Below are 72,089 nucleotides of genomic sequence, written 5' to 3'. Positions count from 1 at the left end.
TTACATCCTATATCTAATAGTGTCCAGTAGATAAATAGAAGTTAGTGACGTTCAGTCTATGGTATTGGTTGCGTATTTATGGAAACCTTCGGATTTTACCTATTTTTTTTCATCTCCACTACTATAGTTGAGGCAGCTTTTGTCTGAGTCACAGGAACAGCTGGAATCTACAAAAGTAGAAGCCAGAAAACAGAGCAAGGAGCTTTCTCTGGTAAGATTTACAATGACATCTAGTGGTGTAAGGGTATGTGCACACACACTAATTACGTCCGTAATTGACGGACGTATTTCGGCCGCAAGTCCTGGACCGAACACAGTGCAGGGAGCCGGGCTCCTAGCATCATAGTTATGTACGATGCTAGGAGTCCCTGCCTCGCTGCAGGACAACTGTCCCGTACTGAAAACATGATTACAGTACGGGACAGTTGTCCTGCAGCGAGGCAGGGGCTCCTAGCATCGTACATAAGTATGATGCTAGGAGCCCGGCTCCCTGCACTGTGTTCGGTCCGGGACTTGCGGCCGAAATACGTCCGTCAATTACGGACGTAATTAGTGTGTGTGCACATACCCTAATAAGACTGATGATCTTTAGCTATTCTGTATGTATGGGGCAGGCAGTTGCTGTGGTCATTCTAGACCGTGAGGCTTCCATTCTTGTCATGGCAACTTGTCATCATATATGTTGTGTGATTTTTCACAGTTTTTTTTTTTTTTTATATACAAATCCTTACTCTGGATCTCCTTCCTTCTACAGCTCAGGCAGCAGTTAAGTGAAATGCAGAACCATGTACATGACACGTCTCATGGCTCAGAAAGTAACCAGGTTAGTAAACCGTAAGAGACAAACAACCCACGAGTACCGTCACTGCCCTCATTTCAAACAGACGGATCATATTGTGACCCTAAATCCTAAATCAAAATGTAGATGTTAATGTAGAAGTGCGGCTCCGGCCAGTCTGTAGCATGAGAACAGGCTAGTGTTGGTTGTTGGGGGGGTTGTACTTTATTTGTACTCGCCATTCTGCCATAAAATACTTTTAGTGAGTCTGGGGTGCAGACACTGAACAATTCAGTCATCACTAAACCATGGTCTTCATTGCTGACGCATTATTAAAAAAAAAAAAAGCACATTATAATAGCCCTAAAATAAACACCCCTGCCTTGTAGTATAGCATCAACAGACGGTTCATCAAAAAAATGTCATTGAACTTATCTGAATCACGGTAAAAAACAGCGGCACTATTTCCGTTCCAAGATGGTATGTTCTTGCAGTGTTAGAATTTCAGAAATATGCTTTCTAACGATATTTTTTTTTTATTTAATTTTTTTCTAGCTGAAGGTTCCACAGTCAAGTTTGGATGAACATAATGAAGAGCAAAATATATCAGAAGAGCTGGAAGAGGTGAATGAAAATAAATGTGTATATGTATATATAATATATATATGTGTGTGTGTGTGTGTCATATATATATATATATATATGTGTGTGTGTGTGTGTGTCATATATATATATATATATATATATATATATATATGTGTGTGTGTGTGTCATATATATATATATATATATATGTGTGTTATGCTGTGTATAGTATTATACAGTCACTGTAGCTCATGAACCAACTGAACTGGGGGGGAACATCGTGTCGTGAGATCTAGTCTTTGTTGCGGGGTATATCAGAACAGTGGATGGTACAGTTACAAAGAATTTATTTTAGTGGCAACGGAAAATAAAGGGCAGAATTTATTGTTGGGTTTACTTCATCTTTTAGTGGCATAAAAAAATTCAAAGGGCACGGCTGACCATTGCCTGACAAATTTACTATATTTTACGCCAGTTCACAGATCTGACATATGAAAAGCCAGACTTAATAAATTCCTCCAAAAAGTGTTGACATCATAATTTATTTCCTATGTTATAATTGAACAGAAATCAATGTACAGCTTGCAACAAGAGTTGGAGAAATTGAAAACGGCAGAAGAGATCTCAACTGGCACAGAAGAAGCTCAGCAGCTGAAGGTCAGGATGGTGTCATTTTATTTTATATTTGTTGTTGTGTAAAGATGAATGAATGGAAACATTTATTATTTATTTCTGTTTCTTATATAGCGCCAACATGCCACAGCGCAGTACAGAGTTTGTCCTCACTCACTGCCTTATAGGACTCGGCCAACTTATGTTGGTACAACAGGATATCTGTAAGGCTGGGTTCACACGAGCATGTTCGGTCCGTAATGGACGGAATGTATTTTGGGCGCAAGTCCCGGACCGAACACACTGCAGGGAGCCGGACTCCTAGCATCATAGTTATGTACGACGCTAGGAGTCCCTGCCTCTCCCTGAAACTACTGTCCCGTACTGTAATCATGTTTTCAGTACGGGACAGTTGTCCTGCAGCGAGGCAGGGACTCCTAGCGTCGTACATAACTATGATGCTAGGAGCCCGGCTCCCTGCACTGTGTTCGGTCCGGGACTTGCGGCCGAAATACGTTCCGTCCTTTACGGACATAACATGCTCGTGTGAACCCAGCCTAACACTCAGTCGGACGAGTATCTAGTAGTAACTAAGCTGCTGCATCCTCTGCTATATTTCAATAATTGCCTGATTTATACGTAACTAGTTTAACCATGTAACAGCTATGTCCACTGTGGATAGTTCAGGGGTCGGGACACATATTTGTTAGTACTTATCTTTTGATTAATAAGATTGAATTTGTTAATTGGACTAATAGTGTTAAAAGGGTGCAATACCTGATACAGCCCATGACAAAAAGTGGCGCTTTTTCAGAAAAAAAAATACTTCCTTTTTTTTTTTTTTTTTTTTTTTTAAATCTCATTCAAAAACTTTTAAACTAGAATAAAAATCAAAAAACATTTGAGTGGTAGACACAGTTACATCATGCCTTGTTGAAAATGTAACAAACCTTTTTAAAGCATGATGCCCACTTTTAATAATACTTTATAGTTTAAATCTACATAAAAAGATATGAGATATCTTTGCAAATAGATTGTTTCACTGTTTTTGTCTCGCTTTTTAGCTATTTTGCATATTTTCAACAATTCAACAATAGTTTACCTTGGAAACAAACAGTGGTTTAGTGCCTCCCTGCTGTCAGACGTGACATATCGGTAGTACGCGGCAGGAATTTTATTTTCTGTATTGAAAGCATTCCACAAAGAAACATAAATTGTGCAGTATATATTTCTTCAACACGGGTGCCTATGGGTGACATATGAAAGTGTATGGTATACAGTTGCATACATCGGAAGATTTTCCCAGGGTAGTCACCTGAGCAGAAATGTGGTGTGAACAGAGCCTTAGCAAAACATAATTAGATCTATCTACACCAATTTGATAATTGTCTGGATCATCAAGTGCCTCCCATGGAGATAAGCGGTGCCATATGCAGCTTTGGCAATGGATGTGCTCACTTAGCTTATCTGAGCTTGCTTTTTTATTGTGGAGGGGGTTAAAGGGAATGTGTTGCCAGAAAAACATGTTTTTTTTTTAAAAATTAAACATTTAGTGTGTGGGTGATTAAACATGGTTCAAATTTTTTTTATTTTTTTCACGAGTCAGGAAATAGGAAATATTATAAATTAATTCTAATTTATAATACTACCCATTTTTGGTCACTAGATGGAGCTAGTTCCCAAAATTGCAGCATTGCAACATTGGGTTAAAAGCCCTCGCTCTAGTGAGCTCTCAGCATCCCCCCCTCCTTTATCCTGGCTAGTGCCGGGATAAACGAGGGGTTTGAAAGGTTTAACCTCCTACACTGTGTGTCGCCATTTTTTGAGGTAACCCACAGTGTAGTAGGTTTACATACAGTAGTAAACACACACAAACACTAACATACATTGAAAACTCTTACCTGCTCCTGCCGCCGCGGCTCCCTCCGGCCCGTCCGCTCCCTTTGCTGCCGCTGTTCCATGTGCACAAGTCCGGAAGCCGCGACCGGAAGTAGTAATATTACTGTCCGGCCGCGACTTCCGGTCCACAGGAAAATGGCGCCGGACGGCGCCAATTTCGAATAGGACTGTGTGGGAGCGGCGCATGCGCAGTTCCCACACAGACGCCGTACACGGCAGTCAATGGGACGGGAGCCGTTCGCAGTCCCTATGGGACTGTGGCTGCCGTACTCCATGTCTGTGTGTGTCGTTAATCGACACACGCAGAAATGGAACAAAAAATGGCAGCCCCCATAGGGAAGAAAAAGTGTAAAAATAAGAAAAAGTAAAACACAAACACACAAATGAATAAAAACGTTTTTATTAAAGCACTAACATCTTTAACATATAAAAAAAATTATTTGCCATGACACTGTTCCTTTAAGGAATTATGGCTGTCGGTTGAAATCCTAAGGTGTATGGTCAGATTAACTGAGGTTCTACAATGCACTGCACTCGGATTAGTAAACCAGGAAAATGTTGAGTTTGTCTTTAGTCATAATTTATTCCAATGTCAAGTTTAAGTAAAGCAAATTTCTTGCAAAGTTACTGAACATGTTCCACAGATTATGAAATGTACTAGATTGTCGTTCAAAAGTGGAGTATACCTTTAAATTGTTAAATCACCTCTCTGTACATGGCGCGTATGACCTCACAACTTGTCTGGATATATGGATATAACTAACATTGTCCTTCTACTGGAAATATTGTAGGACAGGCTTGACAAGGAAAAAAAACTAACACGGGATTTAGGTCAAGCAGCTAACAAACTATTACAGCTCTTGAAGGCTTCTCAGGAACAACTAACTAAGGAAAAGGAAAACTATAAACTGCTGCAAAACCGACAACAGTTAACGGTACTAACTCTTCCTCATCACGCTTTCTCCTGTAAACTTCATTCTTAAACTCACTAACCTCTATCTCTAAATCTCTCCTACCTCTGTCTACCTCAATGAGTTAACGGTCAGCGTAGGGTTAACTTTCATTGGACCGCCATGGAGATAAAGGCTGTTCCATCAAATGTTAATAAGTACAAGCAACGTCTATTGTGAGTGCACATGCCGGAATCTCCACAAAACTGGAGGTGCTGTTGTGAGAACAATACCCCCTAAAATTAAAATAAGAAAAAAAAGTGGGCCACCCAACAGTAGAGAGGAACTTGAGGGAGGGTTTATATTTCCATAGGATTGACCGTTTTTTTTTTTTTAGTGGGGTGGGGGGGATGCTTTTTAAACTTTTATCGACCACGCCCGTTTTGGCCTTAACGACCAGGCATTCTTTTTCATTGTCGCATTTCAAGAGTCATAACTTTTTTTATTTTTCCAACCACGTTTCTTTTGCGGGATAAGTTGTATTTTTCAATAGCCGCATTTTTGGGTATGTATAATATATTGATCAATTTTTTTGCTATTCCAACATTGGTTTTCTGCATTTTAAGTTTACGCCGTTCATTGTGTGGTGTAATTAACATATTACCTTTATTCTATGAGTCTATATGATTACGGGGATACCACATATGTATAGATTTTTTTTTTTTATGTTTTACCACCTTTTGCACAATAAAATGAAACCAAAACTATTGGTATTGACAGTCACTTTCCAAGAGACGTAACCTTTTTTTTTTTTTCCATAGATGTAGTCATATAAAGGGCTTGCTTTTTGCGGGACAAGTTGTAGTTTTCATTAGTACAATTTTGGGCGCTTCATGGGACTTATAAATTAACTTTTGTTATTTTTTGGGGGAGTAATGGAAAAAAATCAATACCCTCATTGTCTTTTGCATTTTTTTGTATGGCGTTCAACATGCGGTTTAAATAATGTGTTACCTTTTATTGCTCGGGTTGTTACGATCGCGGCGATACCATATATTGGTATTTTTTATTTTATTTACACTTTTACAAAATAATTAATTTGAATAAACTTTATTTAACGGTGTTTAATTATTTTCTTTATTCTCAATGCGGGGGACTCCGTATACAAAAGCATTGCTGCCTGTCATTGCAAAACTGACAGGTAGCCTATAAGGCCATGCCTCTGGCACGGCCTAATAAGCATATGGTCATGGCAGGCCTAGAGGCCTTTGTTAGGCCCCCGGCTGCCATGGAAACCTATCAGCGTCTGGTGTTCATGGGTCACCGATGTGTGACTGAGGGAGCCCCCTCTATCTGGTAAACCACTTAAATACTGTGGTCGCTATTGACTGCAGCATTTAAGGGGTTAAACAGCCGGGATCAGAGGTTTCTCCGATCCCGGGGGCTCCCACGTTGAGCTCCATCACATACATGCACGTCAGAATGCGAGGAGGGTTACCATCCCGTGACGTGCATGTATGTGATAATGCATTAAGGGGTTAAAGAGGTTTTCCCATAAACCACATTTATCATCTATCCACAGGATAGGTAAATGTATGATTGCTGGGGGTTCGACTGTCGGGACCCCCAGTGGTCACGAGAATGCGGGACTCCAAATCCGCTTGTATGATGCGCATTCACGACCACCACTCTATTTACGGTCTATGGAACTGACCAAGATAGCCGAGCGCTGTACCAAGTGGTGCTAAAAAGTGCTTCCTGTAAGTTGGCAAACTGAATTTAATTGCAATAATGAAAAAGGGGGGGTCTCCTAAAAATAAGCTGATAAGTGTTTCTCCCTCTGCTGGCCACACTGTAATCTTTGGGGAAACCTGGGGTAGGTGTCCAGTTTCTTTGCAGCACCACCACTGATGAAATGAAGCATTGCATGGTACCCATTGAAATCCGTGGGATGTTTATGAAATGCATGGACATGCTGGGTCCTCCAGAGAGAAAGGCGCTGCCCTCCACTCTGGCTAATTGATGGAGGTCCCAAACTAAGGACCCCCTGTATTTCCTATGTCCGAATAGGTAGTTGAAAATTGAATTTCTATACCAGACAACCCCTGAATGATCATGTGCTATGGATATTCAACCCATGGGCAGAACATGATATATTCTTTAAAAAAATATTGATTATTTATCCATTTATTTTTCTTAATGTTTTCTCTTTTTTTCTAGGAACAGGATTCTGGCGTCACCGGTGGAACATCAGTTTGATCCCATTTATTTTTTTCTATTGTTACCAAAATGCCTTAAACATTCCTTGAGATTCAAATTAATATTTTAGTGAGCCAAAATACTTCCAAATGTTTTAGTTCTAATAATATCCATGTTTTGTTAATCTGAAGAAGAAACATTCCATGATAAAACCACTGACTGTGTCAGTATGCCATATCTTCACATCTACCTTCCAGACCAATGGACTAAATCGGTTGTTTGGCCTATGAAAAGGGACGGACTGTATACTCTGTATATGAATCAGTGCAATTTCTTTATTGTTTATGTTTCTGAGTGAACAATGTATGAACGAACGGGCAGTAAATAAGATGAAAATGCCATATTGTAACTGGTCTCCAGTATAAAATCATGTGACTTATTGGTTGCTGAAATTACATTAAAATATTGATGTAGCCATAAACCATTTCTCTCCTTGCTTCTCTTTTTTTTTTTTTTCCAACTAGCATAAAAATTGCATCAAATCCCACGGGTCTGACTACAGAAACTTCAGCTCCAGAAGACTATATATTTCCCTTGCAGGTGAAATGTAGTATTACATGTCGGCCGTAAGTTTGAATGTAATGCATACGGAGAGGCCAGATATGCCAGAGTAGGAGCCGCTGTTTGCAGATCTCCACTCCGGCTAAAAGTGTCCCTTCGCATATGTAAGAGGGGTTGTTTCGATGAAACATCTCCTGCATTAGATATTTATTTTTTTTTAGCAGATATGGCCAATTTTGGTGGAATCTGCTGGTAAAGTAGTTTCTATGGACATTTTAAATTGTGCACATATTCTGAACTTCCTTTAATCTGCAACCCGATGCTCAAAAATTGTGTCATGTTGCATTAACATAAAAGCTACCTGATAATCCAGCACTGGTCGGGTCTACTCCATAATAGGTCCTTGGTTACTATAACATCCAAATGCCCACATTCCCAGGCACTCATAGTAGTAATAATTATACTGGGGCCTATACAGAAGAATTGCTCGTGTGGCTGTGAGGCCAATTGGACCAGTAAAGGCTACACAATTACCCAGGGCGCCCACAGAGGAGGCCCAATCACAGCCAAAAGGTTTGTAATTTAGCAGAGAACGTCTGCATACAAAATCTCTGATGGGAAGCCATGGCAGCCGGGGGCCTAACAATGGCCACCAGGTCTGCATTGTACATAAGGCAGGACCTAATAGGCTGCTTGTCAGTGTGACACTGACAGGCATAAAACATTGTAATACAGAATAATAGCAGTGTATTATAACAGCGATCAGAGGATTGCATTTTCAAGTCCCCAAAAAAATTTATAAAAGGGTTTAGAAAAAAAAAATTAATGTATAAAAACAACCAAAACCCCCTTTTTTCACTTACAAACTCCTTTGTTATTTAAAAATTTGGTATTGCCACATTCGTAACGTCCCATACGATAAAACGTACATATTCTTCATCCCGCACAATAAACACTGTAAAAAAATTAACTAAAAATCAATGTCAAAATTCTTTTTTTTTTTTTTTTTTGCATCCTACCTCACTTTTCATTCTGTTTTCGGGATCAAAATATTTCCCTTTTGGTGACAATGAAAACGACATGTCGTCCCACAAAAAACAGCCATTATGAAGCTCTGTCAGTGGAAAAATCTAAATGTTATGGGGCTTGGAATGCAGTGACACAAAAAACAAATAATTTTCGAAAGTTTTTTTGTTGTGCATAAGTAGAACATAGAAAATGTATCTCGTTAATCGTAACAACCAGCACAATGTTATGTCATTTATACTGCACGGTGAACGCTGTAAAAACAAAACCCAAAAAGTAATGACGGAATTCCAGTTTTTTTTTTCCACTCCACCAACATTTTTCTACAATAGATTATATGTACCCCAAAATGGTGCCATTAAAAATACAACCCATCCCCTTAAAAAATAAGCCCTCATATGGCTATGTCGACCAAAAGTACAAAAGTTATGGCTTTCAGAATGCGGAGATTCCCAAAAATCGCTGCTTTATGAAGTAAGGCTCAAACTGGGCCGGGTTAAAGAATATAATATAATAGAAGAATATAATGTTTTTCCAAATATGTACCTCCACAGATCTTTCTAGTAGTAGAAAAGAATAAAGCAAATTTCTGAAATTCCAGGATGTTACACCACAATGCAACGGTACAATTGGGGGGGAGGGGGTTTCAAGTACCTGAGTCATTATATAAAAGTGGATTTTTTTTCTGCTACCACTAGAGGACGTTTTTACTGCATGTGGATTTATTATTGAGATTAATGGGATCTGTTTGAATACCGATACAGTGAGCTCCCCCTACTGGTAGCTGAATTTTATCGTGTAACTCCATGATTGTATGGAGGGCAGATCTGTCCTTAGCCTTTTTGTGGCCCAGCTACAAAGGTTAATGGTGGTGCTCCCTGCACTTCCCAAAAATCTGTGTCACGTCAGCCCATGGTATTTTGTTAACTTACCGTGTCTTCAGTGAATTACTTGTGTGTCCTTCTATTTTCTTTAGGCGCCAGCAAAACCCAGTGATCACGTAACATGACACTTCCTTTCTGTCATGTCGTGATACATGCGGGTGTAAGATGGCGCTGCTCTCCCCTGAGGGTCCCAGCAGACAGGATCACATGTTATCGACTTAGATACAGGGTTTCAGCAGACCGTATCACACATGATAGGCTTAGATACAGGGCCTCAGCCAACCGTATCACACGTGACATTCTTAGATACAGGGCCCCCAGCAGACAGTTTCCACCATATTATACTTACCCAGTCACCGCTCCTGAGTGGAGTCCACTTTGCCTCCCAGCGCAGAAATGGCTCCTGATGCCATACAGTGCCAGGACGTTATCTTTATTAACTTATTAAATGAACATGTCACGCTCAAGTGTTGCTTCAAGACTAAAAGAATAGAACATTATTCCTCATGTCCAGATCAATCTGACACATAGGAAAGTAAAGGGAGGGGAGCAAGATCGGGACAGACCTTCTCTGTATAGCACTTTACTACGGACCAGAGTTACTAGCAACAGAAAACATGATTGACCCCTAATTTATCTCTCCCTAACAAAATTAGTAGACCCTAAAGCGTTTCAACAGTAATCCTCAGGGGGTCGATGTAAACGGGCTAAATGGCATGATAACTAGTGCAACGCATGCGTGTACTGGCACTGATGGTGGGGGTGATCAGTTGAGGGCTTATTCACACGAGCGTATTTCACGTCCGTGTTATGCGCGTTAAAACAACGGACGTCACACGGACCTATGCAATTCAATGTGGCCATTCAGTTTTTCACGCAGTGTGAAACTCACTGCATGTCCTATACTTGTGTTTTTTGCGCATCACGCGCCCATTGAAATCAATGGGTGCGTGAAAATCACAGAGAGCACATGGATGTCATCTGTGTGCTGTCCTTGATTCACGCAACCGTTACTAAAGAAATAAAAAAAACACCTTCAGTTTATTTTGCGGACGTAAAAAACGCATGACATACGCGCGTAAAAATTACAAACTCTGTTTCAAGGGAAAACAGCTCCTGATTTTCAGACGTTTATTCAAAGTCGCGTTTTTCGCCACGTTTTTAACGGCCAATTTTGGAGCGAGTTTTCTATATAGTCTATGAAAAACTGCTCCAAAAACATCCCAAGAATTGACATGCACTTCTTTTTCGCGGCCGTTTTTTTACACAGCATTTTCCATTGAAATCAATGGGCAAATGTTTGGAGGCGTTCAGCCGTTTTTCGGGACGTTTACGGCCTGAAAAAACGTCTGAAAACACTGAGTGAACATACCCTAAGGGTATGTGCACACGATAGCAGGCATTTACGTCCGAAAAGACAGACTGTTTTCAGGATAAAACAGCTGCTTCGTTTCAGACGTATATGCTCCTCCTTGCATTTTGCGAGGCTTCTCTGACAGCCGTAAATTTTGAGCTGCTCTTCATTGAGTTCAATGAAGAACAGCTCAAATTACGTCTGAAAGAAGTGTCCTGCACTTCTTTTGACGAGGCTGTATTTTTACGCGTCGTCGTTTGACAGCTATCAAACGACGACGCGTAAAAGACAGGTTGCCTGCACAGTACGTCGGCAAACCCATTCAAATGAATGGGCAGATGTTTGCCAACGTATTGTAGCCCTATTTTCAGACGTAAAACGAGGCATAATACGCCTCGTTTACGTCTGAAAATAGGTCGTGTGAACCCAGCCTTATACTGACCAATCCGTTTCTCAGGTTTAGTTTTGCAAACCAATATTAACACCTAGATCTATTCATAGTGCTGTAAGGATTTTGTATGAGTTGTTAATGTGGCACACTTGCCCAATATGATGTGTGTTAAGCCCAGAGGCTGGGTTCACACGACCTATTTTCAGGCGTAAACGAGGCGTATTATGCCTCGATTTACGGCTGAAAATAGGGCTACAATACGTCGGCAAACATCTGCCCATTCATTTGGGTTTGCCGACGTACTGTGCCGACGACCTGTAATATACGCGTCGTCGTTTGACAGCTGCAGGACACTTCTTTGGACGTTTTTGGAGCCGTTTTCTCATAGACTTCAATGAAAACAGCTCCGAAAAACGCGAGTTGCTAAAAAAACGTCTGAAATTCAGGGGCTGTTTTCCCTTGAAAACAGCTCCGTATTTTCAGACGTTTTTGGTCACTACGTGTGAACATACCCAGAAACTCTGGTGGCCTGCAGGTAATGTACGAGATAGGGTCCGTTCACACAGAGTTTTTGACGCTGAAACCGCGTCGGAAAGCGCGCAAAAAAATGGCTGAAAATGCCTCCCATTGATTTCAATGGGAGGCGGAGGCGGTTTTTTCCCGAGAGTGGAGAAAACGGCTCACGGGACAAAGAAGGGATATGCCCTATCTTCGGGCGATTACGTCGCCTGACCTCCCATTGACATCAATGGGAGGCAGAGAAAGCGTATTTCGCTGCGTTTTTTGCCCGCAGGTTTCATTACTAAAAAGTAAAACATAATCAAAAATAAAAGGCACTTGTTTGAGAAAAACAAACAAAAAATAACTAAATATTTAAAATGTTGCCACAATAATAAAGAAAGAAAATCAAACAAAAGCTGTCTGGATGTTTAGGGATGAAGTTTGTATTCTACTGTTCTATGCAATTAAATGAACAAGTGGTTTCAATGTGTATGAATAATTCAGTCGTCAAGCAGTTGGCAGCCGAGGCATAACACCAGCAGCGGGTGTAATGTTAGAAGCTGGCAGCGGATATATTAACCACCTCTCAGTGCTGCTGTGTCTGACGTATAGGGAGAAAGCAATAATTTAGAGTAGCACACTACATATGAGCTGTACACTACAATAAACTACATCATCCTCCATCACAGTCCCAGTTTTTTCACATATAGCAGAGCTGAATTTGTCATTAGGCAGGATGTGCTGTGATGTCAATTATGCCACATGATTTGAGATAAACCTACTGAATGACCACAAAGCATAAAACATGGGTATTTGTATTCTGAGGGTATGTTCACACGCTTACTAAAAAACGTATGAAAATATGGAGCTGTTTTCAGAGAAAACAGCCTCTGATTTTCAGGTGTTTTTGAAGCTGAAAGTGAGGCTTCTTTTAATTTGGAGCTTCTTTTCAGGCTTCTTTTGAGGCGTTTTTCATGGTGCTCAATGGAAAATTAGCTCCAAAAAACACCTCAAGAAGTGACATGAACTTCTTTTTATAGTCTATGCTTTTTCTTGGTTGTTAGTGATAAACGCTATGATTGTTTACTTTACAATCGCCCAAAAACTATACATGTTGGCAACATTAAAATCAGAGATTGCAGGAAGATCAATCAAATATACGGAAGCAAGTAAAGAAGGTAAAATGGCAAATGTTTGCGATCAGAACATGTCATCTCACAATCTTTTCACATCTTTACATCATATATACGCACATTCAAATGAGCTTCAGACATTGGTTCATCTCTTCAATTCAGCCAACCTGCGATTGGCTGACATGAAGATAACGGCGGAAGTGCTATTGCATAATTTGGGCGATGCCGACCAAAGGAATTGTTGATGAAGCCCCAAAATTAGTATAACGTTCCACATAAGCAAAAAAACCAAAACGCTGTACCAAGTGGTGGAGAACGAACACACACACACACACACACACACACACACACACACGCGCGCGCACACACGCACACGCACACACACACACGAGAAAAAGTCAGCTTGAAATGGATTCAAGATGGACGCCTTGTGCACGAAAACATAACGTATCCTCCACAAATGCCTCTAAGTATCGTCAACGTTGCGGTGGAGAACGTCGCGAGTTCTGGTGCCATTCTACCACCACAGGAGATGGCGGGTGTGTCGCAGATTTGGTCGGAGGGTGAACTTTAATGTTCCATTGATGCAACAGCTTCAACCCATCCTCCAATGATCAGATGTCATGCATGGTATTAAGCCGTTTGACTGGGAACCCCCTTCTATACAGGATTTTACTTTCTCGGAGTGCCGTTGTTATGGGGATCAAATTTCTACGCATTTGTAAAGTTGCTGCCGATAAATCAGTGAAGACTGAAATCATCCGAAATTGAGATGGTATCCTATCCTTCTTTCTGGTAGCTTCCATCAGGCGTTCCTTGATGTGAAAAAAATGGATACGTGCTAAAACATCTCTTGGAACATCAGCAGCCAGATGTTTGGGTCTGGGTAAACGATGGATTCTATCAATAATCAGATCCCTCTGGGAACACTCTGGAAGAATGCTTTTAATAAATTCTTGTGCGTAAAAGTGTGGAGATCTTGTGGGTTAATTTCCTCAGGAATACCCCGAAATTTTATGTTATTGCGCCTTGATCTGTCTTCCATGTCTGCCAATTTAGCTTTGACCTGCGCCAGTTCATATGATATGTCATAGTGTGCATCTATCAAATCATTATGAGAGGAAGTAATTTCTCCCATTTTGCTTTCTAAATTATGAACTCTATGTTCCACTTCCTGCACAGAGGCAGATAAAGGGTTAATAAGGCTTGCCAAGCCTGTATGTAGAGACTGATGCAAAGCTTGTAACATATTCTTCATCATCAGTTCAGTGACTGTGTTTGAAGATGAAGGTAGATGTCCCAGAAAATCACAGGTTTCTCCCACAGGAGTGTTTAGAGAAGATAAAACAGATATGGAGGGGTGTCTTACCCTGTCTGGAGAGTGTTCAGGGCTGAAGACTCTTTGCTTCTGCGTCTCAGGGCTTCTGGCTGAGGGAGAAGATGGCGCCGATATGGCCGTCCCACGTGGTGAGGAGCGGTGATGACGGGTGTCGGCTGCCTCGTGGCAAGGCCCGAAATCTGTCTGCCGGCGATTCCTCTGCTCCTGAGGTGAATATGGAGACACCAACGGATCTGAATTGCGCCGTTTGTGAGCATGTATTTCCGACGGCTGAGCCGGTGTGAGATCCGGTAGCAGCTCTGATACCAGAGATCCAGCATGTGAGCCAGTGTCCGCGTCGTCCCCTTGTCCATGTGCCTGAAGGGAGTAGAAGTCGGTGAGTTTCACCGGTTTTGTCACCGGTCTTTTCCTCCTCGGCATTCCCGAGATCACCAGGAGTATTTATAGAAAGGTAGGGTCAGTTGTGAGGCTAACAGCCGCTATTAAAGTCGCTATGGTGCAGGAGCTCACCAGTTAGACGTCCATCTCTCACCAATGCCAAGCCACGCCCCCCTAGATACCTTTTTTTTATGCTGTTTCTGGTAGCTAATGATTGGCCCCTAATTTATCTATTTTGATAATAATCTATTTTACTACCTGTGGTTTTTTAGGTGGAGTTTTTCACATTGCAAATCATGTGATTAAAAGATGATGTGATTCTAAAATTCCTCTATGCAAGACGTGATTTATTGTAAAAAATCAACACCAAAAATTGCCATAGGTAAATTGCCACACACACATAGAGCGACACATGCGGTTTTTTTTTCTATGAGAGACATACACCTCTAAATGCTGGAAAAAAATGGCAAAATACCAGGATCCCAGACGCAGTTTTGATGTTGTTTTTGAATTTTTTTTTATTTTTTTTTCAAAAGCCAGAAGTGGATCCAAAAGGAGGAAAAGGTTTCAAGAAAAGACTGATGCATCTCCTTTCTTTTGTTTCCACCCCTTGTCTTTGGATAAAAAACAACGGACTCAAAAACTGCAACCAAACTATGTGTGTGTTCCTGACCTAATGAATTCTACTTGTTTTATGTAGTAACTAGACATGCATGTGTCAGTGTGAATGTACAAATCAAATCTGTTCTCAGAGGCGAACACAGACTGCAGAGGGCCCCTGTGGAAAGAATGTGCCTGGGCCCCCCATAACCTAACCACGCCCGTGCGCATATAAAACTATACAAATCTATATTGCACATGTTATTACTAGTTTAGAACACAAGTAAGAAACATTAATAATGCTAATATTTTCCATATTTAACAACTAATTATAACACAAAGCACTAATGTCACTAACTTATAATGACTTTATCTTGCTTATTGCACTGTCACTTATGAAACAGGACTAACTTGCGATACTTCACCTATAGGAATGCAATAGTGCTGAACCGAGGAAGTCATGACAGAAAAGTTACATATTTTTAAATAAATACTTGCAATTCTAATAACCAATACACTGGTATAAGTAAACTTAGTTTATACAACAAAATACTATAACCAAAGTTGTAAACCAATAATAAAATAAGTGGGGGTGGCACCCCATACAGTGCTCGAGGAGGACATCACAGTGTGGTGACCACACAGTGAGTGGAAACTTTAAAGGAGTTTGCCCATCTTGGACATTTATGGCAAATTTACAGGATATGCCATAAACGTCCGATAGCTGCGGGTCCCACCTCTACACTGCTTCCGTAACTACCATTCACGTCTATGGGAGTTACGGAAATAGCGTAGCTCAGCGAGCTTTGCTGTTTTCATAACTCCCGACCATCTAATCAGTAAGTGGCCGGGAAGCAGCAGGAGCCAAGAAAGGCAGAACGGGGTTTAGGGGCCCTGTTCTAGAGACAGGTGCTGGTCCCAGAGGTGGGACCCGCATCTATCCGACATTTATGACATATCCTGTGGATATGCCATCAATGTTAAAGAAGGGCAAACCCCTTGAACTGTCCACTGAGATCCACTCCAAACATTTTCTACAGACAGGGCAGCAACCACTACCTCCTAGTTCTTTTTATTTTCAGTCAGTCCTCTTTACGACTTTCAGCACACACACCACACAGTAAGGCCGGGTTCCCACGTAGTGTAAACTCTGCGGAATTTATGCTGCGTTTTCATTGATTTTCTGCTGCGGGTTTTCTCCATTGAATTCAATGGGGGATGCAAAACCTGCAACAAAAAGCCTTGTGTTGCGAATTTTGCGGCGTATTCGCAGAATTTATGCCGGAGCGGACATCAGAGGAGGGAGGGGGTAAGTATGTGTGCTTAATTACACAGCAGAATTTCATTCCGAACAGTCCTGCGGGTTCCAGGTTGGATACACTGCGTGTTTTTTACGCAGCATATCAGTCCCGTGGGAACTTGGCCTAAAAGCAGCGACAGGCTCAGGGGGCGGAGCAAGAAGAACCCTAACACTGATTGGGTGTGTGGCTCAGCCAACCAGTATTAGGCTTAATTTCAGCAGCGCCGCTATCCCGGATCAATAACTGGTCCGAAGTTAGCGTTGCTGCCTGCTGGGTGCGGCACGCTCTATCTGGTGGTCTTGGTCACCTAGTGAGCGTCACTGTCAGATGTTGCACTGCATTTGACAGTGACGCTGGTTACTAGGTGACGAAGAACACCAGACAGAGCAAGCCTCGCCAGGCCCCTCCGCCCTCCCAATATGTTTTCTAAGTCAGGGGCGTAGCTAGGGGGGGGGGCAGGCGGGGCATGTGCCCTGGGCTCAACTTAGAGGGGGGCGCCAGCGCCACCCCCTCCTGCACTATAATTGTACCTACGTCTATAGGACAATAGGCAATGGCCGTGTACGATCCGTGCCCGGCCATTCAGCGCCTTTCCACGAGTGAAGTGCCGCTTGCGTAGTTGAAAGGCGCTGAATGACAGGGAAAGTCATTCTGCCCAGCCAATCAGCGCCTTTCATAGATGCTTCGTTCAACCCCCGGAGACCTACGCAGAAGAGAGCAGGTCTCCATTGCTGCCAGCTGGCGTGGGAACGGGATTAAGGTGAGTTTGAATAGTTTGTTATTTTATTGTAATAAAAAAGTGTGTGGCTTTATCTATGGGGTTGGCTTTATCTACGTGGGAGCTCTATCTACAGGGGGGCTGTATACTGGGGTGGGCTATCTATGGAGCACTATATACAGGGGTGGGCTATATCTACAGGGGGGCTATATACAGGGGTGGGCTATCTGTGGAGCACTATATACAGGGGTGGACTATATGTGGAGCACTATATACAGGGGTGGGCTATATCTACAGGGGGGCTATATACAGGGGTCGGCTATCTGTGGAGCACTATAAGGGGAGCTATTTGTGGGACACTATATACAGGAGTGGGCTATATGGGGGCACTATCTACAGGGGGCTCTATGGGGGGCACTATCTACAGGGGGCTCTATGGCAGACACTATCTACAGGGGCCACGGTGTGTGTGTGTGGGACACAGTGTATGGTGCTATTATAATTAGAGGTGCAGTGTATGTCGCTATTATATTTAGGGGCGTAGTGTGTGGTATAATGAGAATTTTATCTTTGTTTATAGGTCTAGAAATGTTTGAAAAGTGAGAAGCTGAAGACATCTGAGCGGCAAACTGAGCGGCAAACTGCAGAAATGGGCTGTGACCGGGAGAAGTCATCATAGAGGTCTGGACTGGATGGAGAAAAAGAACTACATCACCGGTGAGTCACTTAATGTAAATGTTTATTCTATCTCTAATCAGCACTGTAGTCACTGTATGATCTGCAGCGAGATGATGGGTGGTATGATTATGATATGATTTATTTTTTGTGAAAGAGCATATCCTTACCATTGTTCAGGCCATGCTGGGAGCTATAGTTTTACGCCGTACATACCTATACAGCAGGGGTTGCACTAAATTGAGCTGTATTTGTGCTGGTGCTGTATATATGTAATGAGCTTTGTTCTGGTGCTGTATATATGTACTGAGCTTGGTTCTGGTGTTGTGTATAGAACTATAATGCTTGTAAAATGTACAAATGTTTTTATGCTCGAGTTACATAAAAAGAAATGTGGAAAAGAAATGACACGACATTGATTGGTAGAGAAAACAAAAAAGGCAAGGGGGAAGATGTCGGGAAAGAGGTTGGGGGGGGGGGGCGCCAAACTGAATCTGTGCCCCGGGTGCTGGAGAACCTAGCTACCCCTCTGTCTAAGGAATAAATTGGCGCAGATGGAGGGGACCCGCTCCCACCCTGTGCACTTTCACCAACTCACAGATCGGACCCCCTTCCTTAACAAATGCTATTGATGGTATCAATAGCATATGTGAAGGAAGGGGGCCCAATCTGTGAGTTTACGAAAAGTATACAGGGAGGGAAGGGTCCCCTCTCCGTCTGCTGCATGGCTGTGCAGATCTATGTGCCGATGTGAACCAGCTGCACCGGCGATATGTCCGCCCCTGTCTGTTCTGCTCTTCAGCACCAGTAAGTGGCATGTAATTGACCGCATGGGGAATCTTTTAACCTGGTAATAACTGTGTATGTGGACATTCTCAAACCTAATCCCCCATTTACAGGCTTATAGACATTTGGTTCGGAGGAGTTCATGTATCTGATCTCATATATTTAGTAGCCATTATGTAAGTGCAGATTACTCACATCATTGAGCAAGTAGGTAAACAAATTAATAGTGAGTGTTTAACCCCTTAGTGACCAGCCCATTTTAGGCCTTAATGACCAAGCTATTTTATTCGTTTTTCTATAGTCGCATTCAAAGAGCTATAACCTTTTTATTTTTTCGTCTACATAGCTGTATGAGGACTTGTTTTTTGCGGGATTAGTTGTGCTTTTTAATGGCACCATTTTTGGGTACATATAATTTTTATATTAACTTTTATTAACCTTTTTGGGGGGGATTATAAAAAAAACCTGAAATTCCGCCATTGTTCTATGCGTTTTTAAATTGACGCCGTTCACTGTGCGACGTAATTAACATGTTACCTTTATTCTATGGGTCGGTACGATCACGGCGATACCACATATGTGGAGGTTTTTTTATGTTTTACGACTTTTGCACAATAAAAACACTTTTGAACTAAAATTATTTGTTTTTGCATCGTCGCTTTCCAAGAGCCGTAATTTTTTTATTTTTCCATCAATGTAGTGATTTTTTGGGCTTGTTTTCTGCGGGACAAGACGTAGTTTTGAATGGTACTGTTTTGGGGTACATGGGACTTATTGATTCATTTTTATTATGACTTTTTTGGGGGGCAATGGAAAAAAATTGCAATTTCGCCATAGTTTTTGGCGTTTTTTTTTTACGGTGTTCACTTTGCGGTTTAAATGACATATTAACTTTATTAATGGAGTCATTACGGTCGCGGCGATACCACATATGTGTACTTTTTTTTTTTTTTTACACTTTTACTAAATAAAACCACTTTTTATGGAAAAAAATGGATTTATTTTTTTACTGTACTTTTTATTAATAATCTTTATTTCACTTTGATGACTGATTTTATTAGTCCCACTAGGGGACTTTACTGTGCGATGTTCCGATCGCTGCTATAATGCTTTGGTATACTTCGTATACCAGAGCATTATTGCCTGTCAGTGTAAATCTGACAGGCAATCTGTTAGGACGTGCCTCCGGCGCGTCCTAACAGGCATATGTCCAGGGCAGACCTGGGGGCTTTTATCAGTCCCCCGGCTGCCATGACACCCCATCGGAGACCCGCGATTTCATTCGCGGGCCGCCGATGGGTGAGAGAGGGAGCGCACTCCCTCTGTAAACAAAGTTAAATGCCGCGGTCGCTATTGACGGCGGCATTTAACGGGTTAAACGGCCGCGATCGAAGTAAACTTCGATCGCGGGCGTTGGAGCAGGAGCTCAGCTGTCATCAGACAGCAGAGCCCCGGCTCCTGCCTGCACGGGAGACCCGTGCAGGACTTAGACTAGGCTGACGTGAAAAGGCGTCAGCCTAGCCTAAAGCCCAGTAGTAAATGACGTTAAAAGGCGTATTAGTGGTCACTAAGGGGTTAAAGACCAGTATGCAACTAACGTAAGACTGTATTTCCCAAAGAATTTCTTCAAGCGGCTTCATTGTGGGCATTGTAGTCAGTTGTGTTCTTCTATGTCCAGACTCTTCAGTGCTGTATTGTAGTGACTAGAATGAAAACACTCTCCAATAACTCATGAATTATTTATTACATGTGCAGGAAATAGCTAGATAAGTCATCCCTAGCAATAGAGTAGGAAAACAGGTCTGTAACTTAAGATAAAATTGCTATGAAAAACTGTGCGTCACATACAAAGATCAAAGATGAAGATGATAGAGGTGGTGATTCAACATTTACATAACATTATATAATAACTTCCATATGTATGTTGTTACATGTCTAGTGTATCAGGGTCTAACATTCACATCCCTGCCTTGGAGGGTCCCCCCATACCATATCGTCCATTGAATTTGGTTACCTTGAGATTTGAATAGTCATGTTCAGTAAATGGTAAGTTTAAGGGTATGTGCACACACAAAATCAAAAACGTCTGAAAATATGGAGCTGTTTTCAAGGGAACAGAATGCCGTTTTTCCCATTGAAATCAATGGGCAGATGTTTGGAGGCGTTCTGCTACCTATTTTTCGGCCGTTTATGGCCCGTAAAACTGCCAAAAATAAGCCGTGTGAACATACTCTTATCCTTTTAAAACCAAGGTTTTCTGATGCCTCAAAGTGAGTTTGTCATGAGATTTTAGGACAACAAACATCTGACACAGCTAGTTAGCTATAGGGTTCAGAAATAGGAACATACCAGTGTTGAAAATCTGTTTTCAAACGCACGCCATATACAAATTAGGTTTTCGTGTCCGTTGAACCAGGAAGTGTCCAGCATCTAGAGCTTTTACACTTCGTCTACTCTCTGCAACTGATTGACGGCTCTTCTTGTGTGACGATGAAGACAAGTCAAGCCGTAAATCAACGGCAGAGGGAAGTGATTGGAGCTCAGCAAACCTAATTTGCATACGGCACACGGCAGAATAAAAGTTATTTTTTTACCCTGATACAAGCTTCAATATTTTCAACACTAGTATGTTCCTATTCCTTTACCTTATAGCTTACTAGCGCTGTCAGCCGTTTTTTAGCTTAAAATCTTGTGACAGCCTCCCTTTAAATTGTCACTAACCTTTCAACGAACTTTTGCATAAATTTGTTGTACAAGCGAATATAAATAAAAAATATATCTTAGTAGGGAAAAAAAAAATGCTTTTTTTCCCACTTATCAGACACTTCTTCCCTGCCTCCTGCACTGATCAGTCACTCTCAATTCATTGCTAAAATCTGTCTTGACGGACAAACTATTCTCAGCTCACTGAGGGCTCAGGTTACTTGCTCCTCATAAAAGGGTATGGAGAGGGAGGGGGAGGAGGAGGGAGCGGGTATGAGAAAGTCAGAGAGACACAGATGCAGACGCTGCTGCAGCTCCTGGTGAGTGTTATACCTTACCCCAGTGCTTAAAGGGTTTTTCCCACTAACTAAAATACAGTTAAACGTGTCCATAAATGACAGTTATACATTTGTGCAATTACATGTTATTTTCTAAAATGTACTGTTATAAAGATATATTATTACCGTGCCTCTGTCAGAAGTTTTGTTGTGTGACTGGTTGCTCTTGGATCAAGCACTCGGGAATAATCGAAAGTTCCCGAGTGCAAACGAAATTAAGCGTGTTCATGAGAACATTGAAACCGACCACAAAGCCATACTATGGTCGGGATGTGTCTTTTCCCGACCATAGCCAGAGGAATGGGTTATGGTCGGATCCAAGGGCAACCAGCAACACAACAAAACTTCTGACAGAGGCATGGTAATAATATATCTTTATAACAGTACATTTTAGAAAATAACATGTAATTGAACAAATGTATTGTATAACTGCAATTTATGGACACGTTTAACTGTATCTTAGTTCGTGAAAAAACCCCTTTAATTTACAATCATCTTATCTACACTGCTCATTACTGCTGTATAATCTACTTCATGCTGCTGCTGTTTCTCTCTCTATATATATATATATTTATATATATATCTATAGATATATATATATATATATATATCTATAGATATATATGTGATAGAAATTGGAGAGCAGATTCTCTTCTTCTATGTGCAGTGTATAGAAGACATGATAACTATTGGCCCCACACACTAGTTTAGAGACAACTGAGAGTAAGGCTATGTGCACACTATAACGGCAAATACGTCTGAAATTACGGAGCTGTTTTCAGGAGAAAACAGCTCCTGAATTTCAGACGTAATTGCTCGTACTTGCGGTTTTTCTTTGTGGCGTCCATTATGGACGTAATTGGAGCTGTTTTTCAATGGAGTCAATGAAAAACGGCTCCAATTACGTCCCAAGGAGTGTTCTACACTTCTTTTGACGAGCCGTCTTTTTTACGCGCCGTCTTTTGACAGCGACGCGTAAAATGAGAGGTCGTCGGCACAGTACATCGTAAAACCCATTGAAAGTAATGGGCAGATGTTTGTCGGCGTAATGGAGCCGTTTTTTCAGACGTAATTCGGGGCGTAAAACGCCCGAATTACGTCTGAAACTTGGTCGTGTGAACATACCCGTAGGCCTTATTTACACGAACGTGTGCATTTTGTGCGCGCAAAAAACGCTGCATTTTTTTGCCCGTTGCAGTTCGGTGTGTCATCAGCGTTTGGTGCGTGATTTTCGCGCATATGGCATCCTTATGACATGTGGTTTTGAGGTTTAGAAAATGAAATGAAGGAGGTGGTTTTATTTTTCCCTTCATTTCTTGAACAACTGTTGCGCAAATCACGCACAGCACACGGAAGTGCGTCCGTGTGCTGCACGTGATTTTCACGCACCCATTGACTTCAATGGGTGCGTGATGCGCAAAAAACGCTAAAGTATAGGACATGCTGTGAGTTTCACGCAGCGTGAAAAACATGGAATGTCTGAATGTCCCCATTGCCTTGTATAGGTCCGTGCGTATCACGGACATGAACTACGCTCGTGTAAATAAGACCTTAGAGATAGAGCCTGCAGAGGGGAAAACTGCTAAATTATGCAGAATACAGGTATGTGCCTATGTATACATGCTCATCCACAGATAGATTTTATGTGGAGATATACACTCATGACCAGTGACATAATCACCATAGATTCAGACCACATCACTGCTTTGGGGCCGGTGGTAAGAAGGGGACCAGCTCTGAACTTTCCTGCTTCCTAAAATTTCCTGCAGCCACCTCTATTGTTCAATAATAGCTGTATAAATTCATACGCACTGAGCTCCCCCTAGTGGTGACTTCAGTCAGCCAGTTTTATCTTGCACTGTGTCAATATAAGCAGGGGATAAAGAGCTGTATGGGGAAGTTTTATCAATGTGTTTATGCCATTTATGTGGTGTAAATAAATTAAAAAATATGGTGTTCAGATTGAGCGCCATATTATTGAAGCACCTGTTCTATTTTTTCCGACATACGAGTCAGGTAAAGTTGGCGAAACTTAGAAGTGGTGCGGAGCACGCTTGTTTATAAAAAAAATAATTGTGTTTTATTTAAAAAAATTCCTCCACTATTCTATTTAGAAAAGTGTTGGAAAAGATCCAAATTAAAGTTTTTAACCTAAGTCCTATTCAACAACATGGCAAGCACCTATTCATATATTTGTTACATTCCGCAAAGCGGAGAGATACTGGCGTGCCACTCATGGTTCATCACTATTAGTCGTCATTTACACGAGCGTGTGCGTTTTGCGCGCGTAAAAAACGCAGCGTTTTGCGTGCGCAAAAGGCACTTGACAGATCCGTGTGTCATCCGTGTATGATGCGCGGCTGCGTGATTTTCGCGCAGCCGCCATCATAGAGATGAGGCTAGCAGACGTCAGTCACTGTCCAGGGTGCTGAAAGAGTTAACTGATCGGCAGTAACTCTTTCAGCACCCTCGACAGTGCATTCCGATCACCATATCGAGTAACCTGTTTAAAAAAAAAAGAGGTTCGTACTTACCGAGAACTTCCCGGCCGTTGCCTTGGTGACGCGTCCTTAGTGACGCGTCCTTGGTGACGCGCCTCTCTTGACATCTGGCCCCACCTCCCTGGATGACGCGGCAGTCCATGTGACCGCTGCAGCCTGTGCTTGGCTTGTGATTGGCTGCATCTGTCACTTGGACTGAATTGTCATCCCGGGAGGTCAGACTGGAGGAACAAGCCGGGAGTTATCGGTAAGTCAGAACATTTTTTTTTTTTACACGTTCACGTATATTGGGATCGGAAGTCACTGTCCAGGGTGCTGAACCAGTTTAACTCTTTCAGCACCCTGCACAGTGACTGTCTCCTGCCGGGTTCGGTCAAAACGAGTTCGGCCGAACCCGGTAAAGTTCGGTTCGGTCATCTGTAAGACACTCCGTTCGGATGTTTGTAAACAGAAAAGCACGTGGTGCTTTTCTGTTTACATTCAGTTTGACAGCTCTTGCGCGAATCACGCAGTTCACACGGAAGTGCTTCCGTGCGACCTTCGTGGTTTTCACGCACCCATTGACTTCAATGGGTGCGTGATGCGCGAAAAACGCAGATTTTTAGAACATGTCGTGAGTTTTTTTCAGCGCACTCACGCTGAGCAAAACTCACGGACTGTCTGCATGCCCCCATAGAGTAATATAGGTGCGTACGACACGCGTGAAAAGCACGCGCGTCGCACGCGCGTATATTACGCTCGTGTAAATGAGGCCTTAACAGAACTCCCACTATAAAGATCTGCTATAAAATTACGGTGAACATTAACTAAATAAACAATTAGTACATTTGTTGGAGCACTTAGCGTTGGTGGGGCCCATAATAAGTTTTGCTATGGGGCCCTATGATTTCAGTGTACGCCCCTGCTCATGACCCCCTGGAACTACATGTTATTCACTGCTCAGTTCAGAGAACCCCTTTATTCATGCTGCCACTGACCACAAAATTGCCTCTAAAACGCCACAAACCAAAACGCAGTTGTGTGTAGTGCATTTTATATTTTACTATAGGCTTTAACGTAACATTTGGTCACACTAAAAGAAAAGCCAAAAAGCCATTGAAAACACTACAAAAAAAGCACAAAAACGCAGCAAAACGCTGCATGTGAATCCAGCCTGACTGATATAGCTCTGCCTTTTTTTGTTCTATATGCTTATATAAGCATTTCATTCTTGTGATTTCCGCCAATTCTTTTTAATTGGTTACATTTTTCAATAAAGACAGCATATACAAAAAAATTATTGTAAGGCTGCTTTTCTAATAAATGTAACAACAAAGGGGGAAAATGAATAACAATTTCAAATCCATTTTGAGCAGCAGACACAATAAAAAGTGAGTGAAAATGATGTATCTTGTATACATATATATCACAGGTGAAAACTAGTTATTCAGCCTTTGTACAGCAGTGTTTTTCTCCTCCTCCTTTGCTCTGAATAGCCTGTAAGCCAACGCCACCACTGCGTGACTACGAGCTAAGCCAGTAATAGGCTGTCATAGGTGATATTCTGTAACCCTCAAGAACACTTCACCTGCACAGCATCAACAGGTGCAGACACAAAAGACAGTTCCACATCTATCATTTCCTGACAAGTTCATCCCGGTCTCTCTGAGCTTGCACTGATCCACTGCCAACATGGTGAGTAATGGGAATTTAAAAAAAAAAAAAACAAATCTACTTGTCTAATAATATTGATCATTTTATATGTCATTTAATGTAATATTTATTTTTATATTTTTATTTATTTTTATAAGTAACTATATTTAAGGAAATGATTTTCTTTTTTCCCCCGGAAAGAATAAGGTGTAAAAACAAGACATGTACTTTTTTTTAATTCCTAATTACTTCTTGTATTTATAAATCTTGTATTCAGTAAGTATATGCTTAATTTAGAAATGCAATTTTGAAAGCATTGTTATTTTTAATTGATATTAATAATAATTAAGACATTAAGAAATTCAATATCATAAAAAACGAAACTTTTTTGAAATGATAACCTTTTATATTTTCATAAAAGTAGAATAGAATTTTAAAATATTTTAAATGTTTAATGAGGGCAAAAGAAATAAAAAGTAAGTAAATGTAAAATGTTGAGCATTGTCGAGCAGTCCACATTTGTATACATGTTCATTCACCTCAACAAAGGTTCTTGGGTTTGAATAAACCTAGTTTATGTTTTGGGTCATCTAGAATCGAGCTTATAAAGGGGGTCCTGCTGCTGGGAGCCCCTGAGATCAACTAATAGACAGAAGAACTGCAAGGCAAATATGTGTTTTCCCTGCAGGGAAAATAAAACATGGCAAGGTGCCCATTGAAACCAGGTTTTTATTATATGTAGTTTCTGCTGTCATCTGTTATTCTTATTGTATACCGGAAAATCCAATACAATTAATTAGGCGCATGTCTGCTGTCCATAAGAGCCAAAGTTTTTTGGGCTATACCCAACACCCTTCCCCAAGGAGGTTTTTACTTGCCATTTTACTTTTATGTAGGTTAATAGAGAACAATGAAGAACTATTCTGAAACACATAGATACCAATGACTCATTCCATTAAATATACATGTCGGTACTTACTGCACTGCCGTACAAGTTCTACCTTAAAGGGGGAAAAAATTTCACCTATAAATGTTCTGGCCTATTGTACAGAATTTGTGTCTATGCAAATATGACCGCGTGTTGAGTTGCGTGGTATAAGATGTCATGCTGGTTACTGTCAGGACAGGTGACATTCAGTTATGTATTACCAATGATCACAAGTGAATTATTTTCTTCAATGTAAAATGTTAAGCTAAAACATTAATATGGATGTAAACTGTTTGCAGTGCAGATCTTGTCTTTCCTCTGCATCAAAAATATCCAATTACATAAGGCTCCCCCAAGAGAGGATCCAAAATGACAGAGCAAGCTGCAGGCAATTTCCCTAAAGACCAAGAACATAGAAGGATTAACTCTATATAGTTTAGAAATATGCTTTACAATTAGTGCAACATACTTAATTAAACTAATATAGTTAGAAGTGAAGAGTTTTATATTTATTTTACTATTCAAAATGCATTTATAGATTATTATAACTATGTTTTCTAAACGGGATGTTCACTTTTGCAAAACAAAAATTCATTATTGCTCCAATACATCTAAAATGAGAATCTAAGCAACTTTGCATAGACTTCATTAGAAATCTACAGTTTTATGTCTACAACTACTATGCAGTCCTATGTGTCTCTATGGTAACAGACTACGTACAATCCCTGTGTAGTGTGGTCCTGCAGTCATGCTGTCTTTCATACGTCTTCTTCTTGTTAATATACATTTAATAGGTTACAAGAAGTAGGGAACAAATGGAAGGAACTATAAATGAAGAATGAGACAGTATAGGGTTTGTTTGTAGTCTGATACCATAGGGACTCATCGGTCTGTAAAGGAGCTGTAAACACAAAACGGTAGGAGTTGTTTTGGTACATTTTGTTTGCAAAGTTAGTTCTTTTTTTTTTTTATTAGGGTGTAATGGAACAATAAAAAAATGGTTGCACATTGGGTAACAATGCAGCTATAAACGACAGTCTGGGTCAGTGGAAAGCTGGCTTACAGCCCCAATGGGCACTGTGCTGAGGTAAAGTATATTAGTGGTCCTTACTGTTCCCTGTGTTTGTTTCTCGTGCAATTTAAAAACTTTTTTTATTTTAGTTTGAAAAAAGTTCCAGCATCATGAGGAGGGACAATTGACGTACATATTTCACATGACTGGAAATATTCCTGTAATAAACTCATTTTTGTATGTATTTGAAGGCTACTCTGGTTGTGCACTGTAAAGGATATCCAGTTGTTGGAAAACTACAATCCCCAGCATGCGCTGACAGCCATGTCTGGTCATGCTAGGAGTTGTAGTTCTGCCAGTGTCTTCATGGCTATGGATTACAAACAAATTCTGTGCACAGTCTAATAATACAGCCCCTGTGTCCCCCATTCTATTGACATTAGGCTTAAATTAAATGGGAGCAGTGGGAGTAGAGTAACACATGATTACAGGATCTTACTACACACAGTGTTTGTTTTTTGTATGTAACCATGGAGACACATAGGTTTGTATGGGAGCTGTAGACACAGAACTGTAGGATTTTCTTCTTAATCAAGACCATCTGGAAAGTTGCTTTTTATTATAGATGCATTAGAAAAATTAAACATATTTTACTTACCATATCAGTGGTCGCAAGTGACTATGACCACACTTAAAACGATATCATGCACTAACCCCCATAAAACATACTTTAAGGTACTTTTTCAATGGTATAAAACACCATACAAACTATCGAAAATGTATCCAAATGTATCTGAGAAACGTTGCAGAGTATGTGGCCAAGTGGGAACATTATTGCACACTTTTGGGGAATGCTCATTCCTTACTAACTTTTGGCTCTCCATCAATTACCTCAGTATTGAAGATATCATATAGATTAACACCAGAACTTGCATTACTAAGATTGGGTATTGCCTTAATCCCCAAACCCCATAGTACAGGTATGTGCCACATTCTAATAGCTGCCACATTATCTATTGCACAAAATTGGCGATCACCCCCTATTCCCAAACTAAACCAGATAGGTGATAACATTAATAATAACTATAGATACGAATATATGTTGGCATGTAATCAACACAAATGGGTTCACTTTTACAGTTCTTGGGAAAGCTGGAAAACTTCCAACTTTGCCTCTTTAACACCTTAATCCGAATTGAACTTAATGAAGTTGACAAGTATAGATATCATCTTTAGGTTTTATTTTCTGTTCCTTTCTTTTATTATTTTTTTTTTTTTTTTTATGTTTTTCCAACTATCAAAACTTAAGTTGGGTAGATTGAATGTAATCCACCAAAATGTACTGCTGTTGTACCTTTGTACAAGTTACCTTATACTTAAAAGCACAATAAAAACGATTGAAACAGAATAATGAAACATAATTTTTCTAGGCGTTTACATTTATACAATTAGATATTGCTTCATATAGACATGTATACATCTGTCACACAGGTGTGGCAGCCACTTTGTTGTTATTTTGTCTTTGTTTCATTGTCATTTGCTCGGCGGTTTTTCATACTGATGACCTATCCACAGGATAGGTCATCAGTATATAATCGGTGGGGGTCCGACACACGGACTCTGCATAGATCAGCTGTTCCGGCTGCCTCCAGGCACCGAATGTTATGCAGTGGTCGGTGTGGGTAGCAGATGGCTCTGTACACTGTACAATGGCAAGGCTGCAGTACTGCAACTCTGCTCCTATTCACTTGAATTGGAGCAGAGCTGCATTACTGCAGCACGGCCGCTATACTGTGATCAGAGCCATCTGCTTCCGGCGCGGACATCCGGTGTCCGAAGACAGCCGGAATAGCTGGGTGTCAGACCCCCACCGATAATATACTGATGACCTATCCTGTGGATAGGTCATCAGTATGAAAAAACACTCTATGCCCGGACAACCCGCTTATGACCAGTACAATAGCATATGTCACATGAGTGTTGACGGAGGTGAACATACTGCAAAGTGAATAATTTATCAGAGCACCAGGTGCATGATCGATGTGAAACAAAGAAAGCATCTGCATAATTCAGGAGGGAAAATATGAATGAACTATATAAAGTCATTATATGTCATACATTTAACATCAGCGATCATATGTGCATTGTGCATGTAAGTAGAGGGCACTAGATCTGACAATGTGCTGCTGGCAAAACATCATTTTCTTATTGCCATGGAAACCTCTGTTTATGCCGTGTTTGCATAGTGCAATAATACAGTTCACACCCTCGTTGGTATTTTAAATCTATTTTCGCAGTGTAACTAATAAATAGATCCTTTGTATAATGTCAAGTATAAAACCCTTGTATGTGTTTGTGACAGGGTTAAAGAATTGTTTTGTTCTTCCATCACTTATGATATGAATATGAGGACATCACTGGCAGTGACGATGTTTTAAAAAAAAAAAAAAAAAAAAAAGGCCATTCCTGGTTCTGAATTATTTTCTTAGGACCCCTTTTCCCAGAATAGCTCAAATAGATCTGATACTAAGACTGATATAACATTGGGCTGGTACTTAAAGTAAACCTGTCATAAAACAGGTGCAAGTTAAATATGGGTGTAGTTAGGTGTTACTCTAGCTGAGGTTGACTTTAGTTCAGTGGAAAGTACTGCAGACATCATGTAGCTGCCCTTATTTAAAGGAGTTGTCTCATGAAGACAATTCCTGTCCATACACTCAATTTTGTGTTTTCCATGAAAACTCACACTTATATTTATCAAATTAGTTGCAAATTGACTAGAAAATATAGTCAAGACATTGACAAGGTTAGAAATAATGATTTTTATTTAAAATAATAATTTTCTCCTTCAAACTTTGCTTTCGTCAAAGAATGCTCCATTTACAGCATTGCAGACCTTTGGCATTCTAGCTTTTAATTTGCTGAGGTAATCGGGAGAAATTTCACCCCATGCTTCCAGAAGCCCCTCCCACAAGTTGGATTGGCTTGATGGGCACTTCTTGCGTACCATACGGTCAAGCTGCTCCCACAACAGCTCTATGGGGTTGAGATCTGGTGACTGCGCTGGCCACTCCATTACAGATAGAATACCAGCTGCCTGCTTCTTCCCTAAATAGTTATTGTATAATTTGGAGGTGTGCTTTGGGTCATTGTCCTGTTGTAGGATGAAATTGGCTCCAATCAAGCGCTGTCCACAGGGTATGGCATGGCGTTGCAAAATGGAGTGATAGCCTTCCTTATTCAAAATCCCTTTTACCTTGTACAAATCTCCCACTTTACCAGCACCAAAGCAACCCCAGACCATCACATTACCTCCACCATGCTTGACAGATGGCATCAAGCACTCTTCCAGCATCTTTTCAGTTGTTCTGCGTCTCACAAATGTTCTTCTGTGTGATCCAAACACCTCAAACTTCGATTCGTCTGTCCATAACACTTTTTTCCAATCTTCCTCTGTCCAATGTCTGTGTGCTTTTGCCCATATTAATCTTTTCCTTTTATTAGCCAGTCTCAGATATAGCTTTTTCTTTGCCACTCTGCCCTGAAGGGCAGCATCCCGGAGTCGCCTCTTCACTGTAGGCGTTTTGCGGGTACTATTTAATGAATCTGCCAGTTGAGGACCTGTGAGGCGTCTATTTCTCAAACTAGAGACTCTAATGTACTTGTCTTGTTGCTCAGTTGTGCAGCGGGGCCTCCCACTTCTCTTTCTACTCTGGTTAGAGCCTGTTTGTGCTGTCCTCTGAAGGGAGTAGTACACACCGGTGTAGGAAATCTTCAGTTTCTTGGCAATTTCTCGCATGGAATAGCCTTTATTTCTAAGAACAAGAATAGACTGTCGAGTTTCACATGAAAGCTCTCTTTTTTCTAGCCATATTGAGAGTTTATTCGAACCCACAAATGTAATGCTCCAGATTCTCAACTAGCTCAAAGGAAGGTCAGTTTTATAGGTCCTCTAAACAGCAAAACTGTTTACAGAGGTGCTAACATAATTGCACAAGGCTTTTCAAGTGTTTTCTAATCATCCATTAGCTTTCTAACACAGTTAGCAAACACAATGTACCATTAGAACACTGGAGTGATGGTTGCTGGAAATGGGCCTCTATACACCTATGTAGATATTGCATTAAAAACCAGACGTTTGCAGCTAGAATAGTCATTTAGCACATCAACAATGTATAGAGTGTATTTCTGATTAATTTAATGTTATCTTCATTGAAAAAAACTGTGCTTTTCTTTCAAAAATAAGGAAATTTCTAAGTGACCCTAATCTTTTGAACGGTAGTGTATGTCGGGCTCATCTAAATTTCCGCAATGTAATAATGCATTTGCCCTTTATCAGCTGATACCGACCAGATGTAGTATTACAGATAAATGAATGCCCATGTTATACATGGACAGCTTGAGTCCACTGGACAGAAGTCGCTCTTACAGATCAACAGTTTTTGGAGATAATTTGACTTCACACCACACATTATCTTATGTACAGATACCGCATAGTCCTTCCTAAAACATAAGACTTAACCAGGGGCGTATCTAGGAAACACTGGGCCCCATAGCAAACTGTTGACTGGGTGCGACACACAGCCCGCCCTCGAAGATAGTGCCCCCTTGAAAATAGTGCCATACAGCCCTCTCCTGTAGGCAGTGCAATACAGCCCACCTATAGACAGTGCTATACAGTGCCACCTGTAGACAGGGCTATACAGTCTCCCCGTACAGTGCTGTACAGACTTTTCTGTAGACAGTGCTATACTTTCAAGTATCACAGAGGGACGATCGATGCTGCACGCAGCGGCAAATTTATTTTTCTTTTAAGCCACGGCTCTAATCCCACCCAATCCCCGCCCATACACACCCGTTTCAGCCGACACAGTATTATGCCCCATAGTGCCCCCCACACAGTATAATGCCCTCTAGCTGCCCCCACACATTAAAATGCCCCCATAGCTGCCACCATACAGTATAATGCCCCCATAAAGTATAATGCCCACACAGATGCCCCATACATTATAATGCCCACAGATGCCCCATACAGTATAATGCCCACAGATGCCCCATACAGTATAATGCCCACACAGATGCCCCCATACAGTATAATGCCCAAACAGATGCCCCATACAGTATAATGCCCACACAGATTCTCCCATGCAGTATAATGCACACACATATTCCCCCATGCAGTAGAATGCCCAAACAAATTCCCCCATACAGCATAATGCCAATAGTTGCCCCATGCAGTATAATACCCCCATAGCTGCCCCACAGTATAATGCTCCCCATAGCTGCCCCACATAATATAATGCCCCCATAGCTGTCCCCACAGTATAATGCCCCCACAGTATAATGCAGCCCATACAGAATAATGCCCCCATGTAGTAAAATGCTCCTGTAGCTGCCACCATATCAGCCCCCCTTCCCTACCCAGTGTAATGCTCCATAGTGCCTAGTAGAAAAATAATAACATAATTACTTACCTATCCCTGTTCCCACGACGGGTGGAGGATCCTTCTCCTCTGGTCTGTGTTGTGAGTGACTCGGCGCAGACAGGCGCGATGATGTCACAACATCTCGCATGCCTGTGCCGAGCCACTCATGGCAGAGTGAATGCTGGAGCATTCGTTAAGCGGGACCAGCGCAGTCAGCACTTTGTGGGTACAGGGGCCCTGTCGGCCCCCCAGGCTTAGGGGCCAGTCGCAATTATGACCGTTGTGATCCCTAGAGCTGCGCCACTGTTACAGTACCCTATGGCAGAGCAGGGAGATACCTCCCTGCTCTGTCATAGTGCTCAATAGCATCTGTGTCTGAAGGACGCAGACACTATTGTATGTAACGTCGCTACCGCTGTAGCAGCCATAGCAGCAGATAGCGGTGCCACTGGGCATGGGGGGCCTGAGATGGCTGGTGACATGGGCCCCCTCATGCCATGGGCCCCGTAGCAGTTGCTATGGCGGTAGTTACACCACTAGACTTAACGGGTTTGCCCCATCTGGACAGTCCCTGTCCATATGATCTATTAGGGAATTTGGACGTCAAAGATGGGATTCCTCCACTTAAACCTCTCTCTCTGAACAAGAGCACATATACTTAGGTTTGACTTAAGCATGTGCCACATGGTCCTCAATTTATTTGAGTAGGTGCCATGTATACTACTGCAAATGCATGTGGCTTTCCAGCTGATCATTAGGTTAGAAAAGATGGTGATCAGCTGATCGCTGGGATGACTTCAGGGGGTGGTGGATATCTGAAAGATGGGAAGAAATAATGCAACAAATTACATTAATTGGGAAAATATTCCTTTTTTTTTTCATTGATCACCTTCCAGTTGGGTAGCAGCAAATTTGTATGGCCCTAGGACAACAGTTATTGACATCTTCCTCCTAAATAATATTGACTAGGCTTGAGAATGCCTTCATTGAGAAGGGGAAACGTTGCTGTGAACCTGAATAAATTTACAATTTTTTCATCTGGAGTGCTGCTTCTTCATCTGCAGTATTGACTATGCAGTGGTACTTGGAAAATGAAACAGGTTTTTTTTAGGCATATCTACTCCAGTCTGGTCCTGGATGAAAGGCTTTACTTTCTTGTCATTATTATAATAGCACAGTCAAAGAGAGCATTTTTTAAGTATACAATGCTAAGGGCATAAGTACAGCATGTGCAATTCAACCTTCAAAGGTATTCACTGTAGATGAATAGAAAACATTGGCACGCAGCCTGGGAAACCATTCAGCCTTTTCAAGAAGAATGACCTAGTCAATTGGTTTTAAATTACTCTCCAGTCTTTGTGAATTGGCTTCTCTGTCAATACTTTTTCAATGTACTAAACAGTAAAATGTGATTTTCAGATCACTTTCTATTGCAATTCTGTACTTGTCTTAATGGAATATATAACAGCAGTCTACATAGATGAAAGCTATATTTATTAGGAAACATATGTGTTAGGATATTTGTCTGGTATTAACAATAAAAGTATTTTAAATATTGAAAAAAAAAAAAGCTGTAAAGTCTACAAACTTTGTTTTGTATTTTCTTTATAATGTTATGTTATATTTGTTCTTTTTCATTCTCACTATTATATATAAACATTGTTACATACATTGATACTTTTTTCCAACATTGCTGAACTTAAACTATCACATATTGACTTAAATGGGTTATCTCATCATGACAACTCCTGTTCAAATGCTTTATTAGGGCATATGAATGTTATAGAGGAAGGTTCACCATTTTGGATCCACTTTATGAGCCAAAGCGGAAACCTGCTAACAAGCTGCAGGAGAAATGTTTGGCTGGCAGCGGCTTTCCTCTCGCAAAATCAAATGTTTGCCGGTGATCTTGCATATTAAAACCTTTTTTAACATTACCCCTTTAAGGCCTTATACAGACGGCCGTGTTTGGACCGGATGTCGGCCATATTTCCCAGACCAACTACAGTTCAGGGAGCCGGGCTTCTAGCATCATAGTTATCTATGGTGCTAGGAGTACTTGCCTCCCCGTGGGAATACTATCCCGTACTGAAAACGCGATTACAGTATAGGACAGTATTCCCATGGAGAACCAGGGACTCCTGGTATCATAGAAAACTATGATACTAGGAGCCCGGCTCCCTGAACTGTGGTCGGTCCTGGAAATTTGGCCGATACACGGTCCGTATATCACAGACCAAACACGGCCGTCTGAATAAGGCCTTAGGGTATGTTCACGCAGAGTTTTTTGCAGGCAGATTTTCACCTGCCGCAATGAGGGCCGCAGGCAAAAAAATCCGCGAAAAATGCTTTTCCTCCCAATGATTTCAATGGGAGGTTAGAGACGGAAACGCGGGAAGAAAGAGCATGTCACTTCTTTTTCCGACGAGCGGGAAAAAAACACCTCCACCTCCCATTGAAATTAATGGCGATTTCGGGCGTTTTTCCGCGCAATTTCCTCATCAAAAACAGCACCAAAAAACTCAGTGTGAACTAAGCTTTAGGTTCAGTTTTTTCATGAAAATGTTTTTATATATGTGCTCAGAGAGTTTCATCTATGTTTCATTCACTTCCACTAGTCCAAAAACACCCAAATACGTTGGCTTCCTGTGTAAGTATACGTGAGAGGGAATTTATATCGTTATCTCCTCTGGTCCATATACCTATTTGGATGAATGAATGCTTTGTACAGCATTGCGTACCATTAGTAATTGTGCTTTTTGCTCTTTTCACAGGCATCAGGTGTCCAAGTTGATGACTCAGTCGTCTCGTTGTTCCAAGAAATGAAGCTCAAGAAGTCTGGGAAGAAAGCCGTTTTCTTTGGCTTCAGTAGAGATGAGAAATACATCATTGTGGAAGAGGGGAAAGAAATTTTGGCAGAAGATTCAGCTAATTTTTTTCCACGTTTGAAAGCATTATTCCCTGAAAACAAATGTTGTTATGCCTTGCTCGATATTCACTATATTACTGGAGAATCAAAAAAACAAGACCTGATTTTTGTTATGTGGTAAGTTGATGGTTTCATGTAGAAGAAGTAGATTTTTGTTCTTCCATGAATCACTTTAAGGGGGGATTCACACGAGCGTGTATTCGGTCCGTGCGGGCCGCGTGGTTTTCACACGCCACGCATCGACCAATACAAGTCTATGGGGCAGTACAGACAGTCCGTGCTTTTTGCGCAGCGTTTGTTCGCTGCGTACAAAACACGACAGGTTCAATAACTCTGCGTATTTCGCGCATCACGCACCCATTGAAGTCAATGGGTGCGTGAAAACCACACAGGTTGCACGGAAGAACTTCCGTGCGAACCGACTGAAACAGCGCACCAGCTGTCAAAAGGATGAATGTAAACAGAAAAGCACCACGTGCTTTCTGTTTCCGAACATCCAAACGGAGTGCCTTTGAGATGAGCGAACCCGGACAAGCGAACCGAACTTCACCGGGTTCGGCCGAACTCGTTTTGGCCGAACCCGGCAAAAAAATGTCCGGTACGCGACGTCAGGACATAGTCACTGTCCAGGGTGCTGAAAGAGTTAAACTGTTTCAGCACCATGGACAGTGACTACCGATCCCAATAAACATGAACCTGTAAAAAAAAACGAAGTTCTGACTTACCGATAACTCCCGGCTTCTTCCTCCAGTCTGACCTCCCGGGATGACAATTCAGTCCAAGTGACAGCTGCAGCCAATCTGTAATGGCAGGAAGGAGGTGAAGGGAACAAGTGAGCCCTAATCTACCCACCGCCCTGTCCCTGCCTACTTGCAACGACCCGCCCTAGGCGACGGGGTACAACTTGGCGGCGGTCCCTACGCTGTCTAAGTGCAAGGGAGTACAAACAGGGAACACGCAAGGGAATACAGTAGCCCATGGAACTCCACGAGGAAACGGAGCGGTGAATGAGCCAGTCAAGATCAGGAAGTAGTGGAGTATACAAACGGGAGCACGGAGCAGAAGCAAGCCAGGGGCAGAGCAACGCAGGATAAACGGAACTGAAGCAAGGCAGAAGCACGGCAGAAGCAGGCTGGAGCAAGGCAGCAGTGGGGCCAGGAATCCAAGAAGAATAACAAGCAAGGAGGAAGAGAAAACGGCAGGTATAAATGGACAGGGGGCGGAGCTAACTCTGACTGACCAGGCCGCGATAGGCTCTCCCACTCCTGAGCCTGCCACCCTGATTGGTGGGAGCAGGTGTCAGTCTCAGAGGTCTGGCCTCAGGTGTCGACTGATTAATCCTGGGAGTATACCCAGACGTAGTGCCTGGCAGATCCTTTACAGTACTCCCCCTTTTATGAGGGGCCACCGGACCCTTACTAAGAGGACCCGGTTTAGTGGGGAAGAGAAGGTGGAACCTCCTGATCAATACCCCAGCGTGAACATCTCGAGCAGGTACCCAAGTCCTCTCCTCCGGCCCGTATCCTCTCCAATGGACCAGGTACTGGAGGGAGCCCTGGATCATCCTACTGTCCACAATCTTGGCCACCTCGAATTCCACCCCCTCAGGGGTGAGAACGGGAACAGGAGGTTTCCTCGAGGGGGACCAGGACAGGGAGCAGCGTTTCAGGAGGGAGGCATGGAAGACGTTGTGTATGCGAAAGGATGGGGGCAGCTCCAGACGGAAGGATACAGGGTTGAGGACTTCAATGACCTTATAAGGTCCAATAAATCGGGGAGCAAACTTCCTGGACGGGACCTTAAGGTGCAAGTTCCTCGACGACAACCACACCAGATCCCCGACGACAAACCGGGGGTTAGCAGAACGTCTACAATCAGCTTGAATCTTTTGTACGCTCTGGGACGCCTCTAGGTTCTTCTGAACCTGGGCCCAGACTGTGCACAGTTCCCGATGAACGTCCTCTACCTCGGGATTATTGGAACAACCAGGGGAAACGGAGGAGAACCTAGGATTAAACCCGAAATTACAGAAAAACGGGGAGACCCCTGACGAGCTACTGACCCGGTTATTCAGGGAAAATTTGGCGAGGGAAGGAATGAGACCCAATCAAATTGACAGTCAGAAATGAAACACCTTAAATATTGTTCCAGGGATTGGTTAGTCCTTTCCGTTTGGCCATTAGTTTCGGGATGGAAGGCGGAGGAGAAGGATAGATCAATCTCCAACTTTTTACAAAAAGCTCTCCAAAATAAGGAAACAAATTGTACCCCTCTGTCCGAAACGATATTGACTGGGGCCCCATGGAGACGCAGAATGTGTTTCATAAACAAAGAAGCTAACGTCTTGGCGTTAGGTAGTTTCTTAAGGGGCACAATGTGGCACATCTTGCTGAAGCGGTCTACTACCACCCACACCACCGACTTGCCCTGAGATGGAGGCAAATCGGTGATAAAATCCATGGAGATATGGGTCCAAGGTCTCTGGGGAATGGGCAAGGAACGTAGTAAGCCCGCAGGTCGGGACCTAGGGGTCTTGGACCTAGCACAGACCTCACAAGCGGCGACGTAAGCCCTAACGTCTTTAGGGAACCCAGGCCACCAATAGTTTCTGGTAATGAGGAGTTTGGTACCCAAGATGCCAGGATAACCAGATAGAGCGGAGTCATGGTTTTCCCTGAGTACCCTTAGCCGGTATTGCAGGGGGACAAACAGTTTGTCCCCAGGGAGGTTCCCGGGAGCTGAACCTTGATCAGCCGCGATGTCAGAGGCTAAGTCAGAATCAGTGGCAGAAACAATTATACCAGGGGGTAAAATACAAGCAGGATCCTTCTCAGAAGGAGGATTAGCCATGAAACTACGTGACAGTGCATCAGCCTTAATATTTTTGGACCCAGCCCTATAGGTAACCAAGAAATTAAATCTGGTAAAGAATAGTGCCCAACGAGCTTGTCTAGGATTAAGCCTCCGGGCAGATTCTAGGAAAACCAGATTCTTGTGGTCAGTAAGGACCGTTACCTGGTGTCTGGCCCCCTCCAAGAAGTGACGCCACTCTTCAGAAGCCCATTTAATGGCTAAAAGTTCGCGGTTGCCAATATCATAGTTACACTCCGTGGGCGAAAACTTCCTAGAGAAGTAAGCACAGGGGCGGAGATGGGTGAGGGAGCTGGTACCCTGGGACAAGACGGCCCCCACTCCCACCTCGGACGCGTCAACCTCCACAATAAATGGCTCCCTTTGGTTGAACTGAACCAGCACGGGGGCCGAGATAAAGCACTTCTTGAGAGTCTCAAAAGCCTGGACGGCCTCAGGGGGCCAATGGAGGACATCAGCACCCTTGCGAGTGAGGTCCGTAAGAGGCTTAGCGACGACCGAGAAGTTGGCAATAAATCTCCTGTAATAGTTAGCGAACCCCAAAAAACACTGTAGCGCCTTCAGGGAGGCAGGTTGGACCCATTCCGCCACAGCCTGAACCTTGGCAGGGTCCATGCGGAATTCATGAGGAGTGAGGATTTGACCTAAAAATGGTATCTCCTGTACCCCAAACACACATTTTTCGGTCTTCGCAAACAGATTATTTTCCCGAAGGACCTGGAGGACCTTCCTGACATGCTCCAAGTGCGAGGACCAGTCCTTGGAAAACACCAGTATGTCATCAAGTTACACTACAAGAAAATTACCCAGGTAATCTCTCAGAATTTCATTAATAAAATTCTGGAAGACGGCAGGGGCATTACACAACCCAAAGGGCATGACTAGGTATTCGAAATGACCTTCGGGCGTGTTGAACGCAGTTTTCCACTCATCCCCCTCTTTGATGCGGATAAGGTTATATGCCCCCCGTAGATCGAACTTAGAGAACCATTGGGCCCCCTGAACCTGATTAAAAAGATCCGGAATCAAAGGAAGGGGATACTGGTTCGTTACTGTGACCTTATTCAAGTTCCGATAATGCACGGCCTAAGACCACCATCCTTCTTCCCCACGAAGAAGAAGCCAGCACCTACAGGAGAAGTCGAGGGGCGAATGAAACCCTTGGCCAGGCATTCTTGGATATACTCCCTCATAGCTTTACGTTCAGGACATGAAAGATTAAATATCCTCCCCTTAGGAAGCTTGGCACCAGGCACCAAATCGATGGCGCAATCGTAATCTCTATGAGGGGGCAACACCTCGGAGGCCTCCTTAGAAAACACATCAGCGAAGTCCTGAACAAACTCAGGAAGCGTGTTTACCTCCTCTCGGGGAGAAATAGAGTTAACCGAAAGACATGACATCAGGCAATCACTACCCCATTTGGTGAGATCCCCAGTATTCCAATCAAACGTGGGATTATGCAGCTGCAACCAGGGAAGACCTAATACCAGATCGGACGATAATCCCTGCATCACCAGTACAGAGCACTGCTCCAAATTCATGGAGCCAACACGGAGTTCAAAAACAGGAGTATGCTGAGTAAAATAACCATTAGCAAGAGGAGTGGAGTCGATACCCACTACCGGGATAGGATAAGGTAAATCAATAAAAGGCATTTTTAGAGACATGATATTAGCAGATGAGCCCGAATCCACGAAGGCACTGCCAGTGGCAGACCGGCCAGCAAACGAGACCTGAAAGGGAAGCAAAATCTTATTGCGTTTAGTATTAACGGGAAATACCTGTGCGCCCAAGTGACCTCCCCGATGATCACTTAGGCGCGGAAGTTTTCCGGCTGCTTATTCTTGCGCCTGGGACAGGTGTTCAGTAGATGCTTGTCGTCCCCACAATAGAAGCAGAGACCATTCTTCCTGCGAAACTCTCTACGTTGTCGAGGGGACATGGAGGCCCCGAGTTGCATAGGTACCTCCGAGTCCTCCGTGGAAGAGCGAGGAGACGGGACCTCGGGGGGAATCGCAGGGCAGTCAGAGGGGAAAACATTGAAACGTTCAAGCTGACGTTCCCTGAGACGTCGGTCAAGTCGTACTGCTAGGGCCATAACCTGGTCTAGGGAGTCAGAAGAGGGGTAGCTAACCAGCAGATCTTTCAGGGCGTCAGATAATCCTAACCTAAACTGGCACTTTAGGGCCGGGTCGTTCCACCGAGAAGCTACGCACCACTTTCTAAAATCAGAACAGTATTCCTCAACAGGTCTCCTACCCTGACGTAAGGTCACCAGCTGACTCTCGGCTAAGGCAGTCCTGTCAGTCTCGTCGTAAATGAGACCGAGGGCAGAGAAAAACCGATCAACGGAGGAAAGTTCAGGGGCGTCAGGAGCCAAGGAGAAGGCCCACTCTTGGGGCCCTTCCTGGAGTCGGGATATAATGATACCCACCCGCTGGTTCTCGGAACCTGAGGAGTGAGGTCTTAGGCGGAAATAAAGTCTGCAACTCTCCCGGAAGGAGAGAAAAGTCTTACGGTCCCCTGAGAACCGGTCAGGTAACTTGAGGTTGGGTTCTAAAGGTGAGGTGAGGGGTACTACAAAGGCAGCGTCAGACTGATTGACCCTCTGAGCCAGGGCCTGGACCTGTAGGGAGAGGCCCTGCATCTGCTGGGTGAGGGTCTCAAGGGGGTCCATGATAGCGTCAGCGTAGAAGAAATGGTAGACTAGGTAAGGGCTTGTTATTATGTAATGGCAGGAAGGAGGTGAAGGGAACAAGTGAGCCCTAATCTACCCACCGCCCTGTCCTTGCCTACTTGCAACGACCCGCCCTAGGCGACGGGGTACAACTTGGCGGCGGTCCCTTTGCTGTCTAAGTGCAAGGGAGTACAAACAGGGAACACGCAAGGGAATACAGTAGCCCACGGAACGCCGCGAGGAAACGGAGCGGTGAATGAGCCAGTCAGGATCAGGAAGTAGTGGAGTATACAAACGGGAGCACGGAGCAGAAGCAAACCAGGGGCGGAGCAGAAGCAAACCAGGGGCAGAGCAACGCAGGATAAACGGAACTGAAGCAAGGCAGAAGCACGGCAGAAGCAGGCTGGAGCAAGGCAGCAGTGGGGCCAGGAATCCAAGAAGAATAACAAGCAAGGAGGAAGAGAAAACGGCAGGTATAAATGGACAGGGGGCGGAGCTAACTCTGACTGACCAGGCCGCGATAGGCTCTCCCACTCCTGAGCCTGCCACCCTGATTGGTGGGAGCAGGTGTCAGTCTCAGAGGTCTGGCCTCAGGTGTCGACTGATTAATCCTGGGAGTATACCCAGACGTAGTGCCTGGCAGATCCTTTACACAATCACAGGCCAATCACAGGCTGCAGCGGTCACATGGACTGCCGCGTCATCCAGGGAGGTGGGGCCCGATGTCAAGAGAGGCACGTCACCAAGGACGCGTCACCAAGGACGCGTCACCAAGGCAACGGCCGGGAAGTTCTCGGTAAGTACGAACTTTTTCTTTATTTTTAACAGGTTGCTGTATATTGTGTTCGGCATTCACTGTCGAGGGTGCTGAAAGAGTTACTGCCGATCAGTTAGCTCTTTCAGCACCTTGGACAGTGACGGGCGTCGACTCGCCTCATCTCTATGATGGCGGCAGCGCGAAAATCACGCAGCCGCTCATCATACACGGATGACACACGCAGCTGTCAAATGTTTTTTGCGCGCGCAAAACGCTGCATTGTTTGCGCGCGCAAAAACGCAACGTCCGTCTGTATCTGCCCTAAGGGTAGGAACCCACACATATCGTAAACACTGAGGATTTTCCGCAACGGATTAATTGCGGAAAACTTGCAGCATTTTACAGTACCAGCAGTGTGGGTGATATTCCAACAAATCTCGTCCCCACACTGCGGTAAATATCCGCTGAAAACACCGCACATAGATTGACCTTCAACCGCAGCATGTCAAATAATTCTGCGGATATGCAACTCTTCTGTTGCAGGTTTACCCATTGCATATAATGGGATGCTTAAACCCGCAAACAAAGCAGTGTGTGTTGCGATATTTGCAGACTCACCGCGATGCGCTGCAAAAATCGCAAATTAAAAAAACAAAAGAATAATAAAGTTATTCCTACCCCTGCTTCTTCTCCAGTCCGGCCTCCCTGGATGACGTTGCAGGCCACGTGACCTCTGCAGCCAATCATAGGCTGCAGCATCACATGTCCTGCAACGTCATCCCAGGATGCTGGACTGGAGAAGAAGCAGGGGTAAGTATAACTTACCGAGCAGAGGGAGGCGGTAAGTATGAAAGTTGTTTGTTTTTTTTCCGGCGCTGCTTCACAGCGGAAATTCCGCCGGAAAAAACGCATCACAATGTGGTGCTATTTTCCGGATGGCATGAACTGTGGTGTTCAGGGTAGAGACGCTGCGCAGCCGAACGCAGTGTATCCGCACAGAATACGTTGTGTGTGTTCCTACCGTAAGGCCTCTTTACACAGTGTTTTTTTTGTAGCATCCTTTGTAGCATTTTAAGGGCAGATTTACACAAACGTGATTTTCGTCCGTGCAACCCGCGTGATTTTCACACGGGTCGCACGGACCTATACAAGTCTATGGGGCAGTGCAGACTGTCCGTGAGTTTTGCGCAGCGTGAGCTGCGTAAAATTCACGACATGTTCTATATTTCGGCGTTTTTCACGCATCACGCACCCATTGAAGTCAATGAGAAGAGTTGGGTGCCCCATCTCCACCAAAACACATCTGAAATTGGCAGTATGTCGCTGCACTAAAGCCGCACTTGGTGAAACAGGGGTCAGGTAACCTGTTCTCAATATAGGTGCGAGTCCCAGAGCTAGGACCCGCATCTGTCAGATATTTATGGCATATTCTGTGGCATCTAAAGGGTTAAACGGGTGAGATCGATAGCAGCAGGGATGCCCCCAGGGGGATTTAACGACTCCATGCTCTGTTTACTTATTCGGCTGCAGCGCCGTAAAAAGGCTACTGCATCGGAATAAAGCCCGTTTGTGACCGCCGTAAAAACACTATGGAGCGGTCACTAATGGTTTAAGCCAATATATTGGCACCCTTATCTAGTCCTACCTACCTGGTTAGCCTGATATCTATAGGAATATTTGGCTTGATTAGCCCATTTTAAAGATTTAATAAAAATATAAATATTTTTTCAGCGTTCTTGTCCAGGCGATACTTTCTACTATAATAGTACTACATTACTATAATAATACTGCAAAACTTTAACAATACTACATTACTATAACAATACTACATTAGTATAATAATAGCGCTATGTTTAAACTTAACGGAAATTTAATTAGCGAGTTTACTCCGCGTGCTTTTAATTAACCATCACGTTTTCCTGTTTAAGTGTCGCTAAATGTAGTCTGGGTGCTCAGTTGGCAGCGTTTGTCAGACACAAAAATGGCAAGATTGGGCAGCCCCTTTTTAGATAGTGCGACAGTGCCCTCTGTAGATAATCCCACAGTGCCCTCTGTAGATACTGCCACACACCCACCTGTAGATAATGCCACAGTGCCCCCTGTAGAGAATGCCACCCCCCTAGATAATGCCACAGTGCCCACTGTAGATACTGCCACAGTGCCCTCTGTAGTGAATGCCACCTGTATATAATGCCACAGTGTCCACTGTAGATAATGCCACACACACACACACACACACACACACACACACACACACACACACACACTCTGCTGGAGGTGCCCCTCACGTCACTGCCCATAGACATTGACGTCAGGGGATTCTCCTGGGTTGGAATGTGATGTCAGGGGCAACCCCAGAGCTGGTGTCCCAGAGCAGAGCACTAGTATAGGCTCTGCTCCTGACAGTAATGTCAGGGGCAAGCCCAGAGCCGGAGTTCCGGGCAGAGCACTACTAGCGCTCTGCCTGGGTCTCTAGCTCTGCTCCTGACATCACTGAGCATATATAGACAGTGATGTCAGGGGCTTCCTCAGAGCAGGAGTCCTGGGTCAGAGCGCTAGTATAAGCTCTGCTCTGGGGCGTCATGCAGGAGCGCCGGCACACTCTTCCTTCGGCCTGCTCTCTCCTCTCCCGAGTGAGCCACAGTGCCCCGCGGGCCGCAGATGGCAGCCTTAGGGGCCGCAAGTGGCCCGCGGCCCGCATGTTCGATACCCCTGATCTAGGGCACACCCAACAATGCCATACATTTGCTTCTGATTAAAAAGGTTTGCTTTATATAGTATTAAATACAAAACTTTTTATTGTTTATCTAGGGCTCCAGAGGATGCACCTATCAAAGAAAAGCTACTGTTTGCAAGCTCAAAACCTTACTTAAAACAAGCATTTTCAGGTATGTGGGGAATAAACTGATTGAAAGGTCTGTGCTAATAATGGCTGAGCTCCCCATTTTGTTAGATTATTGTCTCCCTCTTCTGTTTCATAGATGTTGATAGGTCACATAAAACATAAATATGAAAGCAGAATTTAGAAGTGTGGAATGTTTCAACTACTGTAACAGGATGGCTCCATAATTTAGAACTGGATATCATAACTTTTTTTTCCATATAGAGGTGCAGAGGGATATGTAGTTTGTAGTTCTTGGGCTCCAATGTCTCCAAACTCTGTCAAACTATCATGCGCCGTTTATAAGGGCTTATTCAGACAAACGGAACATACGTCCGTGCAACGCGCGTGATTTTGTCGCGCGTCACACGGACCTATATTAGTCTATGGGGCCGTGCAGACATGTCAGTTCTTTGGGCGTTTTTCGCGCATCACGCACCCATTGAAGTCAATGGGTGCGTGAAAACCACGCATGTCACACGGAAGCACTTCCGTGCGAACTGCGTGATTCGCGCAACAGCTGTCAAAAGGATGAATGAAAACAGAAAAGCACCACGTGCTTTTCTATTTACAAACATCCAAATGGAGTGTCATAATGATGGCGGCTGCGCGAAAGCCGCGCATCATATGATGCTGCCACACGGAGCCGTTAAGTGCCTTTTGCGCAGGCAAAACGCAGCGTTTTTTGCGTGCGCAAAAGGCACACGCTCGTGTGAATCCAGCCTAATGCTGGTGTCTTCTTATGTGGCAGAGGGGACTTTAAACCCCCTCAGGCGCCAGGGCCAAGGTGTGACTGCTACCTCTGCACCCCCCATTTCTCCTCTAGACGTGTATTTGACACTTCCATATAAATCCCCACATGCATAATTAAATCAAGGAAAGCAGTAATGCTATTATTGATATTTGTATAATCCAATTTATTACTGGTTGTTATAGATCTATTCTGTGTCAAACTGGGCTACCCTGGGGCCCCCAGAGGAGATGATCCGAAGGGCCCCATCCTCCATCTATATAGAACATGTAGAAATGCATCTCAATCTTTGCTGTTATCATTGCACACATAAGACATATCATCAATAATATCTAATTAGTTATTATTGAATCATCCCATAAGAAATAGTCAGCAACAAATGGTGTGGTCTACTGCTGGATTATTGGGGCCATTATTGTGTCAGAGCAGGGGCCAGCTGGGGGGGTTCCCTAGTATCTGTTATGGAAGCACCAGTTTAACAATTCCCAGGGTGGAGGTTTATGGAATTGCTAGGTGAGCGATTCCCCAAAGGCTGCTGAATACTGTCAGGAATGAGCGTGCAAATAAATCTGCAACCCCAAATCCATCACAACTCCGATCAACAGAACCTAAGGCTACTCTATGGTTTTTGACGGAGCCCACCGCAAAGCTGGTTGGACTTTGCAGCATGGAACCCAGGTTTCTTTAACAGAGTTCATCGTTGGATAAGAGGTGCAATGCAGGCAATACCAGAGCAGAAACCAAGACAGCCTAAGGGTAAACAGAAAGTCCAAATCACAAAGCTAGTGGATATCAGGCACTGCAGATTTCAAAACCAGCCGGGAGCAGAAAGTCCAAATCAGTAAGCAAAGGGTAATCCAAAGACAAGCTGAGGTCCAGTTCCAAAAAGTGCAAATAGTCAAAAAGTACAGTGTATAGTCAGTAGCTTGATCAAACACGTGGAAACAAGGAAAATCACAAGCAAAGAAAACAGAACCAACCCAGATTTAAATACTCCACCCTCCAATTTGACATGAAAAAAGACAGGGAAGTGGAAGAGGCTCGACAACTAAAACCAGAACTGCCCAGAAGCTAGACTAGTAGTTATAGAAATCTTAAAGGGACGGACGTTTCCTAACAGTACTCTGGTGTGCCTGTCCAACCCTGTGCCTATCCAGCTGACAAATGAGGACATTCTAGATAAGCCTCAAGATTTAGACAGCTTAAACTTAGAACAGGCAGTCAGAACATGCGCTAAATTTGTTACAGTGGTGCATGCTGTATGATAGCATCTTGCTAGACATGTTAGACACAGTTCTCTTCCTCACACCACCTCTTGGTTGGCTTAATTTAACTTAAAAAAAAAAATTGTCCCAAACTTTAGCTTACGTTGGCTCATTTAAGCACTTCCCCTTTTTTTGCTTAGCCACATCCACTTTTCTAGACACTTTTAAAAACTTCTGTTTTATGGCTGTAAATCAAAAATTCATATGTCTAAATTGACTTGCAGAAAAAAAACAAAGCAGCGCAACCTAGGCCAAAATTCTGACCCAGGAGCAGAAATAGTAAATCATTCCCAATATCTTTTTTACATGCATTTTATCAGACGTTTTTTAGGTTATGTTGAAAATCTTATGGAGGAAAAAAAAAACAAGAAAAAATGTACATACCTGTAGCATATTGCGTTTAAAAAAAAAAACAAACAAAAAACACCATTTACCCCTTGAGGACCAAAACTATTTTGAGCTAATGACCAAGCACTGTTTTTCATTTTTTCCTCCTCGCTTTCCAAGAGTCATAACTTTTATATATTTATATCAACATAACCATATGAGAGCTTGATTTTTGCTGGACGAGTTTTTTTTTTTTTTTAACTGCACAATTTTTGGGTCTATATATTATATTGCTTCACTTTTATAAAAAAATTTAAGGGAAGAAACTGAAAAAAAAAAAAAAAAACTGCTATTCCCACATTGTTTTTCGCATTTCAAATTGACAACGTTCTCTATTCGGTGTAAATACAATACATAGAACTTTATTCTATGGGTCAGTACGATTACAGCGATACCAAATATGTATAGTTTTTTTGTTTTACTACTTTTGCACAATTAAAACTCTTAAACCAAATTTATTTGTTTTTGCATTGCCGCTTTTCAAGATCCGTAACATTTTATTTCGTCCGTCGACGTAGGCATATGCTTGTTTTTTTTTGCGGGACGAGATCTAGTTGTCATTGGTATTATTTTTGGTGGGAGGAATAGAAAAAGAAAAATCGCAGTTTTTGTGTGTTTTTTTGGTACGGCGTTCACCCAGCGGCTTAATATGTTAACTTTAATATTCAGGTTTTTTTTTTTTTATTACATTTTATTTAATGGTTTTCATTTTCTATTTTTTTTAGTCCCACTAGGGGACTTTAGATACTTCTGATCGCAGATATAAATGCTTTGGTATACTCAGTATACCAAAGCATTATTGCCTGTCAGTTTAAAACTGACAGGCAATCTATTAGGCCATGACACCTGCCCTGGCCAGTGCCTTTATTAGTCCCCTGGCTGCCGTAACAACCAGTCGACGGATGGCGATGGCGTTCCGCAGATCGGTGACAGAGGGAGCTCCCTCTGTCAAACCACTTAAATGACCGCTGCATTTAATTGCTAAAAACGGGAGGGATTCGAGGTTTCTCCCATCCTTGTCGTTGCGCGGGAGCCTGGCTGTCATTCACAGCCAGCCTCCAGCGGTGATCATGTGGGCACAGCTTCTGTGCCCACACGATTACAATCATGTACATGCACGGCGGAATGTGCGGATGACTGTCTTTCTATACTGTGCATGTACGTGATTCTGCGCCTAGCAGTTAAAACGCCAAGAACAAAATGCTGTGTGTGTGGACCTCATCATGATTTATTATAGACTCACAGCAAACCAAACATCTGACTGCATTGTTTTATTTTTTAAAAAAACAACAAAAGGCCAAAAAACAACCGATTTGCATAGGGTCATCAAAGATGCTACAAAACACTGTGTGTAGTACCAATCTTCGAATAGAATGAGACTCCATCCATCTTAAAACGACAGTTAAGATCTCGGACTATATCAAATCAATAACCTCTAATATATAGTTGAGAAGTTCTGAAGGCATGAGAAGTCATAAAACTTATAAATGTTATAAATACTTATACAATAGATACTGTGCTAATATGTGTCTAAAAGGAGTCATCTAGATTAGATAACCTAAGTTACCTATCCGGGCATGTTTAAGTAATAGAGCATGTGAAATAATCGCCTTCCATTAATATCCTGGTTTTGAATGGCCATGATACAGACCCATCTTAGATTATAAAAATTTATGGTAATCTAAGTGTTCAGGAGAACTGTGGAAATCCAGGAGTAGCGGTCCTAATACGGGGCATAAAATGTGTGAAACTGGCGAAGCCAGGAGGTATGCCAAGTGTTGTATGTTAAAGGAACACTATGGTCAATACAGATACATTGTTATTTTTAGAGCAGGGCCTGAGAGGGGGGTACATGACACAGGGATTTAAAGAAAATCAAAGAGAGAATCCATACATCATGCAACATCCGCTCAGGCCCTGCACTCGGCAGAACAATGTGCATCCGTGCTATCCAGAGTCACATTAAACATTGTTTATATAAATCAGAATACATTTTCTGCAAAGCATTAACAAAATTTTTTCTCTTTTTTGTTTAGGAGTCAATAAACAGTGGGAGCTTCACAGTCAAGATGACCTTACCGTTGATCAGCTGGCGCAGAAACTCACAAGTTGCAAAATTAAATCATTGGAGGGACATCTTTTATAGATATTTAGTGCCAGTAACACACTAGCTGCTTAAAGTGAATCTAAAGCCCTTTAAGAAAAAAAATAAAGAATTCCTCGAATGCCAGATCACTTCTGTCTACTCTATCATTTAGAGGCCATGGCACTTCCATGTTTAAAGGGGGGGGGGGGGGGTTCGGGTCATTTGTAATATGCACTGATTAATGAGAAATTTAGCTTTGTTTCTTCAAACCTGTGTGAAAATATACAGCCTTGGGGATGGAAATTCCTTGGCGGTGTGATGTAACCCTGTATGAAATGTCACAGCAGGTTTTTGGCCACAAGTTTGTGAGAATGGGGTCCCAGGGCCAAATTGCTAATAAACCCCCAAAGAGTCAACACATTTATTTTTATTTTTTTTAGTTTAAAGAGTACCTGTCATGTCCCCACAAATCCTAATCTTCTGCCATAACTGAATTCCTCCCTTTCCCCCCGATTTCAGAGCCATTTTTTGGTGTTTTTAGGTGCCTCCATTGCCCCGCATTGAGCCTCAGTTGCCCCTGCATTTAGCCAGTTCATGACGGCGCTAACAGGATAAATTATGAATAAATTGGCGTCAACGGGGCGTAAACATAACCTGCTCTGTCAGAATTACAGTTGTCCAAGACTTAAAACATGGCCTTTACTTGAAGGAGAAGAGGGAGTGCTGCAAGTTTCTAAGCTAAACAACATTTATATTTGGTTCCTGACCCAAGATCCCAAGGAACGCTTTAAATATGCACAACCATATAGTAAGTCTATGCATGCACTCACAGTATGACTATAAGGCTTGTCTTAGTATGCAGTCCTCACATATATGATATTTTTGGGTTTAAGTCCACATTAGCGCTTGTGTATTATAGGGTGGTTCAAATATTTTCCTATAAAACTTACAGATTTTTATATTTTACAATTGTTAGTAATACAAGTAACCAATGGATGCAAATACAATTCTAAACAGTTTGTAGTTACACATATCAATGCACATTTGTATGGTTATGCTATATCAAGAAAGAATATCCTCCATCTGTTAAAACCAGCTATGAAATCAACATCAATGGAAACCAGATTCCCGTTTCTTCTATGTCATTTAGCTGATCATTGACTGTCACAATAGTTCTACAGAGGGTTAATCCCAATAAACCATACAACAGCTCTGATGGACTGATCTGCTAGATTCCAGGCCGAGATAATCATAAGCAATGTGTACCCGCTATTATTGCCTTCATTGCCTCTACTTCCCTTGCTCAAACCAGACCATGGACCAAATGCAATGTAGTACTATCCCTACTTTTTGTGTTGCCCCTTTTTGGTTGGAGACTTTACCCCACAGTCAACCATTTTCTCACCATCACATTTTACTGAAGGAGAAAAACTAAACACCTACATTGCGCGGTCCATCGTTCAACTGGGAGTTGTGTGACCAAATCAAAAAGATCCAGATTTTTGGTCTCTTAATCCGTAGAAGATGCCACATGTAGTATAGAAACTTGGATGAATTTTTACTCTTGATTAATATGCGCCAAACTGAATTGTGTTTGAGGTAAATAATAGAAATGGTGTAGTTATTGTATGTTGTTCTAAAGTGGTTGGAAATTAATCTTTGATATAGGAGTTTAGACCTTACACAATGTCCATTATCGGACTTCTCTGCCTTGATGAGTTTTTCATCTCGAAGTATCATCTAACCTTACCTAGACAATAATACAGTATATACTGGTTGTAGAACTGTTCTTCTATTCCTTATTGTTATATAACTTCACATGAACATTACTGACAATGGTCAAAAGATGAAAGATTGTAAGTAAATAAAATCCAGAAGACAGAATCAAATATTCAATTTCTGTTTCATTGAAAATGTGTGTGTGTGTGTGTGTGTGTGTGTGTGTGTAAGTCATGAAACAAATTCTAATGTTGGTTTTTTATTTGATAGTTCTGTAGTACACATATTTTTTCCATGTTGATTCATAGATTTTGACATTAATGGTTAATTAAAACAGGCATAGACAATGCTGAAACCAAACACAGTATCTTTACACCTATTCATCTACTGGTAAAATATTCCTCCCACTTTGGATCACATATTTTTATACACAGGCAAAACCAACCGAAATCTACATCTAAAAGAAATAACGATCAATGACAATAATTGTAGTGAATTTGCAAAAAAATCAGTGTCAGAATCATAAACGAAAGCGTGAGATTTATTTACAGTCACTATTAATAAGACTGTAGCTCTGTGGTGGTAGACTTTTGAAGATTAAAAATGTACACGTATTCACCTGCAAATATAAGAGAATAACATTAGAAACAGGCAACTATAGAAAAGGTTTTTATTTTTTTTTTACAGTTAGGGCAGTCATACTATGGAATTCCCTACCCCAAGAGGTAGTAATGGCAGATACTATGCCGGCATTTGATAAAAAGGCTAGATGTTTATTTACTGACAAATATCATTGAGAGTTATAACTAAGCAAGCAATAAATGACATGTAATTGATTGAGAAAGGTTGGTTGTAACTATACAATACAACCCCCCCCCCCCCCAAAACAAAAAACAACAGAGTAAGGCCTTATTGACACGACAGGGTCCCGACAGAGTCCGAGTGTCGGCCGATGAAATCGGCCGTTTTTCCCGGCCGGTTTGCATTCGTTGTGACATCAGGGGCAACTCCTGAAGGGGAATCCCCATGTGGCCGGTGATTCCACTTCAGGAAAAGCCCGTCGCCTGTGTCCATTTATGGACACTAAACGTTACTGGCTTCGCCTGGTGTGGAATCCCCGGTCACAGAGTGTTCGGGGATTCCACTTCAGGAGTTTCCCCTGATGTCACTGTCCAGTGAACGGCCGAAAATAGGGCATGTTCCATTTTTTGATGGCCCGTTTTCCCGGCCCGTCAAAAAAATCGGTCGTGTGAATAGCCCCATTAGGGGTCTATTGTTCCTACTGCAGCCGGGTGACAGCCGTTTTATGACCGGCTGTCAACCCGGCCGGGAAACCCTCTCGTGTGAATAAGGGCTAATACATATCTATGTATTATTTTTTGGGTTAATGTCTTATTAATATTATTGGTTAACTGATCAAATAAATTAAAAGGGCGTCTTAACAGATATATTTTTGTCTGTGTAGTAGGGTACTCCGTATTTTTGTGATTTTAATTTCACTATTACACACACACACACACACACACACACACACACACACACACACACACACACACACACATATAATACAATATATATTTATTTTTTGCACTGAGGGTAATAAAGTACCGATATTTTTTTTTCACGGATATCTACGGAGTGCTGCCTATTTTTTGTCTCCTCATATACGGGACGTTGGTCTGTTCCCCAGGGCTTGCACCCACACGCTGCCTGTGCTGCTGGGCTTTGGAATATATACACACACACATATATATATATATATATATATACACACATACATACATACACACACACACACACACACACACACACACACACACACACACACACACACACACACACACACAAACTAGCCTGTAGCTAAAGACAGCTGAAATAATATTACAAAGCATGATCAATTGTTGCAATAATGACAGCTACATCAATATAAAATGCTTTCTTATTTTGAAATGTATTATTCAGAACTACCCGGCACATACGTTATGATAAAAAAACAAAACAAAATCAGATTAGGCTGTGTTCACATCACCGTTCCTTTCCGCTGAGGGGTTCTGGTGGAGTTTTCTGTCTGGTTAATCCCCCAACAGAAAGGCAAACTGAAACCTTTGCTTCAGTTTCCCTCACCATTGAACTCAATGGTGACGGAAACCTAGCTAATGGGTTCCGTTTGTCACCGTTGTGACAGGGTTCTGTCGTTTTGAAGGAATCAATAGCGCAAGTCAGTCAGTGTGTTTGGTGTAACTTTATAAATAGTTTTTTATTAATAATAATTTTTACTTTTTCAGATACAGCTGCTCTGTATTATCTATACAGAGCAGGTGTATCTAGCGCTAAATCCTGCTTCCGTCAGGTCCGCGGGACTGACAGGTTCAGTGATAGCGGGTCCTGCATGTCTCTGACACGCAGGATCCACCTGTAATCTATAACATCTAAATTCATAACTTAGATGTGAAAGATTACAGGTGGACCCTGCGGACCCGCTGACACTGAACCCGTCAGGTCCGCGGGACTGACCGATTTAGGTCTTCACAAACTATACAGCTGCTCTGTACAGAGAATACAGAGCAGCTGTATCTCAAAAAGTAAAATAAATTTTTAATAAAAATGATAAAGTTACACCAAACACACTGACTAACCTATTAAAAACAAAAAATGGTGTGCAAAGGGAAAGGTTTTCGTAGCCTTTAAATGCTAACCTTTTTTTTAAAAAATGTTGTGCTCCGGAGATAGTTAGCAGGTGACAGTACACAAAGTACTTATTAGTAATATGACATGGTAAAATTTGTTGCGTTAAAAAGAAGAGAATTTGCAGTCATTAATATCTTGTACCCAGCATTTCATTAAATTGACTTCTAATGACACAATACTAATAAGACATTGGGGAAGATGTACTAATGTAGTCTAAGATTCATACAGTGTAAACTTTGACCAGGCAGTCAGAAGTTGCGCCAAATTTATTACATTGGTGAATGTTGTATGATAATTTGGGAGCGTCTTACTTGATTTGCTAGACTCTTTTCTCCTTCTAATACCACCTTTGATTTTGGCTTAGTTTGCAACAGAATTTTGTTCCAGTTTTTCGGCGAACTAAGGCGTATCTTATGCCCACCTCCACCTCCTTTTCACTTAAGCCCCCCTTTTTTGGAACACTTTTAAAAGTGTCTAGTGAGGCACAAACATCTTGTTTAACAAGAAATGCACCAAATTTTGTAGCTACGTTCCAGTATTTATTAACATAACATTGATAAATAGGGATATTACCTGTGACACTTCTGAATTGGCCACATCACAGGAGTCACCCAAACCATAGCCACCGCCATTTTTTTGGCAGGATGTCCTCCCAATTTCTACAACCAATTTGTAATTTATTCCAGCAACAACCTACATAAAAATGAATTATAAAAAGGTTTGCATTTATAAGACAACACTGTATTAGAAATTATACTAATGGTACATACGATCCCAAATCCACCAACCTGTGGTGGTAATAAATATAGTTATTGTAAATGCTGACTTTACTGTCACATTCCAATAACTTAGGGCCTGTTCACATCAGCGTTGCCCTTCCGTTGAGGGGTTCCATCGGAGCATTCCTTTGGGTTAACCCCTCAACGGAAAGGCAAACTGAAACCTTAGTCGACTGTGCGATTGATTCCATCAAAAGAACGGAACCCTGCCTCAACGGTGACAAACGGAAACGTTTCCGTCACCATTGAGATCAATGGTGAGGGAAACGGAAGCTAAGGTTTCAGTTTGCCTTTCTGTTGAAGTGTTAACCCTCAGACGGAACCCCTCAATGTGGAAGGGCAACGCTGATGTGAACACAGCCTTAAAAGATGCTCCTGTTGGTTTGTTTCCTCAAGGTAATTCCGTCCCCCCCTTCCTCCTCAAAAATTACTGGCAGATTCAGTGGCCACCTACAACATTTTCCTTAGGTTGGTTGTCAGATGGTTAAAATACAGCCACAAGACCCAGACCATTTGGGACGCAACTATAGGGTTTGTAGTTACACTTGGCTTTAGTTTCCATTGTGGACCAATGTTCCCTCTACCACATAGCAGGACGTCAGTAGTACAAATGGCACATGATGGTTGGGGTACAGATTTTACATAAGAGAATCATAGGGTTCTACTTGAGCAAACTTAGATTAGATTGCCATAGGGCTCCACGGTGATCCAAGTTCAGTTCTGTAGAGCTGTACGGGGTCTGGGTTATGCAGCTGTATTTCGGCCATTTGAAACCAGCCTTAAGGCTTTATTAGACGGAGCGATTATACATTTTTATATAATCGTTCAAATGTAAGAGATAATCATGTGTAATAGCATGCAATAAATAGTTGGGTTTCCGTGGATTGGCCACATCTACCTGAGTGAAAGATTATCATTCGTCCCCGACAAATTCCCTCGTCTAATCAGAAATCTTCAAGTCGTCAGCATTTCACAGAGGAGGACAAACGAGCAATGATCGCAGTTACAGCTGAACATCGAAAATCTTTAGCAATTATAGTCACGTGTAATAGACCATTTTTTGAACGCAAACGACTCGCTAAATCATTACTCGTTGCTCGTTCATGAAAGAATATCTGCCTGTCTAATAGGACGTTTTATACTGGGCGATTATCGGGCAGACAAGCGTTTATATAACGCTCATTGCCAATAAGTGCCCTGGGTAAAAAGGGCACCGATCAGCAGATGAACGAGCAAAGACTCGATCATCTGCTGGCCGTATCGTTTTAAAAAAGTAAAATATTATCGTTGTCAGTAGCACATCTCCCTGTGTAAACAGGGAGACGCACTGCCGACATGATAATAATGTATGGGGATGAGCGATCGGAGTAACGACCACTCGTCCCCATCCATAGCTCCGTATGACAGGAGCAAATGAGCGCCGATCAATGATGACTGGATGATCGGCAGGTATAAAAGGCCCTTTAGTTTGTATGTAGTTGAGATAAGGAAATTAGATTGTGAACATCACTAGGGATTGGGAATAAAGATGATGTATTCTCTGTGCAAAGTTGCAAAATGTATAGGAGCTAAATTAAAGGGCTTTTCCCATAAATAGATGATAAATGTCTGATCACGGCGAGCTGGGAGCCCCAGCAATAACGAGACCGTGGGTCCCCGAATCCCATGTGTAAATGGAGTGGTAGTGCACATGCGTGGCCACCACTCCATTCACTTTATAGGTCACTGACGGAGATAGACCTACAGTGATCAGACATTTATCAGCTATCCTATACATGATTTATTGAAACATTGACCTCTTTAAGTTACCTGAACGTAGGATGACACGATTTGGAGGAGTCTATAGATATGTACATCATTTCCTGCTTCATTGTACTTCTCAACAGCAAAGTCAGCAGCCTCTTGAACATCCGTTCTATTAGGATCAATATAGCTATAACCTCCAACAAAAGAAATGCCACAAATAATAGCAGGGCTAAGACACAAGGCAACCATAAGGCACATGTACAAATTCACAGCCATGATTTTACCTGAAAGAAATAGAGTAAATCTATGAACATTAACTAATAGACAAAAATGTATTACCAAAATATTGTTAAGATGGAATATATATCGTATATCACATCTCCACAACAGAACTGAATCATATAATAAGCCTGTACTTACTAGTTGCAATCTTCCAGTCCTCACTCACAAAGGACACTTAAAAATAATTTCTCAACTTGTAAATTCTCCGGGTTTATTTATTAGCGCCACCTTGCCAGGATAGGTGTATATATTATTTATTTTTAGTTTTTTTTCTTGTAGACATAAACACTTAATAAGCCAGTTATATTACTCATAATGTCATGTCATTTAGTTTGAGTAACTCCCAAACACCTCAAAATGCGCCACACAGTTAATTATTCTGAAATTACATCGACCACTAGTATTGAGGATACACAAGTAATGTATAATATAGGAGTTTTTAGGGAAATCACTTTTGGGATTAGCATGAAAACAACATGAGCACTAAGCTCTTCTTTCACCCTTCTTGTTAGAGGCTTTGTCACCAGATTTTCCAACCCCTATCTCCTATTGCAGCAGATCGGCGCTGCAATGTAGATTACAGTAACGTTTTTTTTTTTTCAAAAACGAGCATTTTTGGCCAAGTTATGACCATTTTTATATTTATGCAAATGAGGCTTTCTTAAGTACAACTGGGCGTGTTTAAAGTTAAGTCCAACTGGGCGTGTATTATGTGCGTACATCTGGGCGTTTTTACTTCTTTTACTAGCTGGGCGTTGTGAATAGAAGTGTATGATGCTGACGAATCAGCATCATCCACTTCTCTTCGTTAACACCCAGCTTCTGGCAGTGCACAGACACACATCGTGTTCTTGAGAGATCACGCTGTGACGTCACTTCCTGCCCCAGGTCCTGCATCGTGTCGGACGAGCGAGGACACATCGGCACCAGGCGACAGAGGCTACATCGACTTACCTGCAAACGCCGATGCTGCTGCAGAATCAACTGGTCATAACTTGGCCAAAAATGCTCGTTTTTGAAAAAAAACACGTTACTCTTATCTACATTGCAGCGCCGATCTGCTGCAATAGGAGATAGGGGTTGGAAAATCTGGTGACAGAGCCTCTTTAAGTGTTTTGGAACATATTTGCAGGATTTTAAATAAATAAAAATTAAATTAAAAAAAAGTCCATCATGTTTGTCAGAGTAATGGGGGAGGGGGGGACACCCTTTGATCGCATCACAGGGAAACCCTGTGAGCGCTAACAATGGACATACCTTGTATAAACAGACAGCCCAGGGTTAATTTAGGAGTTAAATTAATTAAGAAAAAGTAATGTTAAGTAAAAAAAATAAAAACATTTAAAAAAAAATACACACAAATGCACATTTTTTACAATTATTATACTTTACAAAATATAAGTCCCAAAACATAAAATGATATACACATATTTGGTATCGCTACGACCATAAAAAATTGAACAATAAATTTGTAGCGTCATTTATGATGATTAGTGTATGCCAGGGGTGGGCAAACTTTTTGACTCGCGGGCCACAATGGGTTCTAAAATTTGACAGAGGGGCCGGGCCAGGAGCATTTGGAGGGAGTGTTTGGGCCGGATATACTAAAGCATTAAATGTAGTGTGTGCAAACCTCATAGCACAGTAAGAACACTACAACCCAATTTATTAACTGTCTTTCAAATGTGAAAAATAGCCCTTATCAGTTAATAAATTTGTCTCAAGGAATATGCAAGATATGGCATTTACATACTATTTCGCAGATACTGGGAGGAGGAAATGTAAATAGATTAAAATAACATACGCACTGTGATTTATCAAGAAAAAAGTTCTGTTGACTCTGTAAATTAGCTGCCAACCTCTGAGCAGTAGCCGCCCGTTCTTGTGTTGACTGCTTGCTAGCATAGATTGCATGCTTCGTGGCAAAGTGACGGCTGATATTGTACTCTTTGAAAACCGAAGGGCTTAATGGTGACGTGAAACGAAGTGAAAATTAAAGTGAAATAAAGAGAAATACGCGCCACATTAACCCCTTAATGACCGGGCCATTTTGCACGTTAATGGCCAAGGATTATTTTTTGTTTTTTCATGGTCGCATTCCAAGAGTCGTAACTTTTTTTTTATTACGTCGACATAGCCATATAAGGGCTTGTTTTTTGCGGGACGAGTTGTATTTTGTAATTGTACCATTTTTAGATGCTTACAATATATTGATTAACTTTTATTAACTTTATTTTAGGAGAGAATTGAAAATAAGCAGCTATTCCAGCATTAATTTTCACGTTATAAATTTATGCCCTTTACTATGCAGCATAAATAACATGTTACCTTTATTCTACGGGTCGGCACGATTACGAGGATATCAAATGTGTAAAGGTTTTATATGTTTTCCTATGTTTGCACAATAAAAACCCTTTTAGAAAAAAATTACTTGTTTTTGCATCGCCGCGTTCCAAGAGCCGTCATTTTTTTATTTTTCCGTCGATGTGACCGTATGTGGGCTTGATTTTTGCGGGCCAATGCGTAGTTTTCATTAGTACTATTTTGGGGTACATAGGACTTATAGATTAACTTTTATTTTATTTTTTATGGGGGGAATGGGAGAAAAGAGAGAATTTTGCCGTTGTTTTTTGCGGGTTTTTTGGACGCCGTTCATCCGGTGGTTTAATTAATGTGTTCATTTATGTGTTCAAGTTGTTACGATCGCGGGGATACCATATATGTGTATGTGTGATTTGTTTTGACACTTTTACTGAATAAAACCACTTTTTGGGCAAAAAAAGTAGTTTTATTTGATTTTGACTGTAATTATTTTATTTTTTTTCAACAAACTTTATTTAACTGATTGACATTTTTTTTTTAAGTCCCACCAGGGGACTTCACTATGCGATGTGCCGATCGCATATATAATGCTTTGGTATACTTAGTATACCAAAGCATTATTGCCTGTCAGTGTAAAACTGACAGGCAACCTGTTAGGTCATGCCTCCGGCATCGCCAAACAGGCAGTTGCGGAAGACAGACCTGGGGGTCTTTGTTAGACCCCCGGCTGTCATGGAAACCCGACGGCGACCCGCGATTTGTTTGCGGGGGCGCCGATCGGGTGACAGAGGGAGCTCCCTCCCTCTGTCAAACACATTAGATGCCGCTGTCACTATTGACAGCGGCATTTAATGGGTTAAACTGCCGGAATCAGAGCGCGCTTCGATTCCGGCAGTTGCAGCAGGAGCCAGGCTGTGTATAACAGCCATGCTCCTGCCGCTGATCGCGTGGGTACACTGGCAGTACCCGCGCCATCACAGGACGGATATATCCGTCCTCCTGCGCGAACTAGCAGCTGCTGAGGACGGATATATCCGTCCTTCGGCGTTAAGGACAACGGTCAATGTGTTTTGAGTGCGCCATCTATTGGGAAAACGTGGGCATTGCAGGGAAAGGGGAAAAAAAAAGGAGGTTTTTACTACGATTTGGACAAGTTCGGCGGGCCGGATTAAAAAGCCTAACGGGCCGTATGTGGCCCGCGGGCCGTAGTTTGCCCATGTCTGGTGTATGCTGTAAAAAGAAAAAAAGAAACAAAAACCTGTAGCGGAACTGCTTTTTTTTTTTGCATTGTTGCCAAAATAAAAATTTATATAAATTAAACAATAATGTAAATGTACCAAAAAGTGACACCTACATAAAGTACAACTTGTCCCTCAAAAAACAAAGTCAGATACAGCTATGGATATAGCGATCTTCATCTTGACTGTGATAACTTGCTGCAGCTTGATATCACACAGCAAAAGACATCGAAAAGTCCTTGAAAAACTCCAGATAAAGGATCTTTCCACTGTGTATTTAATGAGTTAAAAGTCAAGGTAAAGACGGCTACATCTGTATGTCAAACAAAAAATATAAAAGTTATGAGCTCCGGGAAGCAAAGAGGAAAAAAAATAAAATAACTGGTGTGTCTCCAAGGCCAAAATTGGCTGTGTACTTAAGGGGTTAAAAAGTCCAGGTAACATTGATTATAATGAAACAAATGATGACAAACGCTAGGACACTAGTGTATGTTTTTTATCCAAGAGTAGAAGAGCCAAAACTGCACTTAACCTTCGTTGGGGATTATATTCAGAAAGAATTTCTTAACCACGTGGTATTTTCAACAAAACAAATTAGTCACAAGTTTTTACTTTGCTTGAACTCAATGTAAGCAGGCTTTTTAATTTAATTTAAGACCCACACCTATCTCTAGAACGGGGACCCCTAAACCTTGTTCTACTGCTCTGTGTTGTGGCTGACTCGTGTGATTCCAGACCATGAATAGAACTGAATGGTAGTTACGTAAACAGCGTAGCTCGCATGCTACGCTGCTTCTGTAACTGCCATTCACTACCATGGGAGTTACGGAAACAGTGTTGGAGGCTCAGTGAGGGGCCTCAGTCGCAGATTTCTCCTCAGCCATGCTCCCTTGTTGAGTGAGGCACAAAAAAAAGTGTCTAAAACAGTTAATAAATGTGGTGAACAGCATGTGCAACACAATTCTGGCTAAATTTGAGCGAGACTTAGGGTATGTTCACACGGCTTATTTACGGACGTAATTCGGGCGTTTTACGCCTCGATTTACGTCCGAAAATGCACCTAGATAGCGTTGGCAAACATCTGCCCATTCATTAGAATGGGTCTTACGATGTTCTGTGCACACGGTCATTTTTTTTACGCGCCGCTGTCAAAAGGCGGCGCGTAAAAAAGACGCCCGCGTCAAATAAGCGCCTCAACATGCCATGATGGCTGAAATTACGGAGCTGTTTTCTCCTGAAAACAGCCCCGTAATTTCAGCCTTTACGGACGCTGCCGTGTGAACATACCCTTACAGGGCCGGCGTCAGCACCCAGCGAACCCGGGCAAGTGCCGGGGCCCACTACCCTTTGGGGGGCCCACTCGGCCGCCGGGGACAGTCGCTGCTGTCGTCACGGCATCACTGTCCATATATGGACAGTGATGTTGGGAGGAGAGAAGGAGTCCCAGGCAGAGCGCTAGCGGTACTGCTCCGGGACTCCATCTCTGGGGAAGCCCCTGACATCACTGTCCATATATGGACAGTGTTGTCACGGGAAACCCCAGAGCCATAGTCCCGGGCAGAGCACTACTAGCGCTCTGCCTGGGACTTCTGCTCTGCTCCAGACATCACTATCCATATATGGACAGTGATGTCAGGAGCAGATCAGGAGTCCCAGGCAGAGTGCTAGTAGTGCTCTGCTTGGGACTATGGCTCTGGGGTTTCCCGTGACAACACTGTACATATATGGACAGCGACGTCAGGGGTTTCAAATTTTTATTGTGTTTATGTGATCCATATATGTGGGGTTAGTGACTGCCTCCACTTTTGTTCTTGCACTCCTCCCATTCTGCCCTGGCTGATTTTAATTAGTTTAGTGCTGGTTCCTACCATCCCCAGATATATATGTAGGTTTAGTCCCAGTTCTTGGTGTATGGGCAGCGTAGGTTCCCACCTTACAGAGGTTGCCTTGTCGTGGCAGGTGAGCAAACACTTTTTGATCAAAATGTGCACTAAGAACCTCCCTATTTGTAAGTAGATTTAGCATTAGTGCATATTTATTTATATTTAGTGGCTTAGGTGGCATTAGTGTCCGCAGTGTGCTGTCGCCATATGTTCAAATCACCCCCTTTCCCTAGTTCACATGTAAAAATAAACAATAATAAACAGCACATTAGGTATCCCCGTGTCCGAAAATGGCCGAACTATAAAAACATGTATCCAATACGATGAACGTCGTAGGAGGGAAAAAGGTCAAAACGGCCGAATTACAGTTTGTTTTGGCACATCAGCCCGCAAATTTTTTTTTAAATAAAAAAGTGATCGAAATGCCCGATATTCCCCAAAATTGTATTAATAAAAACCACATCGTTCCACGTACAAATTTTTTACTTCCTTTCAAACGTTTACATTTTTTAAAGGTACTAAAACATAAAAAAAACTCTATAAATTTTGTATCACCGTGATTATACTGACCCACAGAATAAAGATAACGTATAATTTTCACCGTACATTGAACACCGTATAAAAGAAACCCATAAGAAAATGGCGGAACTGTTGTTTTTTTCCAATTTCAACCCATTCTTAATTTTCTTCCATTAGAAAGTACAACTTGTCCCGTAAAAATTAAGCCCTCATATGGCTGTGTCAACGAAAAAATAAAAAGGGGTTATGACTTTTTGAAGGCGGGGAGGAAAAAACGAATGAATAAAAACAGAAATTAGTCTGTCCTGAAAGGGTTAATCTTCTCACATGCCAATATGACGGTTTGTTATTTATTCACATTGGTATAAATAAAGTTGACATGAATCATCTGAAATTCAAAGAAGACTATGTGAACAGTCATCTCCATAACACAAAAGGATGACAGTCAATCATTGCAGAAAGGGTTTTGTTTTTATTGCTTTGTTACATATCAATTGGGCACTTCGTACATTAAATTTAATTTATTAAAGTTACGTCGGCCACAGGTGGTATCTGTGTTGCAATGGAGCCGTTGCTTCCGGTATTCCTGTGATCCTCCGACAGAGCAGAACAACAGGTGTGAACCCAGCCTTACAGTTCTGCATTAGGCCGGTAGTATAAAGTACGCCCACAGAGAGGCACTGTCTCTTTAACATTCAGCAATTACAAAATTGGGACAATGTGGGCAATGATGTCTTATCAAATTCTCTTAGCTTCTAGGACAGAGCCTTCAACTCCTCCCCGATGCAGGGGTATGTCCTCTTTAAATCCAGGCCCTTTCTCTATTTTGTAGCGGTCACTATCGTGGGAAGGCCTCAGGCAACTTCCACCCACCAAACATAATCACTACTTGCAGGGAGGCCCCTGGCAACTCCTCCCGCCATGCAGCAGTCTCCCTCTTGCTGGAAGGTCCCAGGCATCTCCACCTGATAACTCCAACTCATTGCTTGTGCAGGTAGGCTACCTGGCAACTCCACCTGCCCATTCCAGACCCACACCAGCTTCTGGGTCTTATCTACGTGCGTTGCTGGTCAGCACCAACAGCTTCCTGCTGCTCTAAGGGCTGTGTCCTGCACACCGAGCCTCCTGAGGCAGGAATATCCACCTCTTAAAAACGTAGCATAGCCCCCAGAAGAACGCAGGTAGCGCTCCTTCGCTTGATGCGTCCTCACCAGTTAAGGCGCAGTAGAAACAACTCAAAGATGGTGCCTGGGCTGTTTCTCCTGATGCCTACAATAGATAGCGTAAGCCACCATGGCCTGAACAGTTTTATGTAGCAGTAAACTTTGCTGGCTTGAGGACTGCACGGCTCAGAACGTGTGACCACAGGTCCAGTGCACATAACAATGCAGACTGACCACTAGGTGACAGCATAGCAATCGAAATATATACTGTATAACATAAAACATTAGCATTGGTCTCACTCCTGGTTTGAACTTGTAGGAAAGAATATGTTAACACAAACATGAATATGTACATTTCAAGGGACAGTGGCCTTTTCATGTGAAGGGGGCTGCTCCACATTCTTACATTCCCTCCATATTAAGAAGAAGGGGGGAGAGCCACCTTTCACAGGTATTGCAGCCTTTTCTGCTTGTACAAGCTCTGCGGCCCCTTCAGAACAGCTGATCGGCGGGGGTCCTGAGGATAGGCCATCAATTTTTACTGGCTGGAAAACCCTTTTAAGCTGGCCATAGACATTAGATGAATGTCGGCCAAACCCACCGATTTTGGTGGGACTAGCCGACCACCTAACGTCGTCACGACTCTCCCCTGATGGCAGATTTGGGAGAGAAAAGGGTCTGGAATGTTGAATTTCAACATGCCCGATACTGTTATTCGTTATTAGATAAGGGAGTCGACAGGAATAGCTGTCGGCCGACAGCTATCTAAAATATATAGCCAGCCTTACAAGCCAAAGCCAGTAGTGAACCCAAAAGCAAAGACACATATAAAGAAAATATAGATGCATCTCCTTCCTTTTATGTCCACCCATGTGTTTTACTAAAAAAAATGAGCAAAAAAACGTCATGTGTGATCGTGGCAGAAGGTAGGTTTTATTAGGCTGCACAAGTAGATATAAGAAAAGTAAAGTTTCAGGCTGTAAGGGGTCAGTCGTGTTTTTTTCTTTTTTAAAACCACGGCATGCTCTTCTTGACTTCTTCCCCCCCATAGGCTTCTCTAGGGACACTAGGAAAATGCATGCACATAATGACACAAAATAAAAAATATTTGCCACATTTGTTGTAAATCACTGAAAAAAATAAATTGTGTGAAAGGGGCCTTAGAATACTTGCAGATGTTGCGTAGTTTGGTGCAGAAAATCTGAATCCAAACCGTAGGTAAACACAGGTAGTTGCGCATGTAAAATCTGCACCTAATTGCGTTTTAGGTACGGTTTTTATATTTTAATGCGCTTTTATGTTGCGGATTGTGGTATGTTTTTCTATAAACTTGTCAGATACAATTCGCAGGATAAATTGACATTCTGCGGATTTTAAAATACGCACCGCTGATCCATTTAATGTGCAGAAAAATTCTGTAACATGTAGATGAGATTACTTAAAATCTAATTTACTTTGCTGTTTCCGTATTACGCTGCGGATTTGCCACAGCAAAATACACTTGGCAAATCTGCACATAATACGCATCGTGTGCATTTAGCCTTAGAATGCTTTTCCTCAGCAAAATAAAAGCTACCTAAGCAACAAAATGTAGATTGTATGCCATCATGCACATGCAGTATAAGGGTATGTGCACACGCTAAACAAAAAACGGCTGTAAAAAAACTGAGCTGTTTTCTTGGGAAAACAGCCCCTAATTTTCAGCCGTTTTTTAAGCATCAAGCGTTTTTTTTAATGCGTTTTTTGCGGCCGTTTTTGGAGCTGTGTTTCTATTGACCCACTTGAAAAAGTGGCTCCAAATACGGCTCACGTAGTGACATGCATTTCTTTTATTCAAAAAATGCACCATTGGAACGAAACACAGTTTTTCCCATTGAAATCACTGGGCAGATGTTTGGAGGCTTTCAGCTTCCGTATTTTCAGCCGTTTTTTGGGGCGTTTACAGCCTGAAAAACGGCTGCAAATAAGCCATGTGAACACACCCTCATGGCTCTATTTTGCAAGGAGCAGTAAAAGGCACTTATAGAAGCGCATAGGAATCTGACAACAAAAAAAAAATTATGTGTACGATCAGATGCTGTATATGCAAAGTTTTTCCCCCTAGAAGGAGATCAGACGTTAAGTTAGGGTGTATGCACAGTTGCACACGTGCCGGTAGTGGATCCTGCAGTCATAAAATGCGTGACAAAATCGCAAATTGTTTTACCTCAAACCAGCGTGTTTTTTTTCAGTGCCGTTTTTGACCGCAAAGCTTTACAGGCGGAAAAAAATGAAAAACACAAAGCTAGTCGCATGTAAATAGCAGTCACGTAGAGAAAACAATACCATGCATAACTAATCATAGATTAAGTTTCAGGCTACGTTTTTTCTTTTGCCTATAGACCTCCTATAGACAGCGTTTTCAGGTTTAAAGGGGTTTTCCCATGAGACATCTATGACATATTTGTCAGATAGATGCGGGTCCCACCGCTGGGACCCGCATCTATCTCTAGATCGGGGGCCCCCTAAACCCTGTTCTAGCTTCGCCTGATTTCGCCGACTTCCAGCCACTTCCTGGTTATATGGTCGGGAGTTACGTAAACAGCATAACTCGCTGACCTACGCTGTTTCCGTAACTCCCATGGTAGTGAATGGCAGTTACGGAAACAGCGTAGCATGCGAGCTACGCTGTTTCTGTAACTACCATTCAGTTCTATGGGCCTTATGGAAACCGCGTAACTCAGCGAGCTACGCTGTTTACGTAACTCATGACCATATAACCTTTTTCATGGTCGGAATTCACCTCAGAGCGACTGAACGGGGTTTAGGGGGCCCCGTTCTAGAGATAGGTGCGGGTACCCAAAATCTTTCTGACATTAAGGGTAAGGCGACTCGGAACGGCCCTGACACGGTCGAAACGCGGCCAACAACCGCGCTGGCACTATGCAGGAGCGGCTGACAAATACCTCGTTAAGAGGCATTCCGGTTACATGCGCATGCGCACTACCGCTCCATTCATTCTCTATGGGAGCGCCGGAGATAGCCGAGTGCGGTGTTCGGCTTTTTCCGGCACTGCCATAGAGAATGAATAGGAGGTAAGTTGTTGTAATTTGCAAAATCGTGTGGCCATAAAGGGTGTATTAATTCATGACCGCACGATTTTGCAGATAAAGGGACGGTTTAACCCGCGTTAACATGCGGCCACTAACAGGCTGTTTGACAGCTGCACCGAACATGGTGCCGTCGTGGTTGTTAGCCGTTTTGCGACCATGTCAGGTCTGCTCCGTGTGGCCTTACCCTTATGACATATCACAAATGTCTCTCATGGGAAAACCCCTTTAAGATGCACGTAAAAAACACCATGCATTTCAGACTGTTTCAATGGCGTCTTTACATGCATCTTTGGTGGTGTTTTCTATTTAGTGTCATTTTTGTACATACTTTTTTTTTTACTGTTTTGGAAGTTCTATAAAAAAAAGCCTATGCCAAAAACGCTACAAAAAAAAACGCCATACGTAAAGCATGCTGCATTATGATAAACACTGTGTATGTAAGCTCTATCACATTTTACTAAAGATTCTCAAGTAGCATTTGGGGGGGGGGGGGGGGGGGGGAGAAGAATCACATGCAAAAAAAACTGAGTAAACGCTGTGTGTATATCTAGCCATAAACCGGATCAAGATGCCCTCAGATGTAAAGTAATGAACTTAAATGTGAGGTTATTTTCACCCGCTTAGCAAAATACGTCTGAAAATACGGAGCTGTTTTTAGGCGAAAACAGCTCCTGATTTTCAGACGTTTTTGTAGCAACTCGCAATGGAGTCAATGAAAAACGGCTCCAAAGACGTCCCAAGAAGTGTCCTGCACTTTTTCGCGGGTGTCTTTTTACGCGCCGTATTTTGACAGCGACGCGTAAAATTAAGCCTCGTGGGAACAGAACACTGTAAAGCCCATTGCAAGCAATGGGCAGACGTTTGTAGGCGTAATTGAGCCGTTTTTTCAGGTGTAATTCGAGGCGTAAAACGCCCGAATTACGTCTGAAAACACTGCGTGTGAACATATCCTGAAAGAATAGAGTCTGTAAACGGAACGTTCATGATGTACAACAAAACAATGCAATATTACAATCACAACACAATGTGGGCATTACTTTTTGCTTTAGGCCCAGGCTCCGAAACAATATTACGCATAGGTATTATAGCCCCGTACGATATCAAAGGTAATATTAGTCTCTGGGAGGACATATAATCACATATCTTTATGCCCTTTCATTGCCATGATCCTCACCTTTGTGTTTAGGCCTAAAAACAAAATAGTTATGTTTTCTGCTTCAACTAAACACTACAGCAATACATTACTTACAGATCGGACAAGACAACAGTCACCTCCTTCTAATACAACCTGCGTTGGTTTCAATACTGCAGGTAGTTACATGTAAATCAGCTGCTGTGTATATGTGGAGATGGAACTGGTTACTCTGGATCAGCAGCTGATAGTCACGCCTCAGAAACGGAGGGGAAAAGCCCTGACAAGTACGTCATCTCTCAGCAATCCAGGAAGGGGGAGAGAAGAAAAGCAGCTGGGCAGTGAGAGAGGCCTGGCTGGATATGCTCGGTTTACATGAAAACAGATACAAAGGCGTACAAACGGAAACTGATTTTCTGATCTTTTGAATTTAGCATAATGTGTTCCTTAGGGTATATTCACACATGGCAGATTTGACAACTGTCCAATTCATCTGAATGAGGCTTCAAGAAATCTATTTGGTTGCTGCAGAAAAAAAAAATTCAGATATATGGACCACATTTTCAGTTGCAGAAATTTCTCCAACAAAATCTTCCACATGAGACTGCACCCAAAGGCCAGGATCACACTCTCAGTTTTTCAGTTTTTAGCTCTATTTTTGAACCCCTTCCTGCCGCAGCCCTTTTTCAAATTTTCATTTTCGTTTTTTCCTTCCCACCTTCCAAAAACCATAACGTCTTTATTTTTCCGTCTATATAGTACTATGAGGGCTTGATTTTTGCGGGACAAGTTGTAGTTTTTCACAGCACAATTTATTTTGGCATATAATGTACTAGGAAACAGGAAAAAAATTATTTGTGGGGTAGAAAATGAAAAAAACAGCAATTCCTCCATGTTTTTTTGCGCGCCGTTTTTACGGAATTCACTGTGCAATTAAAACAACATGTTAATTTTATTCTGTGGGTCAATACGATTACGGCGATACCAAATATATATAGTTTTTTCTATATTTTACTACTTTTACAAGTAAAAAACTAAGTGTAAGGCTGGATTCACACAAGCACATTACGTCTGTAATGGACGGACGTATTTCGGCCGGTAGTCCCGGACCGAACACACTGCAGGGAGCCGGGCTCCTAGCATCATAGTTACTCATATATTGTAATAGTTAAGACTTTTACGGACGTGGCGATACCAATTATGTTTATTTATTTTTTTACTACGCTCTAGGGTGAAAATGGGAAAAGGTTTTTTTTTTAAAAATGTAAATATTTTTTTTTTTTTCTTCACAAAAAAAAATACTTTAACTCATTTTTACTTTTTTTATTAGTCCCCCTAGGGGACTTCAACCAGCGATAGTTAGATCACTTGCACGATATACTGAAATACTAATGTATTGCAGTAGATCGTGATTCTGACAGGCACCTATTAAGCCTTGCCGGAGGCAGCCATAGCAACCATCGCCAACCCCGCGATTGCGTTGCGGGGGGGAGCGATGAGCTGTTAGAGGGGGGTCGCCCCCCTCTTTCTAACGATTTAAATGCTGCGGTCGTTATTGACCGCAGCATTTAACGAGTTAAACTAGCGAGATCGCGCTCGAGAGCGATGCGGCTCGTTACTCTGAAGTGTCGGCTGTAGCAAACAGCCGACACCCGCATTGTATGGAACGGGTTCACTCCGTGAGCCCGTTCCATACTTCCCCTACCCGACTTTGGTAGACTAATGCCAGGGGCGTAACTTGAAAAGGCTGGGCCCTATAACAAACTTTTGAATGGGCCCACCTTGAAGCATGAATATTAACCAGCTCAATGTCAAAGTTAAGAAGTTTTCATTGCATTTAATTATCAGACCTTAGACCAGACAAAAAAAATGTAGATATTGGACCAGCGCTGGAAGATCAGGGGCACAAGCCCAAAGGCAAATATTTTTATTAAAGACAGTAGAGCTATAAGACAACTTTTGGAACCCATGATAAGCTTAGATACACCATCGCGGCAGTACACTGTCCCTAGATATTACTTTATAATAAAAATCAGCATTGTAGTGCCTGGAATCTGTATCCATAAATGCATCAGCCCTGCGCCCAAATAATGCCCCGTCATAGACGCTAATGTACTGTATATATGATAGGTTACCCCAAAATAATACAGTCATGCACTTGCCGAATAATACAACTATACTAGGACCAAATAATACTTCATAACCATGACCACATATACCAAAGGCCAATATAACCGCCATGCAGTGCCCATCAAGTGATCACATCACATCCAGGAGTACACTGGCGCGCTGCAGAGTATTATCACACTGAATACAATGCAATGAATTAAAGAGGCTCTGTCACCAGATTTTGCAACCCCTATCTGCTATTGCAGCAGATCGGCGCTGCAATGTAGATTACAGTAACGTTTTTATTTTTAAAAAACGAGCATTTTTGGCCAAGTTATGACCATTTTCGTATTTATGCAAATGAGGCTTGCAAAAGTACAACTGGGTGTGTTGAAAAGTAAAAGTACAACTGGGCGTGTATTGTGTGCGTACATCGGGGCGTGTTTACTACTTTTACTAGCTGGGCGTTGTGTATAGAAGTATCATCCACTTCTCTTCACAACGCCCAGCTTCTGGCAGTGCAGACACAGCGTGTTCTCGAGAGATCACGCTGTGACGTCACTCACAGGTCCTGCATCGTGTCAGACGAGCGAGGACACATCGGCACCAGATGATTCTGCAGCAGCATCGGCGTTTGCAGGTAAGTCGATGTAGCTACTTACCTGCAAATGCTGATGCTGCTGCAGAATCAACTGTAGCCTCTGGTGCCGATGTGGCCGACACGATGCAGGACCTGTGAGTGACGTCACAGATCTGCACTGCCAGAAGCTGGGCGTTCTGAAGAGAAGTGGATTATACTTCTATACACAACGCCCAGCTAGTAAAAGTAGTAAACACGCCACGATGTACGCACATAATACACGCCCAGTTGTACTTTTACTTTTCAACACGCCCAGTTGTACTTTTGCAAGCCTCATTTGCATAAATACGAAAATGGTCATAACTTGGCCAAAAATGCTCGTTTTTTAAAAATAAAAACGTTACTGTAATCTACATTGCAGCGCCGATCTGCTTCAATAGCAGATAGGGGTTGCAAAATCTGGTGACAGAGCCTCTTTAAATACAAATGCATCCAGTGACTCATAGGTGATGTCTTCTCTTATTTAAGTTGTTTCTCTTCATCCAACCCAGACCGCCATGACGACTTCTCCCAGTCACGACTTGTCTCTTCAGAGTTTGCTGCCCAGATGTGTTTAGCTGTTCACTCTTCCAGCACATCCTCACAATGTACAGAAGTAGTGCTGAAAAACTAGTGCCCCAAAAATAGTAGTGACAGATAGTGTCCCACACAGTAATAGTGCCCCGTTAGAGCCCACACACCGTAATAGTGCCCCCACACAGTAATAGAGGCCCTTCATGCCCCATTTTCATGATGCTCTCTTTGTGTGGGACACAGTAACAGTGCTGTCACACAGGGATGTTTCCCCCTTAGTGCCCCCTCACAGAATTAATGTCCCCTTAGCACCCCCTTGCATCGTGCCGGTATGCGCCGATATCAGAGGTCACGGAGTGAATAGTGGGGAAGGGAGCTAAAGGCTGTATTCAATTGTATCTGCGTCCTGAGGTGCCCCACTTGGACCACGGGCCCTGTATCAGCCACTGCGGCAACTGTGGAAGTAGTTCTACCACTGACTGATAAATCTCCTGTCTTTTGTGTCTA

General features: G+C 42.4%; 3 protein-coding genes across 4 annotated transcripts in view; 2 read left to right on the top strand and 1 right to left on the bottom strand.

Annotated features, from left to right (window-relative positions):
- RRBP1 (ribosome binding protein 1) overlaps window positions 1-7,444 on the top strand; it is a 65,141-nt gene extending 57,697 nt beyond the window's left edge. Inside the window, exons 19-23 of the mRNA XM_075862942.1 lie at window positions 128-211; window positions 755-823; window positions 1,334-1,402; window positions 1,931-2,020; window positions 6,985-7,444. Of these exons, the coding sequence (XP_075719057.1) occupies window positions 128-211; window positions 755-823; window positions 1,334-1,402; window positions 1,931-2,020; window positions 6,985-7,023 (351 nt within the window). The 3' untranslated portion in view covers window positions 7,024-7,444. The remainder of the gene's footprint in view (window positions 1-127; window positions 212-754; window positions 824-1,333; window positions 1,403-1,930; window positions 2,021-6,984) is intronic.
- Window positions 7,445-25,651: 18,207 nt separating this feature from the next.
- Window positions 25,652-51,580, top strand: DSTN (destrin, actin depolymerizing factor). The gene is made up of 4 exons (XM_075862939.1): window positions 25,652-25,826; window positions 35,925-36,196; window positions 45,199-45,275; window positions 49,708-51,580. The coding sequence occupies exons 1-4, from the start codon at window positions 25,824-25,826 to the stop codon at window positions 49,815-49,817; spliced, it is 462 nt and encodes a 153-aa protein (XP_075719054.1). The 5' UTR covers window positions 25,652-25,823; the 3' UTR covers window positions 49,818-51,580.
- A 139-nt stretch (window positions 51,581-51,719) lies between these two features.
- Window positions 51,720-68,636, bottom strand: LOC142760044 (cystatin-like). Of its 2 annotated transcripts, none has more exons than XM_075862941.1 (4): window positions 68,461-68,636; window positions 56,753-56,973; window positions 54,738-54,857; window positions 51,720-52,095 (listed from the first exon to the last, which is right to left on the bottom strand). In XM_075862941.1, the coding sequence occupies exons 2-4, from the start codon at window positions 56,963-56,965 to the stop codon at window positions 52,018-52,020; spliced, it is 411 nt and encodes a 136-aa protein (XP_075719056.1). In that variant the 5' UTR covers window positions 56,966-56,973; window positions 68,461-68,636; the 3' UTR covers window positions 51,720-52,017. The 2 variants fall into 2 exon arrangements, with proteins under 2 accessions (XP_075719056.1, XP_075719055.1); XM_075862940.1 differs by having other exon boundaries at window positions 68,438-68,635.
- Window positions 68,637-72,089: the final 3,453 nt, after the last annotated feature.

This window comes from Rhinoderma darwinii, chromosome 4 (assembly GCF_050947455.1).
Source record: "Rhinoderma darwinii isolate aRhiDar2 chromosome 4, aRhiDar2.hap1, whole genome shotgun sequence".
Classification (NCBI taxonomy): domain Eukaryota; kingdom Metazoa; phylum Chordata; class Amphibia; order Anura; family Rhinodermatidae; genus Rhinoderma; species Rhinoderma darwinii.
The sequence above is the reverse complement of the archived record's forward strand: the minus strand, read 5'-3'. Positions and strand labels throughout refer to the sequence as shown.

Excerpts from the sequence above, each read along its gene's own strand:
- LOC142760044 (XM_075862941.1), bottom strand. The coding sequence starts at position 56,965 with ATGGCTGTGAATTTGTACATGTGCCTTATGGTTGCCTTGTGTCTTAGC. Across the intron at positions 54,858-56,752 it reads TCGTGTCATCCTACGTTCAG|GTTGTTGCTGGAATAAATTA; the intron begins GTAACTTAAAGA and ends ATTTTTATGTAG. Across the intron at positions 52,096-54,737 it reads CCAATTCAGAAGTGTCACAG|GTGAATACGTGTACATTTTT; the intron begins GTAATATCCCTA and ends TTATATTTGCAG.
- DSTN (XM_075862939.1), top strand. Across the intron at positions 36,197-45,198 it reads GACCTGATTTTTGTTATGTG|GGCTCCAGAGGATGCACCTA; the intron begins GTAAGTTGATGG and ends TTGTTTATCTAG. Across the intron at positions 45,276-49,707 it reads CTTAAAACAAGCATTTTCAG|GAGTCAATAAACAGTGGGAG; the intron begins GTATGTGGGGAA and ends TTTTTTGTTTAG.